This window comes from Bufo bufo, chromosome 2 (assembly GCF_905171765.1).
Source record: "Bufo bufo chromosome 2, aBufBuf1.1, whole genome shotgun sequence".
Taxonomy (NCBI): domain Eukaryota; kingdom Metazoa; phylum Chordata; class Amphibia; order Anura; family Bufonidae; genus Bufo; species Bufo bufo.
In genome coordinates this window covers 254,410,692-254,482,780 of record NC_053390.1, presented here as the reverse complement: position 1 = coordinate 254,482,780, position 72,089 = coordinate 254,410,692, and the positions used below count along the sequence as shown (strand labels likewise).

The window sequence follows — 72,089 nt, the reverse complement described above, 5'->3', positions numbered from 1 at the left end:
CCCACACTGCCCCCATGCAGTAGTTTTCCCCACACTGCCCCCATACAGTAGTTTCCCCCACACTGCCCCCACACAGTAATTTACCCCACACTGCCCCATACAGTAGTTTCCCCCACACTGCCCCCATACAGTAGTTTCCCCCACACTGCCCCCATACAGTAGTTTCCCCCACACTGCCCCCACACAGTAATTTCTTCCACACTGCCCCCATACAGTAGTTTCCTCCACACTGCCCCCATACAGTAATTTCTTCCACACTGCCCCCACATAGTAATTTTCCCCACACTGCCCCCACACAGTAATTTTCCCCACACTACCCCCACACGGTAATTTTCCCTCAAACAGCCCCTATACAGTAGTGTCCCCCACACTGCCCCATACAGTAGTTTCCCCCACACTGCCCCATACAGTAGTTTCCCCCACACTGCTCCATACAGTAATTTCCCCCACACTGCCCCATACAGTAGTTCCCCCCACACTGCCCCATACAGTAGTTTCCCCCACACTGCTCCATACAGTAATTTCCCCCACACTGCCCCCATATAGTAATTTCCCTCACACTGCTCCATACAGTAATTTCCCCCACACTGCCCCCACACAGTAATTTCCCCCACACTGCCCCATACAGTAGTTTCCCCCACACTGCCCCATACAGTAGTTTCCCCCACACTGCCCCCATATAGTAATTTTCCTCACACATCTCCATACAGTAATTTCCCCCACACTACCCCCATATAGTAGTTTCCCCACACTGCCCCCACACAGTAATTTCCCCCACACTGCCCCATACAGTAGTTTCCCCCACACTGCCCCATACAGTAGTTTCCCCCCACACTGCCCCATACAGTAGTTTCCCCCACACTGCCCCCATACAGTAGTTTCCCCCACACTGCCCCATACAGTAGTTTCCCCCCACACTGCCCCATACAGTAGTTTCCCCCACACTGCCCCCATACAGTAATTTCCCCCACACTGCTCCATACAGTAATTTCCCCCACACTGCCCCAATACAGTAGTTTCCCCCACACAGTAATTTCCTCCACATTGTCCCTACACAGTAGTTTCCTCCACACTGCCCCCATACAGTAATTTCCTCCACACTCCCCCACACAGTAATTTTCCCCACACTGCCCCCACACAGTAATTTTCCTCACACTGCCCCCACACGGTAATTTTCCCTCACACAGCCCCTATACAGTAGTGTCCCCCACACTGCCCCCATACAGTATTTTCCCTCACACTGCCCCCATACAGTAGTTTCCCCCACACTGCCCCCATACAGTAATTTCCCCCACACTGCCCCATACAGTAGTTTCCCCCACACTGCCCCATATAGTAATTTCCCCCACACTGCTCCATACAGTAATTTCCCCCACGCTACCCCATACAGTAGTTTCCCCACACTGCCCCCACACAGTAATTTCCCCCACACTGCCCCATACAGTAGTTTCCCCCACACTGCCCCATACAGTAGTTTCCCCCCACACTGCCCCCATACAGTAGTTTCCCCCACACTGCCCCCACACAGTAGTTTCCCCCACACTGCCCCCATATAGTAATTTCCCCCACACTACCCCATACAGTAATTTCCCCCACACTTCCCCCATACAGTAATTTCCCCCACACTGCCCCCATACAGTAGTTTCCCCCACACTGCCCCCACACAGTAATTTCCTCCACACTGTCCCTACACAGTAGTTTCCTCCACACTGCCCCCATACAGTAATTTCCCCCACACTGCCCCCACACAGTAATTTCCCCCACACTGCCCCATACAGTAGTTTCCCCCACACTGCCCCATACAGTAGTTTCCCCCACACTGCCCCATACAGTAGTTTCCCCCACACTGCTCCATACAGTAATTTCCCCCACACTACCCCCATACAGTAGTTTCCCCACACTGCCCCCACACAGTAATTTCCCCCACACTGCCCCATACAGTAGTTTCCCCCACACTGCCCCATACAGTAGTTTCCCCCCACACTGCCCCCATACAGTAGTTTCCCCCACACTGCCCCATACAGTAGTTTCCCCCACACTGCCCCCATATAGTAATTTCCCCCACACTACCCCATACAGTAATTTCCCCCACACAGTAATTTCCCCCACACTTCCCCCATACAGTAATTTCCCCCACACTGCCCCCATACAGTAGTTTCCCCCACACTGCCCCCACACAGTAATTTCCTCCACACTGTCCCTACACAGTAGTTTCCCCACACTGCCCCCACACAGTAATTTCCCCCACACTGCCCCATACAGTAGTTTCCCCCACACTGCCCCATACAGTAGTTTCCCCCCACACTGCCCCCATACAGTAGTTTCCCCCACACTGCCCCATACAGTAGTGTCCCCCACACTGCCCCCATATAGTAATTTCCCCCACACTACCCCATACAGTAATTTCCCCCACACAGTAATTTCCCCCACACTTCCCCCATACAGTAATTTCCCCCACACTGCCCACATACAGTAGTTTCCCCCACACTGCCCCCACACAGTAATTTCCTCCACACTGTCCCTACACAGTAGTTTCCTCCACACTGCCCCCATACAGTAATTTCCTCCACACTACCCCACACAGTAATTTTCCCCACACTGCCCCCACACAGTAATTTTCCTCACACTGTCCCCACACGGTAATTTTCCCTCACACAGCCCCTATACAGTAGTGTCCCCCACACTGCCCCCATACAGTATTTTCCCTCACACTGCCCCCATACAGTAGTTTCCCCGACACTGCCCCCATACAGTAATTTCCCCCACACTGCCCCATACAGTAGTTTCCCCCACACTGCCCTATACAGTAGTTTCCCCCACACTGCCCCATACAGTAGTTTTCCCCACACTGCCCCATACAGTAGTTTCCCCCACACTGCCCCATATAGTAATTTCCCCCACACTGCTCCATACAGTAATTTCCCCCACACTACCCCCATGCAGTAGTTTCCCCACACTGCCCCCACACAGTAATTTCCCTCACACTGCCCCATACAGTAGTTTCCACCACACTGCCCCATACAGTAGTTTCCCCCCACACTGCCCCCATACAGTAGTTTCCCCCACACTGCCCCCATACAGTAGTTTCCCCCACACTGCCCCCATATAGTAATTTCCCCCACACTGCTCCATACAGTAGTTTCCCCCACACTGCCCCATACAGTAGTTTCCCCCCACACTGCCCCCATACAGTAGTTTCCCCCACACTGCCCCCATACAGTAGTTTCCCCCACACTGCCCCCATACAGTAATTTCCCCCACACTGCTCCATACAGTAATTTCCCCCACACTGCCCCCATACAGTAGTTTCCCCCACACTGCCCCATATAGTAATTTCCCCCACACTACCCCATACAGTAATTTCCCCCACACAGTAATTCCCCCCACACTTCCCCCATACAGTAATTTCCCCCACACTGCCCCCATACAGTAGTTTCCCCCACACTGCCCCCACACAGTAATTTCCTCCACACTGCCCCCACACAGTAGTTTCCTCCACACTGCCCCCATACAGTAATTTCCTCCACACTGCCCCCACATAGTAATTTTCCCCACACTGCCCCCACACAGTAATTTTCCCCACACTACCCCCACACGGTAATTTTCCCTCACACAGCCCCTATACAGTAGTGTCCCCCACACTGCCCCATACAGTAGTTTCCCCCACACTGCCCCATACAGTAGTTTCCCCCACACTGCTCCATACAGTAATTTCCCCCACACTGCCCCATACAGTAGTTCCCCCCACACTGCCCCATACAGTAGTTTCCCCCACACTGCTCCATACAGTAATTTCCCCCACACTGCCCCCATATAGTAATTTCCCTCACACTGCTCCATACAGTAATTTCCCCCACACTGCCCCCACACAGTAATTTCCCCCACACTGCCCCATACAGTAGTTTCCCCCACACTGCCCCATACAGTAGTTTCCCCCACACTGCCCCCATATAGTAATTTTCCTCACGCATCTCCATACAGTAATTTCCCCCACACTACCCCCATATAGTAGTTTCCCCACACTGCCCCCACACAGTAATTTCCCCCACACTGCCCCATACAGTAGTTTCCCCCACACTGCCCCATACAGTAGTTTCCCCCCACACTGCCCCATACAGTAGTTTCCCCCACACTGCCCCCATACAGTAGTTTCCCCCACACTGCCCCCATATAGTAATTTCCCCCACACTGCTCCATACAGTAATTTCCCCCACACTGCCCCAATACAGTAGTTTCCCCCACACAGTAATTTCCTCCACATTGTCCCTACACAGTAGTTTCCTCCACACTGCCCCCATACAGTAATTTCCTCCACACTCCCCCACACAGTAATTTTCCCCACACTGCCCCCACACAGTAATTTTCCTCACACTGCCCCCACACGGTAATTTTCCCTCACACAGCCCCTATACAGTAATGTCCCCCACACTGCCCCCATACAGTATTTTCCCTCACACTGCCCCCATACAGTAGTTTCCCCCACACTGCCCCCATACAGTAATTTCCCCCACACTGCCCCATACAGTAGTTTCCCCCACACTGCCCCATACAGTAGTTTCCCCCACACTGCCCCATACAGTAGTTTCCCCCACACTGCCCCATATAGTAATTTCCCCCACACTGCTCCTACAGTAATTTCCCCCACACTACCCCCATACAGTAGTTTTCCCACACTGCCCCCACACAGTAATTTCCCCCACACTGCCCCATACAGTAGTTTCCCCCACACTGCCCCATACAGTAGTTTCCCCCCACACTGCCCCCATACAGTAGTTTCCCCCACACTGCCCCCATACAGTAGTTTCCCCCACACTGCCCCATATAGTAATTTCCCCCACACTACCCCATACAGTAATTTCCCCCACACAGTAATTTCCCCCACACTTCCCCCATACAGTAATTTCCCCCACACTGCCCCCATACAGTAGTTTCCCCCACACTGCCCCCACACAGTAATTTCCTCCACACTGTCCCTACACAGTAGTTTCCTCCACACTGCCCCCATACAGTAATTTCCTCCACACTGCCCCACACAGTAATTTTCCCCACACTGCCCCCACACAGTAATTTTCCTCACACTGCCCCCACACGGTAATTTTCCCTCACATAGCCCCTATACAGTAGTGTCCCCCACACTGCCCCCATACAGTATTTTCCCCCCACACTGCCCCATACAGTAGTTTCCCCCACACTGCCCCATACAGTAGTTTCCCCCACACATGCCCCATATAGTAATTTCCCCCACACTGCTCCATACAGTAATTTCCCCCACACTACCCCCATACAGTAGTTTCCCCACACTGCCCCCACACAGTAATTTCCCCCACACTGCCCCATACAGTAGTTTCCCCCACACTGCCCCATACAGTAGTTTCCCCCCACACTGCCCCCATACAGTAGTTTCCCCAACACTGCCCCCATACAGTAGTTTCCCCCTCACTGCCCCCATATAGTAATTTCCCCCACACTGCTCCATACAGTAATTTCCCCCACACTGCCCCCATGCAGTAGTTTTCCCCACACTGCCCCCATACAGTAGTTTCCCCCACACTGCCCCCATATAGTAATTTCCCCCACACTACCCCATACAGTAATTTCCCCCACACTACCCCATACAGTAATTTCCCCCACACAGTAATTTCCCCCACACTTCCCCATACAGTAATTTCCCCCACACTGCCCCCATACAGTAGTTTCCCCCACACTGCCCCCACACAGTAATTTCCTCCACACTGTCCCCACACAGTAGTTTCCTCCACACTGCCCCACACACTAATTTTCCCCACACTGCCCCCACACAGTAATTTCCCCCACACTGCCCCATACAGTAATTTTCCCCACACTGCCCCCATACAGTATTTTCCCTCACACTGCCCCTATACAGTAGTGTCCCCCACACTGCCCCCATACAGTAGTCTCCCCCACACTGCCCCCACACAGTAATTTCCCCCACACTGCCCCATACAGTAGTTTCCCCCACACTGCCCCATACAGTAGTTTCCCCCACACTGCACAGTAGTTTCCCCCATACTGCCCCATATAGTAATTTCCCCCACACTGCTCCATACAGTAATTTCCCCCACACTACCCCCATACAGTAGTTTCCCCACATTGCCCCCATACAGTAATTTCCCCCACACTGCCCCATACAGTAGTTTCCCCCCACACTGCCCCATACAGTAGTTTCCCCCACACTGCCCCCATACAATAGTTTACCCCACACTGCCCCCACACAGTAGTCTCCCCCACACTGCCCCCATATAGTAATTTCCCCCCACACTGCTCCATACAGTAATTTCCCCCACACTGCTCCATACAGTAATTTCCCCCACACTGCCCCCATACAGTAGTTTTCCCCACACTGCCCCCACACAGTAATTTCCCCCACACTGCCCCATACAGTAGTTTCCCCCACACTGCCCCCATACAGTAATTTACCCCACACTGCCCCCATATAGTATTTTCCCTCACACAGCCCCTATACAGTAGTGTCCCCCCACACTGCCCCCATACAGTAGTCTCCCCCACATTGCCCCCATATAGTATTTTCCCTCACACAGCCCCTATACAGTAGTGTCCCCCCACACTGCCCCCATACAGTAGTCTCCCCCACATTGCCCCCATACAGTATTTTCCCTCACACTGCCCCCATACAGTAGTGTCCCCCACACAGTAGTTTCCCCCACACTGCCCCCCACGCAGTAGTTTCCCCCACATTGCCCATATAGTAATTCCCCCCCCCCACATAGTAATCCCTCCCATGATAATTTGCCCCCACACAGTATCCCACCATATTTCTCCCCCACATGTCCTCCTTTGTGCACCCCCCTCATGTCCCCCAAAGTTGGCACATAAAAAAACAAAAAAATAAAAATAAAAGCTAAATACTTACCTGCGCTTGCTCGCAGAGTCCCGACAATGTGCTGCTGAGTCCCGACACAGGCGCGTGCGATGACGCCTGCGCCGCGATTTCACTACCGCATAGGCCTGAAGCCTATGGCGGTGATCGGCGGCGGGGCAGGGAACTATGCGCTCCACTCCCGTGCCCCGCCGCATTATGTGGGTGCTTCAGCAATGAGCGCTTCCATCTGTATTGATGGAAGCGCTCATTGATTCTGGGCCTGGCAGTGGCACACCAGTGAGAGCCGGCACCCAGGGGGGACCCCCCCGCCGGGCACGCCACTGGTCGGCACCAACAATTACGGCACCAACAATTATTTCACCCCAGGAACGAGCGTTTCGCTTATTCATTGGGTGATCTACACAGAGGCAGACTGGGAACTTAAAGTGGCCCTGAAAAAAATAAAAAAGATGGTGGGGCAACACATCATGTAGGCGTGGTCAGTAATACCGTAGTGTAGTGCAAAATACCCTCCCAGCAGAACTAAATACCACAGTGCAGCACAATATACTGTCCCAAAAGCTGGCCCTCTGCCATCAATATCTGCCATTTTATATCCTCCTCCAGTTGTTTGATTAAAATATGGAGCAGTGAACTAAGGAGGTGAGATGCGGGCCACAGGAGAGAGGAGGACTTGGGCATCGGCCCACCAGGAAATTTCCCTATACACCCTATGGCCAGTCTGCACTTGGATCTGTAATACCTTTAGATGGGCAGATTATAGGAAATGAATATTCCTATGAGTGGCTAATGCTGGATGATAAATCTGCCGGACCAGTCTAGTTTGAGTTTATACTATTAGTAGGTTTAATTTATAACACAATTTTGTGCCAAAATGTTGATGCATTTTTGCTGCACACTGGCACATCTTAAAAGGGTTCTCCGGTTTGCATCACCATTCTTTAAAATAATCATTTATGAAGGTAGCTGTAATCTTGTAATATATTTATTTTACCTTTTATTACTTCTATTTTCTGTTCTGGGCTGTGGTCACATGACCATGTCCATGCAGCTCTTTCTTATTTCATGTGATGTTATGTCCATGGGCGTGTCAAAGATAGAGTGTCAATGTAAGTAGCTGGTGGGAGGAGCTATAAAATAGCTGGGTGTTAGGGGCACTGATAGGGGAGTGTCTATATAACTAGCTGGGTGGGAGGAGCTATAAACTAGCTGGTTGTTAGGGGCAGTGATAGGGGAGTGTCTATATAACTAGCTGGGTGGGAGGAGCTATAAACTAACTAGGTATTAGGGGCAGTGATAGTGGAGTGTCTATGTTACTAGCTGGGTTGGAGGAGCTATAAACTAGCTGGTTGTTAGGGGCAGTGATAGGGGAGTGTCTATATAACTAGCTGGGTGGGAGGAGCTATAAACTAGCTAGATATTAGGGGCAGTGATAGGGGAGTGTCTATATAACTAGCTGGGTGGCAGGAGCTATAAACTAGCTGGTTGTTAGGGGCAGTGATAGGGGAGTGTCTATATAACTAGCTGGGTGGGAGGAGCTATAAACTAGCTAGGTATTAGGGGCAGTGATAGGGGAGTGTCTATGTAACTAGCTGGGTTGGAGGAGCTATAAACTAGCTGGGTGTTAGGGGCAGTGATAGGGGAGTGTCTATATAACTAGCTGGGTAGGAGGAGCTATAAACTAGCTAGATATTAAGGGCAGTGATAGGGGAGTGTCTATATAACTAGCTGGGTGGAAGGAGCTATAAACTAGCTAGATATTAGGGGCAGTGATAGGGGAGTGTCTATATAACTAGCTGGGTGGCAAGAGCTATAAACTAGCTGGTTGTTAGGGGCAGTGATAGGGGAGTGTCTATATAACTAGATGGGTGGGAGGAACTATAAACTAGCTAGGTATTAGGGGCAGTGATAGGGGAGTGTCTATGTAACTAGCTGGGTTGGAGGAGCTATAAACTAGCTGGGTGTTAGGGGCAGTGATAGGGGAGTGTCTATATAACTAGCTGGGTAGGAAGAGCTATAAACTAGCTAGATATTAAGGGCAGTGATAGGGGAGTGTCTATATAACTAGCTGGGTGGGAGGAGCTATAAACTAGCTAGATATTAGGGGCAGTGATAGGGGAGTGTCTATATAACTAGCTGGGTGGGAGGAGCTATAAACTAGCTAGGTATTAGGGGAAATGATAGGGGAGTGTCTATATAACTAGCTGGGTTGGAGGAGCTATAAACTAGCTGGGTGGTGTTAGGGGCAGTGATAGGGGAGTGTCTATATAACTAGCTAGGTGGCAGGAGCTATAAACTAGGTGGTTGTTAGGGGCAGTGATAGGGGAATGTCTATATAACTAGCTGGGTGGGAGGAGCTATAAACTAGCTAGGTATTAGGGGCAGTGATAGGGGAGTGTCTATATAACTAGCTGGGTGGCAGGAGCTATAAACTAGCTGGCTGTTAGGGGCAGTGATAAGGGAGTGTCTATATAACTAGCTGGGTGGGAGGAGCTATAAACTAGGTAGGTATTAGGGGCAGTGATAGGGGAGTGTCTATATAACTAGCTGGGTGGGAGGAGCTATAAACTAGCTAGGTATTAGGGGCAGTGATAGGGGAGTGTCTATATAACTAGCTGGGTTGGAGGATCTATAAACTAGCTGGGTGGTGTTAGGGGCAGTGATAGGGGAGTGTCTATATAACTAGCTGGGTGGGAGGAGCTATAAACTAGCTGGTTGTTAGGGGCAGTGATAGGGGAGTGTCTATATAACTAGCTGGGTGGGAGGAGCTATAAACTAGCTAGGTATTAGGGGCAGTGATAGGGGAGTGTCTATATAACTAGCTGGGTGGGAGGAGCTATAAACTAGCTGTTTGTTAGGGGCAGTGATAGGGGAGTGTCTATATAACTAGCTGGGTGGGAGGAGCTATAAACTAGCTAGGTATTAGGGGCAGTGATAGGAGAGTGTCTATGTAACTAGCTGGGTTGGAGGAGCTATAAACTAGCTAGGTATTAGGGGCAGTGATAGGGGAGTGTCTATATAACTAGCTGGGTTGGAGGAGCTATAAACTAGCTGGGTGGTGTTAAGGGCAGTGATAGGGGAGTGTCTATATAACTAGCTGGGTGGGAGGAGCTATAAACTAGCTAGGTATTAGGGGCAGTGATAGGGGAGTGTCTATATAACTAGCTGGGTTGGAGGAGCTATAAACTAGCTGGGTGGTGTTAGGGGCAGTGATAGGGGAGTGTCTATATAACTAGCTGGGTGGGAGGAGCTATAAACTAGCTGGTTGTTAGGGGCAGTGATAGGGGAGTGTCTATATAACTAGCTGGGTGGGAGGAGCTATAAACTAGCTAGGTATTAGGGGCAGTGATAGGGGAGTGTCTATATAACTAGCTGGGTGGGAGGAGCTATAAACTAGCTAGGTATTAGGGGCAGTGATAGGGGAGTGTCTATATAACTAGCTGGGTTGGAGGAGCTATAAACTAGCTGGGTGGTGTTAGGGGCAGTGATAGGGGAGTGTCTATATAACTAGCTGGGTGGGAGGAGCTATAAACTAGCTGGTTGTTAGGGGCAGTGATAGGGGAGTGTCTATATAACTAGCTGGGTGGGAGGAGCTATAAACTAGCTAGGTATTAGGGGCAGTGATAGGGGAGTGTCTATATAACTAGCTGGGTGGGAGGAGCTATAAACTAGCTGGTTGTTAGGGGCAGTGATAGAGGAGTGTCTATATAAGTTGCTGGGTGGGAGGAGCTATAAACTAGCTAGGTATTAGGGGCAGTGATAGGGGAGTGTCTATATAACTAGCTGGGTGGGAGGAGCTATAAACTAGCTGGTTGTTAGGGGCAGTGATAGGGGAGTGTCTATATAAAACTAGCTGGGTGGGAGGAGCTATAAACTAACTAGGTATTAGGGGCAGTGATAGGGGAGTGTCTATGTTACTAGCTGGGTTGGAGGAGCTATAAACTAGCTGGTTGTTAGGGGCAGTGATAGGGGCGTGTCTATATAACTAGCTGGGTGGGAGGAGCTATAAACTAGCTGGTTGTTAGGGGCAGTGATAGGGGAGTGTCTATATAAAACTAGCTGGGTGGGAGGAGCTATAAACTAACTAGGTATTAGGGGCAGTGATAGGGGAGTGTCTATGTTACTAGCTGGGTTGGAGGAGCTATAAACTAGCTGGTTGTTAGGGGCAGTGATAGGGGAGTGTCTATATAACTAGCTGGGTGGGAGGAGCTCTAAACTAGCTAGATATTAGGGGCAGTGATAGGGGAGTGTCTACATAACTAGCTGGGTGGGAGGAGCTATAAACTAGCTAGATATTAGGGCAGTGATAGGGGAGTGTCTATATAACTAGCTGGGTGGCAGGAGCTATAAACTAGCTAGGTATTGGGGCAGTGATAGGGGAGTGTCTATGTAACTAGCTGGGTTGGAGGAGCTATAAACTAGCTGGGTGTTAGGGGCAGTGATAGGGGAGTGTCTATATAACTAGCTGGGTAGGAGGAGCTATAAACTAGCTAGATATTAAGGGCAGTGATAGGGGAGTGTCTATATAACTAGCTGGGTGGGAGGAGCTATAAACTAGCTAGATATTAGGGGCAGTGATAGGGGAGTGTCTATATAACTAGCTGGGTGGGAGGAGCTATAAACTAGCTAGGTATTAGGGGCAGTGATAGGGGAGTGTCTATATAACTAGCTGGGTGGGAGGAGCTATCAACTAGCTAGGTATTAGGGGAAATGATAGGGGAGTGTCTATATAACTAGCTGGGTTGGAGGAGCTATAAACTAGCTGGGTGGTGTTAGGGGCAGTGATAGGGAAGTGTCTATATAACTAGCTGAGTGGCAGGAGCTATAAACTAGCTGGTTGTTAGGGGCAGTGATAAGGGAATGTCTATATAACTAGCTGGGTGGGAGGAGCTATAAACTAGCTAGGTATTAGGGGCAGTGATAGGGGAGTGTCTATATAACTAGCTGGGTGGGAGGAGCTATAAACTAGCTGGTTGTTAGGGGCAGTGATAGAGGAGTGTCTATATAAGTTGCTGGGTGGGAGGAGCTATAAACTAGCTAGGTATTAGGGGCAGTGATAGGGGAGTGTCTATATAACTAGCTGGGTGGGAGGAGCTATAAACTAGCTGGTTGTTAGGGGCAGTGATAGGGGAGTGTCTATATAACTAGCTGGGTGGGAGGAGCTATAAACTAGCTAGGTATTAGGGGCAGTGATAGGGGAGTGTCTATGTAACTAGCTGGGTTGGAGGAGCTATAAACTAGCTGGTTGTTAGGGGCAGTGATAGGGGAGTGTCTATATAACTAGCTGGGTGGGAGGAGCTATAAACTAGCTGGTTGTTAGGGGCAGTGATAGGGGAGTGTCTATATAACTAGCTGGGTGGGAGGAGCTATAAACTAACTAGGTATTAGGGGCAGTGATAGGGGAGTGTCTATGTTACTAGCTAGGTTGGAGGAGCTATAAACTAGCTGGTTGTTAGGGGCAGTGATAGGGGAGTGTCTATATAACTAGCTGGGTGGGAGGAGCTATAAACTAGCTAGGTATTAGGGGCAGTGATAGGGGAGTGTCTATATAACTAGCTGGGTGGGAGGAGCTATAAACTAGCTAGGTATTAGGGGAAATGATAGGGGAGTGTCTATATAACTAGCTGGGTTGGAGGAGCTATAAACTAGCTGGGTGGTGTTAGGGGCAGTGATAGGGGAGTGTCTATATAACTAGCTGGGTGGCAGGAGCTATAAACTAGCTGGTTGTTAGGGGCAGTCATAGGGGAATGTCTATATAACTAGCTGGGTGGGAGGAGCTATAAACTAGCTAGGTATTAGGGGCAGTGATAGGGGAGTGTTTATATAACTAGCTGGGTGGCAGGAGCTATAAACTAGCTGGTTGTTAGGGGCAATGATAGGGGAGTGTCTATATAACTAGATGGGTGGGAGGAGCTATAAACTAGCTAGGTATTAGGGGCAGTGATAGGGGAGTGTCTATATAACTAGCTGGGTGGGAGGAGCTATAAACTAGCTAGGTATTAGGGGCAGTGATAGGGGAGTGTCTATATAACTAGCTGGGTTGGAGGATCTATAAACTAGCTGGGTGGTGTTAGGGGCAGTGATAGGGGAGTGTCTATATAACTAGCTGGGTGGGAGGAGCTATAAACTAGCTGGTTGTTAGGGGCAGTGATAGGGGAGTGTCTATATAACTAGCTGGGTGGGAGGAGCTATAAACTAGCTAGGTATTAGGGGCAGTGATAGGGGAGTGTCTATATAACTAGCTGGGTGGGAGGAGCTATAAACTAGCTGTTTGTTAGGGGCAGTGATAGGGGAGTGTCTATATAACTAGCTGGGTGGGAGGAGCTATAAACTAGCTAGGTATTAGGGGCAGTGATAGGAGAGTGTCTATGTAACTAGCTGGGTTGGAGGAGCTATAAACTAGCTAGGTATTAGGGGCAGTGATAGGGGAGTGTCTATATAACTAGCTGGGTTGGAGGAGCTATAAACTAGCTGGGTGGTGTTAAGGGCAGTGATAGGGGAGTGTCTATATAACTAGCTGGGTGGGAGGAGCTATAAACTAGCTAGATATTAGGGGCAGTGATAGGGGAGTGTCTATATAACTAGCTGGGTTGGAGGAGCTATAAACTAGCTGGGTGGTGTTAGGGGCAGTGATAGGGGAGTGTCTATATAACTAGCTGGGTGGGAGGAGCTATAAACTAGCTGGTTGTTTGGGGCAGTGATAGGGGAGTGTCTATATAACTAGCTGGGTGGGAGGAGCTATAAACTAGCTAGGTATTAGGGGCAGTGATAGGGGAGTGTCTATATAACTAGCTGGGTGGGAGGAGCTATAAACTAGCTAGGTATTAGGGGCAGTGATAGGGGAGTGTCTATGTAACTAGCTGGGTTGGAGGAGCTATAAACTAGCTGGTTGTTAGGGGCAGTGATAGGGGAGTGTCTATATAACTAGCTGGGTGGGAGGAGCTATAAACTAGCTGGTTGTTAGGGGCAGTGATAGGGGAGTGTCTATATAACTAGCTGGGTGGGAGGAGCTATAAACTAATTAGGTATTAGGGGCAGTGATAGGGGAGTGTCTATGAAACTAACTGGGTATTAGGGGATATGATAGGGGAATGTCTATATAACTAGCTGAGTGGGAGGAGCTATAAACTAGCTAGGTATTAGGGGCAGTGATAGGGGAGTGTCTATATAACTAGCTGGGTGGCAGGAGCTATAAACTAGCTGGTTGTTAGGGGCAGTGATAGGGGAGTGTCTATATAACTAGCTAGGTGGGAGTAGCTATAAACTAGCTAGGTATTAGGGGCAGTGATAGGGGAGTGTCTATATAACTAGCTGGGTGGGAGGAGCTATAAACTAGCTAGGTATTAGGGGCAGTGATAGGGGAGTGTCTATATAACTAGCTGGGTTGGAGGAGCTATAAACTAGCTGGGTGGTGTTAGGGGCAGTGATAGGGGAGTGTCTATATAACTAGCTGGGTGGGAGGAGCTATAAACTAGCTGGTTGTTAGGGGCAGTGATAGGGGAGTGTCTATATAACTAGCTGGGTGGGAGGAGCTATAAACTAGCTAGGTATTAGGGGCAGTGATAGGGGAGTGTCTATATAACTAGCTGGGTGGGAGGAGCTATAAACTAGCTAGGTATTAGGGGCAGTGATAGGGGAGTGTCTATATAACTAGCTGGGTTGGAGGAGCTATAAACTAGCTGGGTGGTGTTAGGGGCAGTGATAGGGGAGTGTCTATATAACTAGCTGGGTGGGAGGAGCTATAAACTAGCTGGTTGTTAGGGGCAGTGATAGGGGAGTGTCTATATAACTAGCTGGGTGGGAGGAGCTATAAACTAGCTAGGTATTAGGGGAAATGATAGGGGAGTGTCTATATAACTAGCTGGGTGGGAGGAGCTATAAACTAGCTGGTTGTTAGGGGCAGTGATAGAGGAGTGTCTATATAAGTTGCTGGGTGGGAGGAGCTCTAAACTAGCTAGGTATTAGGGGCAGTGATAGGGGAGTGTCTATATAACTAGCTGGGTGGGAGGAGCTATAAACTAGCTGGTTGTTAGGGGCAGTGATAGGGGAGTGTCTATATAAAACTAGCTGGGTGGGAGGAGCTATAAACTAACTAGGTATTAGGGGCAGTGATAGGGGAGTGTCTATGTTACTAGCTGGGTTGGAGGAGCTATAAACTAGCTTGTTGTTAGGGGCAGTGATAGGGGCGTGTCTATATAACTAGCTGGGTGGGAGGAGCTATAAACTAGCTGGTTGTTAGGGGCAGTGATAGGGGAGTGTCTATATAAAACTAGCTGGGTGGGAGGAGCTATAAACTAACTAGGTATTAGGGGCAGTGATAGGGGAGTGTCTATGTTACTAGCTGGGTTGGAGGAGCTATAAACTAGCTGGTTGTTAGGGGCAGTGATAGGGGAGTGTCTATATAACTAGCTGGGTGGGAGGAGCTCTAAACTAGCTTGATATTAGGGGCAGTGATAGGGGAGTGTCTACATAACTAGCTGGGTGGGAGGAGCTATAAACTAGCTAGATATTAGGGGCAGTGATAGGGGAGTGTCTATATAACTAGCTGGGTGGCAGGAGCTATAAACTAGCTAGGTATTAGGGGCAGTGATAGGGGAGTGTCTATGTAACTAGCTGGGTTGGAGGAGCTATAAACTAGCTGGGTGTTAGGGGCAGTGATAGGGGAGTGTCTATATAACTAGCTGGGTAGGAGGAGCTATAAACTAGCTAGATATTAAGGGCAGTGATAGGGGAGTGTCTATATAACTAGCTGGGTGGGAGGAGCTAAAAACTAGCTAGATATTAGGGGCAGTGATAGGGGAGTGTCTATATAACTAGCTGGGTGGGAGGAGCTATAAACTAGCTAGGTATTAGGGGCAGTGATAGGGGAGTGTCTATATAACTAGCTGGGTGGGAGGAGCTATCAACTAGCTAGGTATTAGGGGAAATGATAGGGGAGTGTCTATATAACTAGCTGGGTTGGAGGAGCTATAAACTAGCTGGGTGGTGTTAGGGGCAGTGATAGGGGAGTGTCTATATAACTAGCTGAGTGGCAGGAGCTATAAACTAGCTGGTTGTTAGGGGCAGTGATAAGGGAATGTCTATATAACTAGCTGGGTGGGAGGAGCTATAAACTAGCTAGGTATTAGGGGCAGTGATAGGGGAGTGTCTATATAACTAGCTGGGTGGCAGGAGCAATAAACTAGCTGGTTGGTAGGGGCAGTGATAGGGGAGTGTCTATATAACTAGCTGGGTGGGAGGAGCTATAAACTAGCTAGGTATTAGGGGCAGTGATAGGGGAGTGTCTATATAACTAGCTGGGTGGGAGGAGCTATAAACTAGCTGGTTGTTAGGGGCAGTGATAGGGGAGTGTCTATATAACTAGCTGGGTGGGAGGAGCTATAAACTAGCTAGGTATTAGGGGCAGTGATAGGGGAGTGTCTATGTAACTAGCTGGGTTGGAGGAGCTATAAACTAGCTGGTTGTTAGGGGCAGTGATAGGGGAGTGTCTATATAACTAGCTGGGTGGGAGGAGCTATAAACTAGCTGGTTGTTAGGGGCAGTGATAGGGGAGTGTCTATATAACTAGCTGGGTGGGAGGAGCTATAAGCTAACTAGGTATTAGGGGCAGTGATAGGGGAGTGTCTATGTTACTAGCTGGGTTGGAGGAGCTATAAACTAGCTGGTTGTTAGGGGCAGTGATAGGGGAGTGTCTATATAACTAGCTGGGTGGGAGGAGCTATAAACTAGCTAGGTATTAGGGGCAGTGATAGGGGAGTGTCTATATAACTAGCTGGGTGGGAGGAGCTATAAACTAGCTAGGTATTAGGGGAAATGATAGGGGAGTGTCTATATAACTAGCTGGGTTGGAGGAGCTATAAACTAGCTGGGTGGTGTTAAGGGCAGTGATAGGGGAGTGTCTATATAACTAGCTGGGTGGCAGGAGCTATAAACTAGCTGGTTGTTAGGGGCAGTCATAGGGGAATGTCTATATAACTAGCTGGGTGGGAGGAGCTATAAACTAGCTAGGTATTAGGGGCAGTGATAGGGGAGTGTCTATATAACTAGCTGGGTGGCAGGAGCTATAAACTAACTGGTTGTTAGGGGCAATGATAGGGGAGTGTCTATATAACTAGATGGGTGGGAGGAGCTATAAACTAGCTAGGTATTAGGGGCAGTGATAGGGGAGTGTCTATATAACTAGCTGGGTGGGAGGAGCTATAAACTAGCTAGGTATTAGGGGCAGTGATAGGGGAGTGTCTATATAACTAGCTGGGTTGGAGGAGCTATAAACTAGCTGGGTGGTGTTAGGGGCAGTGATAGGGGAGTGTCTATATAACTAGCTGGGTGGGAGGAGCTATAAGCTAGCTGGTTGTTAGGGGCAGTGATAGGGGAGTGTCTATATAACTGGGTGGGAGGAGCTATAAACTAGCTAGGTATTAGGGGCAGTGATAGGGGAGTGTCTATATAACTAGCTGGGTGGGAGGAGCTATAAACTAGCTAGGTATTAGGGGCAGTGATAGGGGAGTGTCTATGTAACTAGCTGGGTTGGAGGAGCTATAAACTAGCTGGTTGTTAGGGGCAGTGATAGGGGAGTGTCTATATAACTAGCTGGTTGGGAGGAGCTATAAACTAGCTGGTTGTTAGGGGCAGTGATAGGGGAGTGTCTATATAACTAGCTGGGTGGGAGGAGCTATAAACTAACTAGGTATTAGGGGCAGTGATAGGGGAGTGTCTATATAACTAGCTGGGTAGGAAGAGCTATAAACTAGCTAGATATTAAGGGCAGTGATAGGGGAGTGTCTATATAACTAGCTGGGTGGGAGGAGCTATAAACTAGCTAGATATTAGGGGCAGTGATAGGGGAGTGTCTATATAACTAGCTGGGTGGGAGGAGCTATAAACTAGCTAGGTATTAGGGGAAATGATAGGGGAGTGTCTATATAACTAGCTGGGTTGGAGGAGCTATAAACTAGCTGGGTGGTGTTAGGGGCAGTGATAGGGGAGTGTCTATGTAACTAGCTGGGTTGGAGGAGCTATAAACTAGCTGGGTGTTAGGGGCAGTGTTAGGGGAGTGTCTATATAACTAGCTGGGTAGGAGGAGCTATAAACTAGCTAGATATTAAGGGCAGTGATAGGGGAGTGTCTATATAACTAGCTGGGTGGGAGGAGCTATAAACTAGCTAGATATTAGGGGCAGTGATAGGGGAGTGTCTATATAACTAGATGGGTGGGAGGAGCTATAAACTAGCTAGGTATTAGGGGCAGTGATAGGGGAGTGTCTATATAACTAGCTGGGTGGGAGGAGCTATAAACTAGCTAGGTATTAGGGGAAATGATAGGGGAGTGTCTATATAACTAGCTGGGTTGGAGGAGCTATAAACTAGCTGGGTGTTAGGGGCAGTGATAGAGGAGTGTATCTAACTAGCTGGTGGGAGGAGCTATAAACTAGCTGGGTGTTAGGGGCAGTGATAGGGGAGTGTCTATATAACTATTGGGTAGGAGGAGCTATAAACTAGCTGGGTGTTAGGAGCAGTGAAAGGAGATAAGCCACCTAGGAAGGAGCAGTAATAGGCTCCGAAACGCGTTTGGACCACCATCGCTGGAATTTATTTCATGTTTCATGCCGCACAACCCGAAACCTAAAACTTATCACAACCACCTCTGGGAGTAACTTTTTGCCCCGCCGTTGTCACGTGGAACGCCACGGCGTACACATGACCGACCACGTGGGGCACTGCGTAGGTCCTTGCAGGGCAAAAGGGATCACGGACGATACAGACGAGCAGAGTGTCACACAGCGGAGTGGTAAAGTACCAAAACCTAATGTTTAAAGATATTTGAAGTGAAACTAATTTTTGTCCATACGATTTCTATACAACGCTCAAAGAATACGTGAATAACACTAACCTGAACTAACTTCATTTATGATATCACTTTACCTTTGGTAATATCCACTTTGGCAACCATTCTGATCACCTAATGAACTAGCATCACCTCTACCATCCAAACAGGCCGAACATTTTTGGGAAACAGTTTATGTGCACCGTTCCCCATCTTTCAAGAAGTCAAAGTCTATAGCACTATCAACTAAGGTTTTAATTTACACCTAGCATTTTTTGTATTCAGCCAAGACCTGGCACTCTATGTATCCAGTATAAGGCCCCTTTCACACGGGCGAGATTTCCTCCACGCGGGTGCAATGCATTAGTGAACGCATTGCACCCGCACTAAATCCGTACCCATTAATTTCTATGGGGCTGTGCAGATGAGCGGTGATTTTCACGCATCACTTGTGCGTTGCGTGAAAATCGCAGCATACTCCTCTTTGTGCGTTTTCCACGCAACACAGGCCCCATAGAAGTGAATGGGGCTGCGTGGAAATCGCAAGCATCTGCAAGCAAGTGCGGATACGGTGCGATTTTCACGCACGGTTGCTAGGAGACGATGGGATAAAGACTGGCCAATCGCAGCGCAGAGCTCACAGCCTGGGAGGTTATTTTCTCCCAGGCTGTGAGCTCTGCAATGCGATTGGCCAGCGCTACAGAAGAACAAGGGCAGACTCCGCCTACCATAACTTAGTGAACGGAGATACCGGAGGGCATAGCAGGAGAACGGAGCGGCGCCCAGGGATAATAGTTAGTGCAGTGAGATCCCCGGGCGCCGCTCTACATGTCTGTATAGTTAGTTCATAGTGTAATAATCGGTGAAAGGTCCTCTTTAACCACTTCAGCCCCCTTAGCTTAAACACCCTTAATGACCAGGCCACTTTTTACACTTCTGCACTACACTACTTTCACCGTTTATTGCTCGGTCATGCAACTTACCACCCAAATGAATTTTACCTCCTTTTCTTCTCACTAATAGAGCTTTCATTTGGTGGTATTTCATTGCTGCTGACATTTTTACTTTTTTTGTTATTAATCGAAATTTAACGATTTTTTTTGCAACAAAATGACATTTTTCACTTTCAGTTGTAAAATTTTGCAAAAAAAACGACATCCATATATAAATTTTTCTCTAAATTTTTGTTCTACATGTCTTTGATAAAAAAAAAATGTTTAAGTAAAAAAAAAAATGGTTTGGGTAAAAGTTATAGCGTTTACAAACTATGGTACAAAAATGTGAATTTCCACTTTTTGAAGCAGCTCTGACTTTCTGAGCACCTGTAGACACCCTAAGGTATTCGCTGATGGGCATAGTGAGTTCATAGAACTTTTGTCACAAGTTAGCGGAAAATGATGATTTTTTTTTTTTTTCTTACAAAGTCTCATATTCCACTAACTTGTGACAAAAAATAAAAACTTCCATGAACTCACTATGCCCATCACGAAATACCTTGGGGTGTCTTCTTTCCAAAATGGGGTCACTTGTGGGATAGTTATACTGCCCTGGCATTTTAGGGGCCCAAATGCGTGCGAAGTAGTTTGAAATCAAAATCTGTAAAAAATGGCCGGTGAAATCCGAAAGGTGCTCTTTGGAATGTGGGCCCCTTTGCCCACCTAGGCTGCAAAAAAGTGTCACACATGTGGTATTGCCGTACTCAGGAGAAGTTGGGCAATGTTTTTTGGGGTGTCATTTTACATATACCCATGATGGGTGAGAGAAATATCTTGGCAAAAGACAACTTTTCCCATTTTTTTATACAAAGTTGTTATTTGACCAAGATATTTAAGTTTGATCTGTCATTGATCACCCCCCTATAAGGCTCCATTCAGATGTCCGTATGTGTTTTGCAGATCCGATCCATGTATACGTGGATCCGTAAAAAACATATGGACGTCTGAATGGAGCCTTACAAGGGGGTGATCAATGACAGGGTGTGATCAATGACAGGGGGGTGATCAGGGAGTCTATATGGGGTGATCAGGGGTTAATAAGTGACAGGGGGGGTGTAGTGTAGTGGTGTTTGGTGCTACTTATTACTGAGCTGCCTGTGTCCTCTGGTGGTCGATCCAAACCAAAGGGACCACCAGAGGACCAGGTAGCAGGTATATTAGACGCTGTTATCAAAACAGCGTCTAATATACCTGTTAGGGGTTAAAAAAATCGCATTTTCAGCCTGCCAGCGAACGATCGTCGCTGGCAGGCTGGAGATCCACTCGCTTACCTTCCGATCCTGTGAACGCGCGCGCCTGTGTGCGGGCGTTCACAGGAAATCTCGCGTCTCGCGAGATGACGCATATGCGTGACTCTGCGCAGGGCTGCCGCCTCCGGAACGCGATCCTGCGTTAGGCGGTCCGGAGGCGGTTAAGAATGCTATTATTTTCCCTTATAACCATGTTATAAGGGAAAATAATACAATCTACACAACACCTAACCCAAACCCGAACTTCTGTGAAGAAGTTCGGGTTTGGGTACCAAACGCGTACAATGTTTTGCACTCGCGCGGAAAAATCGTGAATTTTCCCGCAACGCACCCGCATCTTATCCGGGCCAAAAACATGACGCTTGTGTGAAAGAGGCCTAAATCTATATATCTATGTACTCAGCACGTCTATGTACCCAGCACTATATTGAGCACCTGGCACTTTATGTATTCAGCGTTTATATAACCAACGTATATATATTTGATGTATTCAGCATTGTTGGAAATTATGTATAATCGTACTTAACACATTATGTAACAATTCCACACATCCAACCAAGCCTAGCAGAAAACACGCCATATCCCAGTATACTCAGCTTATACTTAGCCAGCACTAGGCACCTTATGGGAATCAGCAAAGAAATCCTAATGCAGATTTCCAACACTTAAAGAGGACCCCCACCTATATTTGTTTTTATCTCTATTTTTGTTACACTATTGTACATCATAAATTTTTTTCTATTTTTAAAGATATAAAATAAATATACACAATTTTATTATCACTGCTTCCAAATTTATTCCGTGCAGCAACCAGTGAGAGTGTGCCTCTCATACTTACCTATAATTGTATTCCCGTGATAGGGGAGTGTCTATGTATGTAGCTGGTGGGAGGAGCTATAAACTAGCTGGGTGTTAGGGGCAGTGATAGGGGAGTGTCTATGTAACTAGCTGGTGGGAGGAGCTATAAACTAGTTGGGTGTTAGGGGCACTGATAGGGGATTGTCTATATAACTAGTTGGTGGGAGGAGCTATAAACTAGCTGGATGTTAGGGGCAGTGATAGGGGAGTGTCTATATAACTAGCTGGTGGAAGGAGCTATAAACCAGCTGGGTGTTAGGGGCAGTGATAGGGGAGTGTCTATGTAACTAGCTTGGTGGGAGGAGCTATAAACTAGCTGGGTGTTAGGGGCAGTCAGGGGCGGGCTGGGCCGGGGGGGCAGGGAGGCAATTGCCCCCCAGGCCGCCCGAAATAAACGGCCACTGGGCCGACCGTCTTAAAAAAATTTTTTTATTTTTTTTGTTTTTTTTTTATTCTTTAGGGCCGCACCACCGATCATCACCACAGGCGGCGCGGCCCTGGATGTCATTGCGGCCGTGCTGTGGGGCAGGGGAGGGAGAGGCGTGTCCCTCCCCTGTTCTTCTGATAGGCCGCAGGCACTAATGCCTGCAGCCTATCAGAGGCCGGCTCAGGCAGAGCAATGACGTCATTATCATTGCGACGCCTGAGCCAGCACACAGCAGGGACACAGGCCAGAAGAGGCTTGCATCGCTGCTGATGGAGGTAAGTATTAGTGTTGTTTTTGTTTTCTTCTTTGCAGGGGGCTGGCACTATTGGGGGGGATCTGGCACTATAAGGGGGGCTGGCACTATGGGGGGGATCTGGCACTATGGGGGGGGGATCTGGCACTTTGGGGAGCTAGCACTATGGGGGGGCACTATAGGGGGAGCTGGCACTATAGGGGGGGCTGGAACTATGGGGGAGCTGGCACTATGGGGGGGCTGGCACTATGGGGGGCTGGCACTATAGGGGGAGCTGGCACTATGGGGGGCTGACACTATGGGGGGCTGTCACTATAAGGGGGCTGGCACTATGGGGGAGTGGCTGGCACTGTGGGGGGGCTGGCACTATAGGGGGGCTGGCACTATAGGGGGGCTGGCACTATGGGGGGGATCTGGCACTATGGGGGGATTTGGCACTATGGGGGATTTGGCACTATGGGGGGATTTGGCACTATGGGGGGGAATCTGGCACTTTGGGGGAGCTAGCACTATGGGGGGGGGGGCACTATAGGGCTGGAACTATGGGGCAGCTGGCACTATGGGGCGGCTGGCACTATGGGGGGCTGGAACTATAGGGGGAGCTGACACTATGGGGGGGCTGACACTATGGGGGGGCTGACACTATGGGGGACTGGCACTATAAAAGGGTTGGCACTATGGGGGGGCTGGCACTATGGGGGGGCTGGCACTATGGGGTAGGAGCTGGCACTATGGGGGGGCTTGCACTATAGGGGGAGCTGGCACTATGGGGGGGCTGGCACTACGGGGGGGCTGGCACTATGGGGGAGCTGGCACTATAAGGGGGCTGGCACTATGGGTGAAGTGGCACTATGGGGGGGCTGACACTATAAAGGGGCTGGCACTATAAGGGGGCTGGCACTATGGGGGGGGCTGGCACTATGGGGTAGGAGCTATCACTATGGGGGGGCTTGCACTATGGGGGGGCTGGCACTACGGGGGGGGGGCTGGCACTATGGGGGAGCTGGCACTATAAGGGGGCTGGCACTATGGGCGAAGTGGCACTATGGGGGGCTGCCACTATGGGGGGCCTGGCACTATGGGGGGCTTGTACTATGGGGGGGGGAGCTGGCACTATGGGGGCATTTCTTGTTGGCACATTATGGGGGGGCACCATGGGGGAGAGGAGCACTATGGGGGTATCTGGGGGCTCTAAAGGGGCTTTTTTTAAAATTATTGGCACATTCTGGGGGGCACTATAGGGGAGAGCAGCACTATGGGGCATCTGGGGTTTCTATAGGGGCATTATTTGGGGGCACTATGGGGAAGTGGGGGCTCTAAAGGGGCCTTTTGTATTGGAACATTATGGGGGGCACTATGGCATTTGGTAGCACTAAGGGGGCATTTTTTACTGGCACATTATGGCAGGCACTATAGGGGAGAGCGGCACTATGGGGCATTATTTGGGGGCACTATGGGGGAGTGGAGCACTATTGGGGCATATGGTGGCACTAAGAAGGGGAATTTTTTTACTGGCACATTGTGGGGGAGAGGAGCACTATAGGGGCATCTGCTGGGGGTACTAAGGGGCATTTTTTTACTGGCATATTATGGGGGACACTATGGGGAAGGGGGAGAGGAGCAGTATGAGTGCATTTACTGGGGCACTATATAGGGGTATTTTATACTGGCATACATTATGGGGACATTAGCTCAACTGCGGGCACTAAGCGGGGGTATTTCATGTACTGTCATATTATAGGGAAAATTAGTACTACTAGGGGGTATTATGGGGAGCTTTACTACTACTGGGGGGCTATGAGGAACATGATTACTAGGGCACTATAGGGGCATTATTACTACTAAGTGTGCTCTGGCAGAGAATTATTTCTATTGGTGGGATTTTGGGGGGCACTGTTACTTTGGGGGCACCCTAGCACAGTATCAGCTTAGCACAATAATTGTTTAAGGGGGCACTATCTGTGTGGTAGTAGTATTCCCAGGGGTACTGTTTCTGCAGTATAGTATTGGGGGCAGGGCCGCTGATAGAAATCATGGGGCCCCGTACAGCATACATGACGGGGCCCCCTTCAGCTCCACCCCCTGATCCCTCCTTCAGCCACACCCCTGGCCCCGCCCTTGGCCCCTCCCCAGACGCCGCCTTGAAACAACATGCAGATTTGTCTACAAGTGATATTTATGGCGCTGGGGGGTCGTCTGTGAATGGCAGAGTTTTTTCCTGAAGGAGCGGGTATTGACTGGTCTGGTCTGGGGCTGCTGGGCTTAGTTATCACTGACTATGTCACCGCCACCGGCGCTTCCACCAGGCGGGTTAGGGCCCCCGGACCGGACTCACTCACTCAGGGACACTCAGAGTTCACAGACACACACTTTAACTGGTCTGGACCGGACCACCAGGACCCTGGTCCAGTCGGATGGTCCAGCTAGCCACGCTCACCTCAGCACAGCAGACAGTCTGGCAGGCAGCCGCACTCGCAGGCTCAGGATAGGAGGAGCCGAGGAGGGGAGCTCTCAGCCAGGAGAGGAGGCGGAGTCAGTCAGTACCGGCGGCTGCACACAGCTTCCTCTTTCGTCTTCTGACCTCAACTGAAGCCACTCCCCCTCCCTCCTCCTACTTAGCCTGCCCTGCCCTGCACAGTGCGCGTCATGCAGGGCCTCACCTCCACTCCGCCTCCGCCCCATGTGAATCTGATTTCACCAGCTTGGGGCCGCGTTCTCCTGGCTGAGGGGGCCCCGTGGGCCCCCCTGACTTAGGGGCCCGGTCGCAATTGCGACCGCTGCGACCCCTATAGCTACGCCACTGCCGGGCCCCCCTGCCAGCCGGGCCCGGTACAACTGGGCCAGCTGTACTGGCCTATCAGCGGCCCTGATTGGGGGCATAGCGGGCACAGTATTGGGGGCACTATCTGTGTGGTAGTAGTATTCCCAGGGGTACTGTTTCTGCAGTATAGTATTGGGGGTGGCAGGAAACTAATGTCTGTTTCTCAATCTCTGCAGAGACGGGAGATGGCTGAAAAATCATCATGGCGGTCTGGTCTGAATGGAGAAGATGAGGAAAAAGAAGGTCTACAACAAAGGTGACATTGGATGTAAGAGGTATGTGGTGCTATGTAGGAGAGGAGATGCTCCGGCTCCTCCCCCTGCCATTTGCAGAAGGAGGATTCAGAGCTGGGTGAGGATGACGAAAGGGGGCAGCAGGCCACGGGGGGGTGGCAGATGGTGGGGGGGAACCACAAGCCTTAAGCAGGATCTGGGGAGGGAGGAGAGCGGAGGAGCTTCCTGGCTGTAGCTTGTTGTATAAGCAGGCAGTGCAGCCGGGACAGGTCCTCCCCTCTTCGTATGATGTGTAGACAGGCCTCAACTATAGAATGTCAGCTGTACAGTGTGTGTTGGGAGTGGCCTATTAAATGTAGGAGGGGCTTTTAATAATGGGCGGGGCTAAAAATGGGCCACTTGACTGGATTTGCCCACCAGGACTAAGGCTGCCAGCCCTCCCCTGGGGGCAGTGATAGGGGAGTGTCTATGTAACTAGCTGGTGGGTGGAGCTATAAACTAGCTGGGTGTTAGGGGCAGTGATAGGGGTGTGTCTATGTAAATAGCTGGGTGGGAGGAGCTATAAACTAGCTAGGTGTTAGGGGCAGTGTCTATATAACTAGCTGGTGGAAGGAGCTATAAACCAGCTGGGTGTTAGGGGCAGTGATAGGGGACTGTCTATGTAACTAGCTTGGTAGGAGGCGCTATAAACTAGCTGGGTGTTAGGGGCAGTGATAGGGGAGTGTCTATCTAACTAGCTGGTCGGTGGAGCTATAAACTAGCTGGGTGTTAGGGGCAGTGATAGGGGTGTGTCTATGTAAATAGCTGGGTGGGAGGAGCTATAAACTAGCTAGATGTTAGGGGCAGTGTCTATATAACTAGCTGGTGGAAGGAGCTATAAACCAGCTGGGTGTTAGGGGCAGTGATAGGGGACTGTCTATGTAACTAGCTTGGTAGGAGGAGCTATAAACTAGCTGGGTGTTAGGGGCAGTGATAGGGGAGTGTCTATCTAACTAGCTGGTGGGTGGAGCTATAAACTAGCTGGGTGTTAGGGGCAGTGATAGGGGAGTGTCTATGTAACTAGCTGGCGAAGGAGCTATAAACTAACTAGGTGTTAGGGGCAGTGATAGGGGAGTGTCTATGTAAGTAGCTGGTGGGAGGAGCTATAAACTAGCTGGGTGTTAGGGGCAATGATAGGGGAGTGTCTATGTAACTAGCTTGGTAGGAGGAGCTATAAACTAGCTGGATGTTAGGGGCAGTGATAGGGGAGTGTCTATCTAACTAGCTGATGGGTGGAGCTATAAACTAGCTGGGTGTTAGGGGCAGTGATAGGGGAGTGTCTATATAACTAGCTTGGTGGGAGTTGCTATAAACTAGCTGGGTGTTAGGGGCAGTGATAGGGGAGTGTCTATGTAACTAGCTGGTGGGAGGAGCTATAAACTAGCTGGATGTTAGGGGCAGTGATAGGGGAGTTTCTATATAACTAGCTGGGTGAGAGGAGCTATAAACTAGCTGGGTGTTAGGGGCAGTGATAGGGGATTGTCTATCTAACTAGCTGGTGGTTGGAGCTATAAACTAGCTGGGTGTTAGGGGCAGTGATAGGGGAGTGTCTATGTAACTAGCTTGGTGGGAGTTGCTATAAACTAGCTGGGTGTTAGGGGCAGTGATAGGGGAGTGTCTATGTAACTAGCTTGGTGGGAGTTGCTATAAACTAGCTGGGTGTTAGGGGCAGTGATAGGGGAGTGTCTATATAACTAGCTGGTGGGAGGATCTATAAACTAGCTGGATGTTAGGGGCAGTGATAGGGGAGTTTCTATATAAGTAGCTGGTGGGAGGATCTATAAACTAGCTGGATGTTAGGGGCAGTGATAGGGGAGTTTCTATATAAGTAGCTGGTGGGAGGAGCTATAAACTAGGTGGGTGTTGCTAGGGGCAGTGTTTATGTAACTAGCTGGGTGGGAGGAGCTATAAACCAGCTGGGTGTTAGGGGCAATGATAGGGGAGTGTCTAACTAGCTGGTGGGAGGAGCTATAAACCAGCTGGATGTTAGGGGCAGTGATAGGGGAGTGTTTAACTAGCTGGTGGGAGGAGCTATAAACTAGCTGGGTGTGAGGGGCAGTGCTGGAGCTGGGGCAGAGAAAGAAGAAGTGCATCATGGGTTTGGTTAGATACAGCAACGGGAACTGCTACATACAGGATGTAAACCAGAGTGAAAACTGGTCAGGAGAGACCATATTGGAAAAAAAAAGCATGGAGAAGATGTACAAGAGGCAATCAACTACATGAACATTCCTAGACACACCCTTTTTAAGTCATGCCCCTTTCTGAAAGTTAATTCCCTTTCCCACAGATCTTATATCCATAAAATGCTGCCCTCAAACAGGGCAGCCTAGTTTAATGATCTGCTTTAACCCTTTTATGACATGGAGTGTTTTGGGATGTTGTGCAAAATTTCAGCTTTTGAAATGCTGCATTCTAAGTGTACAGCCACTCGCGGCAGAATTTCCGGTGCAGATTTTACAGCATTCACACAAAGGAAATTCTGCTGCAGATTTGCTGCTGATTTCACTCTATTCATTGCTAAGGGAGAAATCTGCACTGGATGTTTGCAAGATAATTTGACAAGCTGTGGAATTAATGAGGGCCTGTTAGCTCCATTCATCTTCCCATCAACTCTGACCAGCTTCCCTGTCCCTGATGAAAAGCATCCCACAACATGATGCTGCCACCACCATGTTTCACGGTGGGGATGGTGTGTTAAGTAAGGATGATGTGCAGTGTTAGTTTTCCACCACACATAGCATTTCATATTTAGGCAAAAAAGTACAACTTTGGTCCCATCTGACCAGAGCACCTTCTTCCACAGGTTTGCTGTGTCTCCTACATGGCTTGTGGCAAACTGCATACGGGACTTCTTATGGCTTGCTTTCAAAAATGCCTTTCTTCTTGCCACACTTCCATAAAGGCCAGATTTGTGGATTACACGACTATTAGTTGTGCTGTGGACAGACTCTCCCACCTAAGCTGTGGATCTCTGCAGCTCCTACAGAGTGACCATGGGCCTCTTGGCTGCTTCTCTAATTAGTGCTGTCCTTGCCTGGGCTGTCAGCAGGGGCAGATCGGGAACTTAAAGTGGCCCCAGAAAAAATCCTAAAAGTGACCCCATGTTGTAGGTGGGTCCTAATTGACAGAAGGCAGGGCCAACACAAGTATGCGGGGCCAGCAATACCATATTGCGGTACAAAATACTGCCCCCATCACAGCCAAATACCTCAGTGCAACACAATAAACTGCCCAAGCAGCATTAAAAACCACAGTGCAGCACGAATTACCTCCTCAGAGGATGCCCCTCTGTGGCGGCCAGCGCCAACTGCCACGTTCTGTCTTACTCCAGTTGCCTTAGGTAATGGTAATACAGCTGAATTCAGGAATCAGGTTGCCAACCAGGTACATAACTACTTGACATCCCCAGCTTTAATTTACTCTGGTAGCGTCAGATCATTACTTACCTGGCTTCGCTGGCAAAGGAGGGCTCAGGCAGCCCCCTGGGTATCGGCCCACCGGGAAATTTCCTTATATGGCCAATCCGCCCCTGGCTGTCAGCCTAAGGTAGGTTTGCAGATGTGCCATACTCCTTCCATTTTTGGATGAAGGATTGAACAATGCTCCATGAGATGTTCTGAGCTTGGGATGTTTTTTTTTAAATAATCTAACCCTGCTTTGCACTTCTCCACAACTTTATCCCTGACCTGTCTGGTGTGTTACTTCGTTTTCATAATGCAGTTTGATCAATGTTCTCTAACAAATCTGAGAGGCCTTCACAGAACAACTATAGTTATACTGAGAATACATTGCACACAGATGGACTCTATTTACTAATTAAGGCATTTGAAGGCAATTAGTCACACTGGATATTATTTAGGGGTATCAGAGGACAGGAGGCTGAATACAAATGGACACCACACTTTTCAGATTTGTATTTATTAAAAACATTCAAAACCATGAATCATTTTCTTTTCACTTCACACATACTTGCTACTTTGTGTTGGTCTTTCACATAATATCCCAATGAAACACATTTAAAGGCTATGTACACCTTTGGAGTCAATTTTTTTAATGATTGCATCTTATTCATTTTTATAATTGGTCTTTATTAAAAACATTAAACCGTTCTCTCACAAAGGGTTAACAGTTTGTCTAGGTGTGTTAATCATACTTTTTACTTTCACTATGTACTGTCATCTAATAACCCATATCTCCAATTTACTAAGAGGTCATAAACACCTATTTAAAGACACATTCTTATCAGTAAGATAAGTACTGAGCTATAATGAGTGTTTATAATGCCAGAGAGCAGAGATAAGGAGCCCTTCAGATTAGCTAGGTGATGGAGCAGAGAGAAAATTCATATTCCTCTATTAGAGCACCTCAGCCCTGTACAGAGAAAAGGGTCCCATATTTGTAATAAAGACTAATTTAAATAATGATTTTAGCTGAAAATGACGGCAATGCAATAATAAAAAAATTGCCCCCAAAGGTGTACATAGCCTTTACGTAGCGGTCATACATAGCGGTCATGTGTTTCGTTACGTGACCGCTCCGTCATATTGACCGCCCCTGATATTTCCTTCGTATGCTGTCGACTGACCATCGGTTTCTGGTGGAGGCGGCGGCCATTATGGGTTTCTGACGCTGCGGTCATGTGCCCTGTCACGATCTGTCCCGCCCTTGTTGCTCTTTTACGGTCTGCGGGAGGCGTGGCCATTTTGGGTCTGTGACGCCGCGGTCATGTGCTCTGCCGCATGACGGCCGTGCCATATTTGCTCCTCCCTCAGCATGTCCTTCTTTGCCTCAGATTGGCTGTTACTTTCTGGTAGGGGTGCGGTTCTGACATGCTTCGTCGCCTGACCGCCGCGTCGGTTTGGCCCCGCCTCCATTACGTCTATGTGATGCTGTTGATTGGCCCACAGTATTTGAAGCTCCATATCCATTGGTGGAGGTGTCATTAGGCTTTTAATTATTTCCTTGCACACCTGTGTGGGCACTATAATAGGGGAAGTTTGGTCTATTGTTCTATATCCCCGGAAGAAGCCAGGCTACTGGCAAAATGGCGTTGGGTCAGGAGGTGGCTGAGAGATCGACACACCATCTAGGGTATGCTTAAAAATATTTTTTTCCAATCACCAAGTCTTTTTATCCTCATATTTGCCTCCATTGCAGTATTGTTTGGGGCTTATTGTCCTGAGGTGCCTTGGTGCCCTTATTCTATATTCTTTTCCCTACCTTTGGTGTGCTGACCTCTCGGCCCCCCCCCCCCCCCCTTGGGTACTGTTCCTCACCTCTGTGTTCCACCTTTGTGCTGCCTTTTATCATCATGTATGTATTTATTATATATTATCAATAAAGTTTTTCGATTTTCATATAGTGAAGATTGTGGTTCCATTTTTTGGCGATATTCTTAATGGAACAAGTTACATTCTCTCTTTCCTACAGTCTCCCCACTATGTTGGCGTTGTGGGAGAAACAGAGGATCGATTTTACATATTTTTTGGGAGTGTCCCGTTCTAGCCAGCTTTTGGCATGAGGTATGGCGCATCGCATCCAAATTCACTCATCATGCTCTCCCCAGGACACCTGCATTCTTCCTACTCCATCATAGCGAGATCCCCATGTCAACATACAGGCGGTCGTGGTACGACATATGGTGAACGGAATACACACCATTATTGACAGCATAGAATCCAGAAGTTTTTTTTTTTTTCCCCATCCCACCCTCCTCTCTTCCCTCACCCTTATCTCCTCTCCTTTTTTAGATTCACACCTATCTCTAAATGTCTTATGCTTCAGTTCACACTCCGAATACCGGATGTTAAGTAAATGTCTATGCTAATCGGTCTTTTTATTTGATTCAGTTGCTTATATATGTGCAAATACACCTAATACAATTGTTGGGCTGCGTCCCTTCACTGATATTTTTGTCTGTTCAAAATACATTTGAAAATTTAAATAAATAATTTACATAAAAATAAAAAATAAGCGTTAAAGAAGCGGTCCACTTCCTTCCTCAGGCGCATTACAAAAGCTGTCCAAGCTTGGACCCAAATGCTGGAAGCACAACATGAAGGCGAAAGAGATACTATAAAGTGAATAAATGTTGAAAACAATAAATTATTAATATAAATAAAGTAGTAAAAATGAAACAAAAACAAAAAAACAAATAAATGAAAGGGCATCTGTCAGCAGATTTACACCCTGTACAGAATTATTAGGCAAATGAGTATTTTGACCACATCATCCTCTTTATGCATGTTGTCTTACTCCAAGCTGTATAGGCTCGAAAGCCTACTACCAATTAAGCATATTAGGTGATGTGCATCTCTGTAATGAGAAGGGGTGTGGTCTAATGACATCAACACCCTATATTAGGTGTGCATAATTATTAGGCAACTTCCTTTCCTTTGGCAAAATGGGTCAAAAGAAGGACTTGACAGGCTCAGAAAAGTCAAAAATAGTGAGATATCTTGCAGAGGGATGCAGCACTCTTAAAATTGCAAAGCTTCTGAAGCGTGATCATCGAACAATCAAGCGTTTCATTCAAAATAGTCAACAGGGTCACAAGAAGCGTGTGGAAAAACCAAGGCGCAAAATAACTGCCCATGAACCGAGAAAAGTCAAGCATGCAGCTGCCAAGATGCCACTTGCCACCAGTTTGGCCATATTTCAGAGCTGCAACATCACTGGAGTGCCCAAAAGCACAAGGTGTGCAATACTCAGAGACATGGCCAAGGTAAGAAAGGCTGAAAGACGACCACCACTGAACAAGACACACAAGCTGAAACGTCAAGACTGGGCCAAGAAATATCTCAAGACTGATTTTTCTAAGGTTTTATGGACTGATGAAATGAGAGTGAGTCTTGATGGGCCAGATGGATGGCTGCATTGGTAAAGGGCAGAGAGCTCCAGTCCGACTCAGACGCCAGCAAGGTGGAGGTGGAGTACTGGTTTGGGCTGGTATCATCAAAGATGAGCTTGTGGGGCCTTTTCGGGTTGAGGATGGAGTCAAGCTCAACTCCCAGTCCTACTGCCAGTTTCTGGAAGACACCTTCTTCAAGCAGTGGTACAGGAAGAAGTCTGCATCCTTCAAGAAAAACATGATTTTCATGCAGGACAATGCTCCATCACACGCGTCCAAGTACTCCACAGCGTGGCTGGCAAGAAAGGGTATAAAAGAAGAAAATCTAATGACATGGCCTCCTTGTTCACCTGATCTGAACCCCATTGAGAACCTGTGGTCCATCATCAAATGTGAGATTTACAAGGAGGGAAAACAGTACACCTCTCTGAACAGTGTCTGGGAGGCTGTAGTTGCTGCTGCACGCAATGTTGATGGTGAACAGATCAAAACACTGACAGACTCCATGGGTGGCAGGCTTTTGAGTGTCCTTGCAAAGAAAGGTGGCTATATTGGTCACTGATTTGTTTTTGTTTTGTTTTTGAATGTCAGAAATGTATATTTGTGAATGTTGAGATGTTATATTGGTTTCACTGGTAAAAATAAATAATTGAAATGGGTATATATTTGTTTTTTGTTAAGTTGCCTAATAATTATGCACAGTAATAGTCACCTGCACACACAGATATCCCCCTGAAATAGCTAAAACTAAAAACAAACTAAAAACTACTTCCAAAAATATTCAGCTTTGATATTAATAAGTTTTTTGGGTTCATTGAGAACATGGTTGTTGTTCAATAATAAAATTAATCCTCAAAAATACAACTTGCCTAATAATTCTGCACTCCCTGTATACCTATGACACTAGCTGACCTGTTACATGTGCGCTTGGCAGCTGAAGACATCTGTGTTGGTTCCATGTTCTCATATGCCTACGTTACTGAGAAAAATGATGTTTTACTGTATGCAACTGAGCCTCTAGGAGCAACGGGGGCGTTGTCCTTACACCTAGAGGCTCTGCTCTCTCTGCAACTGCTGCACCTCTGCACCTCTGCATTGACAGGACCTGACGGACGTGATGATGTTTTCACTGGCCCTGTCAAAGTGCAGAGGGTTCGGCAGTTGCAGAGAGAGCAGAGCCTCTAGGTGTAAGGACAACGCCCCTGTTGCTCCAAGAGGTTCATTTGCATATATTAGAACTTTATCTCAGCAATGCAGCCACATATGCACATGGAACCAACACAGATGTAACAGGTCAGCCAGTTTCATAGGTACAAATCTGATGACAGACTGTTGCCTGTTTTGAAGTCCTCAAATTGTGGATCCGCAAAACAAGGATACCGGTCATGTGTTTTCCATAATATGGACAAGAATAGAACATGTTCTATATTTTTGAGGATGCCAAAGAACGGACATACGGATGCAGAAAGCACAAGGTGTCCGCATATTTTGCGGCCCTATTGAAGTGAATGGGTCCGCATCCGACCTGCAAAAAATGCGGATCGGATGCGTACAAAAAAATATATGTTTGTCCATGAGTCCTTAAAGAGGACCTTTCACCGATTCTTACCCTATGAACTAACTATACAGATATGTGGAGCGGCGCCCGGGGATCTCACTGCACTTACTATTATCCCCGGGCGCCGCTCCGTTCTGCCGCTATGCCCTCCGGTATCTCCGCTCACTAAGTTATAGTAGGCGGAGATACCAGTCCCTAAGTTATGGTAGGCGGAGTGTGCCCTAGCGCTGGCCAATCGCAGCGCAGAGCTCACAGCCTGGGAGGTTATTTTCTCCCAGGCTGTGAGCTATGCAATGCGATTGGCCAGCGCTACAGAAGAACAAGGGCAGACTCCGCCTACCATAACTTAGGGAACGGAGATACCGGAGGGCATAGCGGCAGAACGGAGCGGCGCCCGGGGATAACAGTAAGTGCAGTGAGATCCCCGGGCGCCGCTCTACATGTCTGTATAGTTAGTTCATAGTGTAATAATCGGTGAAAGGTCCTCTTTAATTAGATATTCTGATAAAGGTTGCTGGGAATTCCCCAAAAGGGCGATTGCTTGAGCAAACAAAAAGAAAGTCAGGAACCTTGCAGAGGCATTACTAACCATGTTAAACATAGTAAAAATAAGACGATATAAAAACGCTAAAGAATATCTAAAATATCTAAAAACTGTGCAATAAAATCAGACAAAATAAGCATATTATTACATAATTCTTTGGTTTGCTCGATTATCTCATTTAGGCCTCTTGCACACGCACGTATTTTCATTCCGTTTCCATTCAGTTTTTTTGAGGACCGTATACGGAACCATTCATTTCAATGGGTCCGCAAAAAAACGGAAGGTACTCAGTGTGCATTCCATTTCCGTTCTGCAAAAAAATACATGTCCTATTATTGTCTGCTTTGCGGACAAGGATAGGACTGTTCTATTAGGCCCCTTGCAGACGAGTGTGCCAGATTCAGTCCGGATGCGTTGTGGGTGGGTTCAGGGAAATGCGTGAGTTTGCACGCAATTTGTCTGCGATTGCATTGTTCCGTTTTTTCCGCGCGAGTGCAAAGCGTTTTAATGCGTTTTGCACGCGCGTGATAAAAAACTGAATGTTGGTACCCAGACCCGAACACGGACTTCTTCACTGATGTTCGGGTTTGGGTTCGGTGTTCTGTAGATTTTATTATTTTCCATTATAACATGGTTAATAAGGGAAAATAATAGCGTTCTTTAACTCACCTCATCCACTTTATCGCCCAGCCGTTATCGTCTTCTTCCAGGACCTGCACTGACGTTATCGCGCTCACCACGTCAGCGCAGGTCCTGCTGAATGAAGATAGAAGATCAGCCTTTGCAAGGTCCTTCAAGAAGAACAAAGAAGAGGATCCCGGCTGAGCGATCAAGTGGATGAGGTGAGTTATGTTTTTATTATTTTTTAACCCCTAAAGCCACATTTTACTATGCATTCTGTATTAAAGAATGCTACTATTTTCCCTTCTAACCATGTTATAAGGGAAAATAATCACATCTACAGAACACCTAACCCAAACCCGAACTTCAGTGGAGAAGTCAGTGTTCAGGTCTGGGTACCACATTCAGTTTTTTCTCATGCGCGTGCAAAAAACGGAACGCAATCGCAGTCAAACCTGACTGAAATTGCGTGCCTACTCGCACGATTTTCCCTGAAACGCACCTGCATCGCATCCGGCCCTCACCCGCGACGCCCTTGTGAAGGGGGCCTTTGTCTTTCAGGCACGAGAGTCGGCAACTTATTGGATGTTCAAGCAGTGAACTCTCGTGCCTGAAGGACTAAATGAGATGATCGAGCAAAGAATAATATAATGATATGCTCCTCTGCGTGGAGATGACCCCCTCCAGTAGCTGATCCCCATGACTGCTATGTCTTCTTCTCCAGTATGAGTAAAGGTCATAAAAGCCTAAAATATCAGCCCTGACTCATCCTGGAAATAACCGTCACTGACTGCTCCTGTGGTGAAGATGAAATGACATGGTGCAAATATAGGGGGCAGTAAGTGCTGGCACTGTTTATGGGGGGACTCTAGCTGCCTCTAGTTAACAGGTAGCTTAGGTTGACACTGTTAGGGGGACATTAGCCAGCTTTTTGTGGGGGTGTTAGCCTTTAAGGCTAAATGCACACGATTAGGATTGCGTGCGGATTTTCCGCACAAATTTGCGTGTGGAAAATCCGCGCCGTAGGTCACGTACATTGTACCCTATGAGAATTTGAAATTCTCGTACACACAATGCGGATTTTGACCTACGGTGCAGATTATAAAATCCGCAGCATGTGCATTTATTTTATTTTTTCTGAGCGGATTTTCTCCATTCACTTCAATGGGGAGAGGAAAATCTACATGCAAATCCGCACCAATTGATGCTGATTGGCCCGATTTGGCCGCACGGACTCTCCGCACATAAATCCTGAACGTGTGCATTGACCCCAAGGGTGTGATTTATCCATGAATCAGGCTCTTAAAGGGGTTTTCCAGGTCTTTATGGGTAAGTTCACTGTTTTTTTTAGAGGGGATCTTAATGCAGGTTTTTTCATCCAAACCCAGAAGTGGATCCAGCTCTGAGAAGTATAAATCCACTGAAAACCCTCCTGTGAACCCCATTATTGATGACCCGCACCAATGTAGAATCTCCTTTGTCACACAAGCAGCCGCCCCCCTATAGTTTACAATGTGAGCGCTTCCTCGAATTGTCAGGCACCCTAAATTTAAAGACTGACGTAATCTACTGCTAACGCTGACGTCACAAGCTAAGAACACCCTGCAGGGGACGACAACCAATACAAACCCCGAACATTTAACGTTCGCTGACGTCAAAGCCAAGCGGCTCCTGATTGGCTACTTGATCAGGCAGCTATTTGCACGACCATATGAAAACGCGCGCTCACGTCTACCCACTATGAAGTGACAGCAGCGGCATCCAATGGCGTGAGAGGGGCCGGACGCTGATTGGCTGCCGCTCGGCGATGACGCGTATCCGCTTGGCTGTATGTGAAAGCCTGCAGTCCCTCCGCCATCTTTACTGTCTCCTCAGTAGTCTCGCAGTCCGGAGCAGGGAGGGGACCCGAGGTGGGTTACACACACGCAGACCGCGCGGGCCTGACAGGACCTGCAGCTTCCGCCGTGACCATGAAACCCAGAGCAGCTGAGGGAGCCGCCTGCCAGTAGCCGGTTGCAGCAGCGCCTCACCCCCCCTCCGCTCACGACCGTTATCTCCGATTGTCCGAGGCGATTGAGCCCATCATGTCGTCCGCTCGCTTTGACTCGTCGGATCGTTCGAGCTGGTACTTCGGGCCGGTGTCGCGGCAGGAGGCACAGACGCGACTGCAGGGGCAGCGGCACGGCGTCTTCCTTGTCCGGGACTCGTCCACCTGCCCCGGAGATCACGTGCTGTCCGTCTCGGAGAACTCGCGGGTCTCCCACTACATCATCAATTCTCTGCCCGGACGGCGCTACAAGATCGGGGACCAGGAGTTCGACAACTTACCGGCCCTGCTAGACTTCTACAAGATCCATTACCTGGACACCACCACCCTCATCGAGCCGGCACTGAGGTGAGCCCTGCCTGCTGACTGTCTCCAGGAAGCTCAGTGTGATCTGACAACTGATGCCTGGTGGCGCCCGATGATTGCTCATGGGATGTCAGATCTGACATTGATGGGCGATACCAGGGGACTTGCTTCATGATTTATATCTGTAGGAGCGTGTCAAAGTCCTGTGGGTTTCCCTGTTCTCTGCCAGGGCACCTGGAAACCATAGGCAAGCGCACTCCGGCTCCATGCCTTTATATACGCTGCAAATATTGTCAGTTTTAGGAAAACCTGTCCGCCTTCTGCGAAAAACCGTGCCCCACCTGGCACTGCAGCTCTGTCCCAGTCACTTCGGTGAAGCTGAGCTGCAGTACCAGATGCGACCCTGGGACAAGGGTGGCGCTGTTTTTTGGCAATGAAAACTGGACCGCAAAGACTAAACCCCTGTTCCCTTATGTGGTTATCCGAGCATATTGGGAGTTGTAGTTTCACACCTCCCAATCCCCCCCCCCCCCCCCCCCTTCCGTCTGGTTTCATTGTATAAGTTAAGGTCAGGCGCTTGCTTTGCCTCCAGAATTCCCTTGAAGTAAACAGTTGACTGTGGATGGAGCTTCCTGGCCTCCATTGTGTACACAGGCAGCGGCAGGTTTACAGCTGGCACAGCTCTTTGCCATTCTTGGGCATTCCTGGTTTACCTCTGAGGTAAATAGTAAATGGCCTGTTTTCCACTGCTGGCGTCTGACGCTAAGGCTGGGGTCACGCGGCGACTCATCCAAAGACCGTACGACGCTGCACAATGAACGGGGTCGTGCTGCAGGCTCGTATCTCCTGCCACCGGCCCGGGCCCGTTCAGTGTCACTCAGTCTGCTGCCTGTACCTTGCCAGAAGACGCCACAGTTGTGCACTTCAGATGCCGCCTAGTCTACTTTCACACTTGCGTTTGGTGCGCATCCATCATGGATCTGCACAGACGGATCCGTTCAGATAATACGGCCGTCTGCATCCGTTCAGAACGGATCCGTTTGTATTATCTTTAACATAGCCAAGACGGATCAGTCTTGAACACCATTGAAAGTCAATAGAGGACGGATCCGTTTTCGATTGTGTCAGAGAAAATGGATCCGCCCCCCCATGACTTACATTGTGTGTCAGGACGGATCCGTTTGGCTCAGTTTAATCAGGCGGACACCAAAACGCTGCAAGCAGCGTTTTGGTGTCCGCCTCCAAAGCGGAATGGAGGCAAACTGATCCGTTTTGGACCGCTTGTGAGAGCCCTGAACGCATCTAGCGAGCGGACAGCTGCAGTGTCTGCTGTGTGAACAGGCCCTTATGGTCACTTTCATTGCGATGTACACCACTACATCGATGCTGCAATCTTTGTCGCCGCGCAGCCCCCGGCTTACTGTCTAAACGTAAAACTTAGCAGCCAGTCAGGGCTCCGCTTTCATCTCTCCTGGCGCTTTGGTGAAATGAAAGCTGCACTGTGATTGGTGGTCGTGGGCAGCAGCGTCCATTCTCATAAAGCTGCCTCTAAGTCCCCACTTTGTTTGGTGACACAAAACAAGTTGCTGATGCGGAGTCTGCCGGCACGTCCCTGCCCGGGGCTGACAGTCACACAGATCAATGGCTTCTGCGATATTGGATGTTAGGTCAGCGGCTGGTGTGGGCAGACATGCCTCGGGTAAATGAATGTATTGGTGTCAGCGCTTCCTATAGACCTCCAGTCATGGACTGCAGTGGACTCTGCTCTCTCTGACCACTGCATTGCATCACTCTTGGCAGCCGGGCAAGTTGTCAAGGTTTCGGGGGCTTGTGGCAGCACATGGAGCCCTGCGAGCAGCTGGCATGATCTGTGGCTGATGCCTTTAGCTTTTCCTAATCTGATAATCTAATTAGTCGGGTCTTAGAACCATTGTATTTATTTGCTAAACTCATTTGCGGAATGCGATTACTTGGGTTTTGGATCCTTATTCTGGGAGCTTTAGGTCTTTCTTGACACGCAAGTCATTGAACCGTTCTCCCGCATTAGGCTACTTTCACACTAGCATTTTTTGCGGATCTGTCATGGATATGTAAAAACGGATCCGTTACAATAATACAACCGCATGCATCCGTCATGAACAGATCCGGTTGTATTGTGTCTTCTATAGCCATGACAGATCCGTCATGAACACCGTTGAAAGTCAATGGGGGACGGAGCAGTTTTCTATTTTGTCAAGAGAAAATGAGTCCGCATCCCAGGACGCACAGAAAAACGCAGCATGCAGCGTTATGGTGTCCGCCTCCAGAGCGTAATCGAGACGGAACGGAGGCAAACTGATGCATTCTGAACGGATCCTTTTTCTATTCAGAATGCATTGGGGCTGAACTGATCCGTTTTGGACCGCTTGTGTGATCCCTGAACGGATCTTACAAACGGAAAGCCAAAACGCCAGTGTGAAGCAAGATAGCCTAAGTCTTCTGTAGCGCAGCAGCCATACAACTGTCCACACAATGTAGACTTGGCTGCCGTGGTAAATTAACGTTTTGTTTTTCTGACAGATATCCGAGCCCGCCTGTGGGGACAGGTTCTGCCTCTACTGTCCATGCGTCGGAGGAAAACTTGGAGTGTGTACGGACTCTTTATGACTTCCCTGGCAATGACGCCGAGGACCTTCCTTTTAAAAAAGGTGAAATCTTGATCATTGTAGAAAAGCCTGAGGAACAATGGTGGAGTGCCCGGAACAAGGACGGTCGCGTTGGTATGATCCCTGTGCCCTATGTGGAGAAGCTACCCCGTGTGTTTCTTCAAGGAGTGATGGGGAACAGGAATTCCAATAGCTATGGCATCCCCGAGCCTGCACATGCCTATGCTCAGCCTCAGACTCCCAGCCCTCTGCCCGCCTCTTCTACCCCTCCTGGCGCAGTTATCACCCCATTACCATCCACGCAGAATGGACCTGTCTATGCTAAAGCCATTCAGAAACGAGTGCCCTGCGCTTACGATAAGACGGCCCTTGCGCTGGAGGTAAGTCATGGGGATTTAGATGGCGGCGCTGTCACTTCCTTACAGATTTTCTTTAGTTTCATTGCAAAAAGTTAATGACTTATTGATTCCCAGGTCATTGTGTCAGTGGAGGAACATTCCCTTAGCTGACGAGAACACGGCCACGCTCGTACCTCAGCACTTGGGTTATTGAAGAATAAATGAGTTGTCCTGGCGCCCCCTTCCACTCGTTCAGATACCGCTTGCAATGAGGAGCTGCTGTATGCCAGGCAGGGCAGTGCGGCTGACAGCAAGTACTGGGCATGGGTCCCATTCATTCGATTAGGACCTGTGCATGATATCTGCTGGTTGCCTCAGTATCTCCCTGTGCTTGATGTGAGAGAGGGGTTCTGCACCTCCTTTTTAAAGGGGTTGTCTCACTTCAGTAAGTGGCATTTATCATGTAGAGAAAGTTACTAAAAGGCACTTAATAATGTATTGTGATTGTCCATATTGTGTCCTTTGCTGGCCTGATTCATTCTTCCATTATATACTGCTTGTTTCCAAGGTTACGACCACCCTGCAATCCATCAGTGGTGGTCGTGCTTGCACACTATAGGAGAAAGCGTCAGCCTCTTTGGTGGCCGGGACCATGGGAGTGCGCATAGGCTGGTAGTTTTTATTATATTACCCAAGCACGACCACTGCTGCTGGATTGCAGGGTGGTCGTAACCATGGAAACGAGCAGTGTATAATGTGATGGAAAAATGAATCCAGCCAGCAAAGGAGGCAATATGCACAATAATATATTAATAAGTGCCTTATATTAACCTTGTCTACATGAAAAATGGCAATTGCTGAAGTGACACACACTCCAGACACTGGCCTGTACTTGGCAGAAGTGTAATTACTGCGAAGGTGTTTCCTGCTTAATACCGGTTAAGAGGTAGCGAACAATGAGAACTAGCTTTTATCTAAGGGGGTACTCCAGCCATAGGTGTTTAGTCTCACCACCGGCAGCTGCAGATCTGGTTTCTCCTACTTGTGGCTGCTGCTCACCTTCTTCTGGTTTTGTACAAGGGAACGGTGCCCATGTATGACTCCTGGGGCCCTCACCAGTCAGACCTTTAATGAGCCTCTTTCAGCATGATCACCGCTATTAAAGCAGGCAGCATCTGATCTGCTGCGCAGGCGCTGAGTCACTGGGCAGACTCTGCGCTGGCAAGAGAGCCCTGCCCATCAAATGGGGAGAGTAAACAGAGCACAGGGGCATAGCGCATGTGGAGCTCAAAGCGCTACAGCCAGCCCCTTGGTGCTTAAAATAGGGCATTAGCATAGATACAAGAAGTTATATTTCTCAGCGATCACTAACCCTAGAGACACAAGAAACACATCACCTGATCACACCTGGCAGGCAGTATGCTTGGTTTAATATGGTCGATCATGCTGCCGGTCTCTGTAGGGGTCTCCCTACCTTCTTAATTGATGCTTGTGAGTCTCCATGATTGTATGTGATGTTCCCATACAGTTATATTGGCACGTCTGTCTACATGAGGCGACATGCTACTGACAGCCGATGATCTTACGGCTGGACAGTGACTGGTCGCGGCCAGTATTCCCATAGAAATGAATGGGGTTGCAGCTCATTGGAGTTGGATTTTTTTTGAGATTCATGGGTTGTAGTCGCAGCGCACGTGTGACTCTCTGTGGCCCCCTTCATTTCGGTGGGATACTGCTACACTGCGAAGCCCCTGCGACTCGTCAGAGATGAGATCAATTTTATTGGCAGTAGGCTGATCCACACACGTCACTCGGCAGTAGTCTGGAACGAGCATTTGTTCACTCAGTTATCGCTCCATGTAAAAGATCCTTAATAAGGTTGTGGCCTTTGGAGCGGTCAGTCGAGCATGCCCCCTGCTGTGCCATTCATTCTCTGTACGACTGCAGGGTACTCTCGGGCACCCCTTTACAGAATGAATGGATTGGCAGGGCACATGCCCATCCATCCACTCCGTTCAGAAAGGGTTGGATGCCCACTGATCAGGTAGTTATCCCATCATGCAGATGGGAGAGAACTTTTAGGCCCCTTTCACACGGGCGAGTATTCCGCGCGGATTGAACGCATTGCACCCGCACTGAATCCGTACCCATTCATTTCTATGGGGCTGTTCACATGAGCGGTGATTTTCACGCATCACTTGTGCATTGCGTGAAAATCGCAGCATGCTCTATTTTGTGCGTTTTTCACGTAACGCAGGCCCAATAGAAATGAATGGGGTTGCGTGAAAATCGCAAGCAAGTGCGGATGCGGTGCGATTTTTCACGCACGGTTGCTAGAAGACGATCGGGATGGGGACCCGATCATTATTCTTTTCCCTTATAACATGGTTATAAGGGAAAATAATAGCATTCTGAATACAGAATGCATAGTACAATAGCGCTGGAGGGGTTAAAAAAATAAATAAAATAATTTAACTCGCCTTAATCCACTTGATCGCGCAGCCCGGCTTCTCTTCTGTCTTCTTTGCTGTGTGCAGGAAAAGGACCTGTGGTGACGTCACTCCGGTCATCACATGATCATCACATGATCATCACATGATCTTTTACCATGGTGATGGATCATGTGATGACCCGAGTGATATCACCACAGGTCCTGTTCCTGCACACAGCAAAGAAAGAAGACAGAAGAGATGCCGGCTGCACGATCAAGTGGATTAAGGCGAGTTAAAAAATAAAATAAATAATTTTTTTTTTTTTTTTTTTTTTTTTTTTTTTTTTTACCCCTCCAGCCCTATTTTACTATGCATTCTGTATTCCGAATGCTATTATTTTCCCTTATAACCATGTTATAAGGGAAAATAATACAATCTGCAGAACACCGTTCCCAAGCCCGAACTTCTGTAAAGAAGTTCGCGTTTGGGTACCAAACATGCACGATTTTTCTCACGCGAGTGCAAAATGCATTACAATGTTTTGCACTCGCATGTACCCGCACCTTTTCCCGCAACGCCCGTCTGAAAGAGGCCTTATAGTTCACACAGCTTTAAGAGTAAGTACTTTCAGTCCATCTAGTTCTGTGATGGCTAACCTCCGGCACTCCAGCTGTGGTAAAACTACAACTCCCAAGATGTACACTTGTTTGGCTGTTCTCAGAACTCCACAGAAATGAATAGCGCATGCTGGGAGTCGTAGTTTCACCACAGCTGGGGTGCCGGGGGTTAGCATCACTGATCTAGTTGCATAAAGATTTGATACACCTCCTTCTAAGTAGGTCTGTGCCATCTTATTATATCAAGTGTGTCAATTAGTAATATAATCACACAAGTCTCTGGGGGTCCCATTCTAATTAGGTTGGTAACTGGGAGAAACAAAGCACTTTGGAAGGTTAACAAGTAGGTCGGTGACCTCCCACTGAGCAGCCTGACAGTGCGCGATATATACGCTTTTTACATGTGAGTTACATTTTTGGGGGAAGGGCCCTATCATATTGATAATATATTGGGGGGAGTTATCTGTGCCATCAGGCAGCACTGTATGTCAGCCTCTTGTATTTTCTCCTGTAACGGTAAGGACTTTTCCTCATTAGCACTGAATCTCTGTAAGATTGTACATTTTGGGGCTGCATTTTACGGAATAGAAAATATGCACATTATACGGAATATACTCATCATAAGGCCTCATGCACATGACCGTTGCGGCTCTGATGCAGACCCATTCACTTCAATGGGGCCGCAAAAGATGCGGACAGCACTCCGTTATTTTTATTGAGTACGTATCCGCATTATAGATCATCAATAACAGATTGGCAGGGGTCCGACACCCACCGTCCTCACCAGTGCCGGTTAAGCCTTCTCTTCATTGTTTATTTGCTCACCATTGCGGCAGGTGTAGCTACAAGAAGCCATCCCATTCACTTCTATATGGCAGCTCCTTCCTATTCAAGTGTATACTATAGAGCTGTCCCATTGAGGTAAATGGGACGACTTGGGTGTAATTACACTGCTCACCGCTGCAGTTGAGGGCGAGCCAGTAAACAGTGGAGAACGCTGCGCTGGCATGGCGCACACCTTCTTGTCAAACAGCTGATCGGCGGGGGTGATGAGTGTCGGACCCCTGCCACTCTGATATTGATGACCTATCCTGGGAATAACATACTGCGATTGGCCAGGAAAATGCGGTCCATGTGAAGGCTGCCTCTCCTGGACTGACAGTGGCACCTCAGAACCCCAGAACTGACTCTTTGCTAGTAATTTATGATAGTCTCTATCTGATGGTGGGGCTATTGCAGTGTACCCACATCATATCACTACGCTGCCATAGCCCCGCCATCAGTTAGAGACTAAATTACTAGGGTACAGTCAGGGGAGCCGCGATCGGTCCAGGAGAGGCAGCCGACACACGGACCATGTTTCCTAGGCCAGTCGCGGTCGTGTGCATGAGCCCTAAGGGTCCATTCACACGTCCGTCGTGTGTTGCGCATCCGCAAGACACCCGGCCGGCACCCCCTATAGAAATGCCTATTCTTGTCTGCAGCTGCGGACAAGAATAGGACATGTTCTATCTTTTGCGGAGCTGTGGACCAGAAGATCGGGGCCGCGCTCCGCGGATGCGGACAGCACACTGTGTGCTGTCCGCATCCATTCCGTCCCCATAGAGAATGAATAGGTCTGCACCCTCTCCACAAAATTGAAGAATGGCTGCGCACCCATTTGCGGACGTGTGAATGGAGCCTAAGTTAAATGTGGCTTCCCCACCCAGTGATGTAGGTGGTCTTTCAGGAGGTAGGAGTCCGGGGTTGTCAGGAGGAAGTGACACATGGCAGCGCAGTGCCTGGTTGACTCACACGAGTAGTATGTGCACGCGCTCAGGTGGGACACGGAGGATTGTGTGGAATTTTCTGAGTCACTGGATTCCTGTAATATCCAATGGGCAGCAGATCATAGCACAGCTACCTGCAGGCGTCTGAGGGCCAGGCTTTCTAGTAAAGAAGGGACACGAGTCAGTACTTGTAGCGCTTTTCCATTTTCCAAAAAACGCCTATATAATCCAGATAGGATTTATTTTGCCAGCTGTAACAAATGATTACTAGAAAGCGTATTGTAGGAAAGGGTTCTGGCTGACAGTGGGGTGCTTCCTGCCCATTACTTGGTGAGCAGTGTTTGGGATTCTCCTTCATCGGTTATCGGTCGGTGGGGGTCCGACACTTGGGTCCCGGCGCTCGCAGCTTTTCCTAGCCCAATGCTCAGACCCGTTGAAGCGAATGAGGCTGAGCTGCAATGACAGCGCAGCCACGATACAATGGATGGCACTGTGCCTGCTGAGCTGAGAAAAGGCCATGGCACTAAATCCATATTGATCAGCGTATGATTTGTGTCTACAGAGGCTTAGAAACAGAATTTCAGGAGTTTAGTTGTTCTTGATCCGGACTGTGATCATTCACTGTACTGCTGATTTTCTGTGGCTTTTTAGGGTATTGCTCCACATGTATCGGAAACGCGACATGTTCTGTGTGGGTTTATGCATTTAAAGGGAACCTGTCCCTGGGATTTTGGGTATAGAGCTGAGGACATGGGTTGCTAGATGGCCGCTAGCACATCCGCAATACCCAGTCCCCATAGCTCTGTGTGCTTTTATTGTGGAAAAAAACTGATTAGATACATATGTAAATTAACCTGAGATGAGTCCAGCATGAAGGAGCCCAGCACCGCCCTGCATACTCCGAATCTCCTCCTTGCTCCCCGACGTCCGAAAGCTAGAGCGCCGTAATCTTGCGATGCACGAGCTAGCGCATGCGCAGTGTCGTCATAATGTTCCTTCCCTGTGCTGGGATCAGCCTCAGGGAACGAACTGCGCATGTGCTAGCTCGCGCATCGCGAGATTACGGCGCTCTGGCTTTCTGACATCGCGGAGCAAGGAGGAGATTCGGAGGATGCAGGGCGGTGCTGGGCTCCTTCACGCTGGACTCATCTCAGGTTAATTTGCACATGTATCAAATCGTTTTTTTTACACAATAAAAGCACACAGAGCTATGGGGACTGGGTATTGCGGATGTGATAGCGGCCATCTAGCAGCCCATGTCCTCAGCTCTATACATCAAAATCCCGGTGACAGGTTCCCTTTAAAATCCACAGAGGATTTTAGTCCGTCATCTGCACCAGGTTTCATCTGATACATTTGGTGCAGAAATTGAGTTTGAGCGCTAACTAGTTTCAGGTATTCTTCCATTGAGTTCAGTGAGGAAATCAAAATCTGTAATAGAACCAAATTTTTGGAGATTTATTCTGTATTATTGCTCAGCTCAAAGGCATTGATTTATTTTTATTTTAAATGTTATGTATAATCCACCGGTTAACACTTCTCTTCTGGATTTAATCTTATTGTAGCAGTATGTGATAGCTGTGTGAGCGATGTGTCTTTTAAGGGGTTGTCCACTTTATTTATATTGAAGACCTATGATCAGGATAGGTCATTAATATCAGATCAGCAGGAGTCCGGCCCCCCTGCCAGGCCGCGCTTCATACGTACGCTGCCTTCCCTTCATTGTTAAACGGTGAAGAGAAGCCAGCAGTTGTACGGAGCGTGGCCTTCTCTTCAAACACCTGGCCGGTGGGGGTCCCGGGAGTCGGACCCACAGCGATCTGATATTGATGAGGATCCGCTCATCATTATAAATAAAGTTACTCTTTCAAACTTGTTTTGGAACTTTACTATGGAAGGTTAAACCACTGAACCCAAGTTATGGCGTTCCGGCTCTGTGACCTGTGCAGAGGTCATTGTACAAGGAAAGAATAGATGAGCTGTGCTATCGCCTATTGTGAATGGTGGACTCCCTTTTTTTATGTATGTAATATTTTTCATAGTAATCCTGCCTGTAATAATAATGAGATGACTACTGAAAAGTGATCTGTTCCGAACAGGACGTCTTCACATTTTTCGAGCCCGTTCAAAAGGTGGAATTTTGGTGCAGGTACTGTTAGAATTCCGGTGGTGGCCGCATGTCCGCCTCCCATTGTTTTCAATGGGAGACAGTGCTGCTGTTTGCAGGCTAGTGGTTTAAGGGAGCATTCACACGACCGTATAAATGGATCCGCATTTGCGGAACGGGTGTGGACTCCTTCATTTCAATGGGGCCGCAAATGATGCGGACAGCACACTGTGTGCTGTCCACATCCGTTGTTCCGTTCAGTGGCCCCACAAAAAAGAGAGCATGTCCTATTCTTGTTGCGGACAAGAATAGGCCTTCTCTATATAGTGCAGTCCGCAAAATGCGGAACGGACACCGCCGGTTTCTGTGTTTTGCAGATCTGCAATTTGCGGACCGCAATACACTTAGTCGTGTGAATGCTCCCTAAAGCTGTGAACACGCTAAGAAGTGTCCCTTCTTGGCATGGTGTGGCGTTTGAAGCCGCAGCATGTTCATTCAGTGGAGCTCAGCCTTAACCCATTCACGACTGCCCACTGTGTATATACATCCTATCTGCACATGCCCCGTGCAGCTAGCACGTATATACATGTGCAGGCAGCGCTTTAATGAAAGCTCCTGCAGTCGAGCAGGTCGCTTCTGCTTTCTCCTGTGTCGGCAGGAGAGCGCTGAACGAGCACATGGTGGAGGGAGCAGGAAACGGCAGATCCGCTTCCTCTGTTAGTCCTGGTGGTCACGTGACAGCTGGGGGTTGTCTGGAGCAGAGCTGCAGGGTCTAAGGAGACCCTGATCAGCTCTGCCTGTGTCATGCCCCCTCAGGAGGCTGTTTTCCCCTGTAACTGGGGTTCCTGTGGATGCAGATTTTATTTTTATTTTTTTAATACAGGATCTGTTTCTATATTTTATTTTTCTGTTCGTCTGACAGATCAGAAGAACGGAAAAATAACAATGATGTGAACTCTCCCATAGTAAGTAATCTAAATCCCTGCTCTTTCTATGCTTGGCCTTGACCATATGTATTTTGTGGTCTGCAAAAAATACGTATGATGTCTGCGTTGCGTCCAGCCTTTTCTTGTCTGCAAAACGGACAAGAATTGAACATGTTCTATCTTTTTTGCGGGACTGGAGAATGGCAATATAGGGACGCGGACATTGAAATGAATGGGTCTGCATCCAATCTGGAAAAAATGAGAATCGGATGCTGACCAAAAATAGGTTTGTGTGAATGGAGCCTAATGTGAGTGGTCCCATCCTGCTTGGTGATTCCTTATGTAAGTGTGCACTCGCTGATTACATCCGTCAGCATGACTGCTGTGCCCAACCTAAGCAGAGGTCGAGATGAATAAGTTACTAAATCTAGTAAAACTTTACAGTATATCTGTCAGCTCATCCTGCTCCATCAGTTCCCCCCATTGTTATATATAGTGACACGTTCTAAGAAACGGCTGCTGTTTTTATTTCAGTCTGTCTTTGCCCAGGTAAATGACACATCTTCTGCCCTCACAATAATTCTGTTTTTTTTTCTTCTATTTTTAGGTGGGTGACCTTGTGAAAGTGACTCGCATGAATATTAACGGCCAATGGGAAGGGGAGGTGAATGGCCGAAAAGGGCTTTTTCCCTTCACACATGTGAAAATAATTGACCCTCAGAATCCGGATGACAATGAGTGACTGGCGTGATCTCCTCACTTCTCCTCCTCCAGGTCCTCTGAAGCTCCCCTGGCCTCCTCCTCTTTCAGCTGCCTGGTCATTTGACACGCGCTCCAGAGTTCACCTACTGACGCATGTAACATAGCTGTGTTTGTCCATGATGCGAGCTGCTGCTTCCCACGTTTTCAAGGGTCTGCCGTGCTGCCAGCCGCTAATCCTGTTGCTGTGGAGAACCATACCTGGTGGCTTTCTGAAGCGTTGTTGTTTTTTTTTTTTTTTTGTTTGTTTTTTTCTCCCCCTTTTCCTCTTAAAGAATTTGTGTTTTATGGACTCACACAGCGCCACAAAATAGTGATTTCTAGAAATGACCCCTGCTTCCGTCATTTCGGAGAACGAAGAGATTGTGACCGATCCGTTGGGATCCCTACAATCCCTCTTGCTGGTGGGGAGATCCAAGTGTATGATGGTTAAACTGAGGCCTTTATTTATACTGCGAACCATGGCAATTGTTGTTCTGCGCAGGAATTTGACTACTTCCCCTTTCAAATGCAGAGTTCTGTCGCTGCAGCAGAGGACGCCGCCTGCCAGTCCTTCCAGCGGAAATTCCAGTTTTCTCTTGTGCTCTGATGCAGTGTGATTCTTCTCGGTGCCATTATCCGTTTGTACTGTGAGGTGTCTAGCGGGTAGATCTTAGGAATGTGATTTTTATTTTTATTTTTTTTCCTGGACTTTTTTGGTTTCCGTCATGAGAATGAACACCCCCTTTCATTGCAGAATGTTCCGTATTGCCTAAGAAGCCACGTATTGAGTTTCCGCATGTATTCCGATTGCTTGGAATATCCTAGATCCATTCATTTAAACTCCTTTGTTGGCCTTTTTTTATGCGGTGGGCGCTGGTGCTCTGCTGCCACGTAATAGCACAAAAGGAGGAAACACACAATGAGCCAGCTCCTTAAGTCTTGTCTGAATCTTGTTTTGCCCACTTTATCTGGAACGCTGCAAAAAAAAAGACTATGCAAGGGAAAATTTGCCTTGACTCCAGAGTTAGGTGTCTTAAATCTAATTTCCAGGCTTCTCGGGCAGCAAGAGTTGGTTTCCTGTACACTTCCATTTGGAGGAATAAGAAGCCTCGTCTGTTCAGCGGCACGGCTGTAATATTCTGCCCCCCAGATCGGGTTGTGATGGGAGCGTTGCCTCTTCGCTGCCCGATGATGGCTTGTGTTGGATCTGGGACACTTCCAGCTCCGAGCCAGCGAGTCGCTGCTTTGGCCATGCTCTGCATTTTGAGTTTCCTAAATCTTCTGCCTGTTTACGAATCCAACAAATGTCGAAAGGGAATCTGTCACTTGGGACAGTTTGCTCATGGAGGGCAACGTCTCATTTTATTTTTGTAAAGGGAGGTTAAACTCTGTCTGTGCCATTTGTTTTGCTTGTAAATTGTAATTTTATATTGTATTGACCTTTTACAGGAGGGATTTCAGTTTCAGTGTAATTAACATTTTTAACTGTTTTCAAGCCATTGGCATCAAGTTTGTGAGCAGCAGGTTTTCTTCCTGCGTGGATGTTTTCTCTGTAACTGTTCCGAGGGGCGACCTGCGAGGGTCTAGAGTCTCAGTAGGTTACATAGAACGCACATTATTGTAGATGTACGCTTTTTAACTTGATTTTTTTTTTTTTTTGAAGGGGGAAGAAATCATAGCTTTTGAGTTTTATTTTTTTGTGCTGTAAAATTAACAGTATTAAATGACTTATATTCTTAGAATACACAGTGTCTTCATTCCGTGTGTGTTCATCTAAAAATCGTTCCGAATGAATGGGTGTATCCGTTAAGTAGGTAGTTTTCTGGTCTGGTGGTTAAGTGGGGCTTGTTTGAGTGGAAATCAGCCCAATATTTGTCCTTTTTTTTTTTTTTTTTTTGTGTTCTTAAGGGCTCATGCACATGACTGCCCTCCGAGACATACGGTCCGTGAGCGGGCCATATGTCCCGGAGCGGCATACATTGAGCGCCCAGCATCATAGGTTACTATGATGCTGTGCGCATTGGGCTGCCCGCGGGACTATTGTACCGTACTCGTATGATATTATGAGTGCGGGACAATAGTTCCGCGTCGGCCAGATGTGCACAGCATCATAGTAACCTATAATGCTGTGCGGTCCCATGCGCACGATGTATGCCACTCCGGGACATATGGCCCGCTCACGGACCGTATGTCTCAGAGGGCATGAGCCCTAAAGGGAATCTTTCACCAGGTCTAAAGGCTGGCCATACACATGTAATAGCTGCCAGCTGAACAGCTCTCTCCTGACTCCCCCATACACATGTTCGACTGAGCATGTATGTGTATTCAATGAGGGGTAGAGGAGGAAGCTGCTGACAGACACCACTGGCGGGGGATTATCTCCCTGGAGAACAAAAGGATCAGGTGAAAACATTCACTTCGCCTGCAGGAGAGTTGGGAGCTCCCCATACCAATCAGAGGTGGAGATGAATGCCTTACCTCATCTCGTCAACAAGAGTTCTTCACCTGCGAGGGGCTGTCCTGGCTCAAACGTGTATGTTAACATTAGGTGTAAGCGGCTGAAAAGTCACCCCATAACCTCCTATGATGTCAAGAGACAGAAAACTGCATAGAAAATCTGTGATTTTGATATACAATGTACGGTGCTGTGCTTGGTAAGCACGGAGACGGCTGCTGCTCTCACAGGAGCGCCGCTGACTTCTCAAACCAAATCTCGGAAAACCACTTTAAACTATTGGCCAAGATTTGACATTTGGCCACTGTTTTATTATTCTTTTTACTCCTAAAAAAATGTTAAATGCTGTGTGTAACCAGCCTTAGGGGCTGTTCACGTGCTGTACATCAGGTGGATACATTTATCATACTGTCAAAAAATTATACAAACATATGCAATTTTTTTTAAATATATTTTTTAACATATACATTTGACGGATGTGCACACGTTTTACTATGCTTGTGTCCATTTTAACAAAAAGGAGCTGTCCAAAAATGAAAGGTGGAATCTGGTTGCTATGGGCAACTAAGCCAGTTCTACTTTACACCAGTTTGATAAGTGATCCCCATTGTCTTGTGTTTCCATCAGTCTCCCATTCGCTATTATAGGATTCTGATATGCCAAACAAGGGGTGCACAACCATTTCTGATTGGGGGCCACATTGTCAGCCTGAACCAATTCCAAGGCCGAAAATAAAACTTAAAGGGATATTACCAACTGGAATACTATATTTATGGCATATTGAACCTACTGTGTATATCAGAAATGTCTAGTTACACTTCTAGTACTCCCATCTAAGATGCATGTGAGCAGCCACAAGACATAGACATACATGTCTGTCACCAGATGGTTGGGGGCCGCACAGGATGGTATAGAGGGCACCCCTGCGTCAAGCCATACGTTTTTCTATTTACAAACGTATCTGCTTGACATACAGCAAAAACGAGATGTGAACAGCCGCTCTACTAGTCTGCTCAGTGACGGGGACACACTGTGCAGTCCTATGTATTGATATGAGCACCAGGTCTCCCGGTCACCCCGCTTCCCGGTCCTTCTGTATTCATTAGTATTTGCCTTTGCCCCATAAGATGCATTTTGAAGGGAAAAGGTGGGGAGTGCGTCTTTTAGGGCGAAAAATACGGTAGTTTTCTAGCCATGCTCTGTGACCTGTGCAGAGGTCAGGAGGGAGTAGAGAAGACGAAATCCAGTATTCACAACTTATCTATGTAGAGGTGTTACCTGTCATTGTAATTTTGCCTGTGGTAATAATGATCATGGCTGCTGAATAGTTACCTGCATCGAACAGGCAATCCTGACCTAGTGGTCAGTGTGAAAATGCAGGATTCTATACATTTAAAAAGTGAAAAATAAAAGAATGCAATTTAATCTATAGATCATTTTCTGATGACACATTCCCTTTAATGTTCTATTTGCCTCCATATTCATATTTTAGAAGATATCTGGCAGCCAGTTACATGTGGGAAACGAGTCTGAAAAGATAAAATCGGACATGTCTGGTCCACACCTTCTCCAACAGAAGACTGAGGAGAGCTATTAGATTGCTTGCAGATTTCACAGCTGGAGTACACGGTCATGGTTCGGTGTTAATGACCTTTTTTTAGCACAGACAGCTCCATTTATTTAACTTTTTTTTACACTTTGATCTACTATCTGTTGTCAGAAATGTCATCAGAACTCAGATTTTTCAAAATCCTGACAAATCTCATTCCACTGTACATGGGGGGGATTATGGTAAGGTCCACATTGGAGGAAATGGTAGTTATGGAGCGATCACTCCCTCTCCCCAATTTCTTTGGCTATGCTTACTGCTTGACCTCAAATGTTTGAAGTAACCATGCTAACATGGTGGCATGAGGCATGACATGGTTAATAGCGTAGTGCACCGGAGTTCAATAGCAAGAGCTAAGGCTTCACAACCACAGGCTCCCTAACCGACCCTCTCAGAATTAATCTTTAGCATGTCTGATTTAAGAAAAGATCAGTGATCAGTGGTAGGATGCAATCTGCCATTCATTAAAAGTAGAAACCATGGCACTCGGTGTAGATTTTCAAAGCGGTTAATCTTTTGGGCCTTGGAAAGTAGCATCTGTAGTGGGCCGAGTGCCCCCGAAGCACTGATCAAGGTCCAGGTGTGCAAAACCAATTATGTAATGCAGGAAGGACCACGACCACCTCCTTGACTTCAAAGTTAAGAAAAAACAGGAATTTAGATGAATGAAATATGAGTTAGGCCTCATGCACACGCCCGTGGCCGTATTGTGGCATGCAATATGCGGGCACCGGTCGTGTGCTCCCCACATCATGGATGCGGACCCATTTACTTGAATGGGTCAGCGGTGCGGAACGGAGGCACTGAAGCACTACGGAGTTTCTGTCCGTGCCTCCGCACCGCAAAAAAAAAATAGAACATGTTTTTTTTTTTAGCAGTGCGGATGGGTCACGGACCCATTCAAGTTGAATGGGTCTCGATCCGTCCTGGTCGCCGCACAGACGTTGCCCGTGCATTGGGGACAGCAAATTCCGGTCCCTAATGCTTGGAGCGGCCGTATGCATGAGGCCTTATACTGAATTTTTTCCTGCAAAATAATATCAATCTGCTCAGCTCCTCCTGCTCTATAACATGCATTGAAATATATATATATTTTTTTTTAATAAAGGGAACCTGTCACGGGGATTTTGTGTATAGAGCTGAGGACATGGGTTGCTAGATGGCCACTAGCACATCCACAATACCCAGTCCCCATAGCTCTATGTTTTTTTTGGTGTAAAAAAAAAACCTGAGGTTAATTTGCATATGTATCAAAGATGAGTCCTGTCCCTGACTCATCTCACGTACAGGACTCATCTCAGGGTAATTTGCATATGTATCAAATCGTTTTTTTTTACACAATAAAAGCACACAGAGCTATGGGGACTGGGTATTGCGGATGTGCCAGCGGCCATCTAGCAACCCATGTCCTCAGCTCTATACAGAAAATCCCGGTGACAGGTTCCCTTTGAATCTGATATCTTTTTGAGTTTTTTACTATTCAACAGGAGCACAATATATCAGCTATAAATTGTCTAAAACAATCCAATCCTATAGATAGAGAATAATAGCATGACAATCGGAGACCAATACATTTTCTTAATCTCCAACTCCCCCACCCACTTCCCCTCCAACAGTGTTCCTTATGCAGAAGGTGTGGGCAAAGGCTAAAGCACTATTGGGCACTTCAGGCCGTGGGAGCAGAAGGGAATTTGGAATTATGACCAGCTCAGGGTGCCCTCATACTGTTTCAACAATTACAAAATTAATTTGCTTTTACCTTCTAGCCATTTTAATAAATGCCTGCAATTAAGTCATTAATTGGATGCCCAATCCAAGGTACTGGAATTAAGTGGTTTTACAGTGAATTCTGATATCTGGGACTTTGATAAGGCTTAGGGGTGTAAAAAGTTTACTAAACTATAAAGATATGTGTAATAAAAATATATATAATCTGATACAGAATAAAGTAACGGTCACCTAGGCCCGGGAACAAATGAGCGAGCTCCCCATTGACCAGTTCTCGACATGCCATCTGGCTGATGCCCATGTGATACAAAGAGAGGTGGTAGTCGCAAGACATTTTACCTGATGATGTCCTCATTGGCGCTGAGAGCTTTGTTACATGCATAAATCTTTTCTAGCCTTGTGGCTTCAGTGTGCAACGCGTATGTACATTTACATCAACCATTAAGCATGCGGCCTGGTACCACAGGGGCCTGTATAGGTTTACTACTAACTACGTTACAAGGAATATTACTACATTTAAAGGGAAAGAACCAGAAAAGATAAACCCTGTGACACCAGTGGCATGGTAGCATCAATGTCAAAGGCAGTGGTCTCCAAATTTTGGCTCTCCAGTTGTTTCTGACTTTCTAGAAAAAGAAGGGAGAGGGGTCTTCACTGCACCAAAATTGTACCATAATTTTTGTGTAAAATTCTGTCTCCAAATACGCCAACCAGTAGTTGGTATAGAGTCAGAGAAAAGTGTCTATAGACAACCTGTGTAGGTTTTTAGGATTTATCATTTATAGAATAATTAAATCAATCAGGGCCAATGTTTGCAAAAAACATGCGGTTATTCTGGCATGTTTAAAAAAAACAAAAAAAAAAACAGCAGTGCAAATTTGTGTGTAGAAGGACCCTAAGGGTCCTTTTACATGTATAGATGATCTGGCAGATTATCGGCAGTGACGTAGACCCCCCCCCCCCCAATATCTATTAGATCAGTCATTTACTTGGGGATGAATACAGGGATCGCTTGTCCCCATAGAGAATCATTATTCATGTGCAGCAGATCATTGTTTAGACAGAACGATCTGCTGCACAGGAACGACATGATCGCCAGATGAACAAGCGTCTACTCGTTCCCGATAATCTGCCTGTGTGAATAAGGCGCGTTTGCAATGGGTCTGTGTACATGAGTGTTATTTTATTTATTTTTTTCATGCACCAGTTCTGCGTTGCGTGAAAATCGCAGCGTGTTCTATATTCTGCGTTTTTCACGCAGCCCTGGCCCCATAGAAGTGAATGGGGCTTCAGTGAGAAACACATTACATCCGGAAGCAAGTGCGAATGCGATGCGTTTTTCACTGATGGTTGCTAAGAGAAGTTTGTAAACCTTCAGTTTTTTTTATCGCACACGTGAAAAACGCATTGCACCCGCATGGAAAAAAACTGAACGCAATCGCAGACAAAACTGAAAGAACTTGCTTGCAAAATGGTACGAGTTTCACTGAACGCATCCGGAGCCAATCCGCCACGCTCGTGTGAAAGAGGCCTAGGTGTTTCATCTCCGAGGATTTGCCTGATAATCCGTCTGCGTAAAAGCACCTTTAGAGATGATCTTTTCTGTGAGAGAATATTTCATCAGAAGGTGGTGAATGTGCTGCGCAGCAGATGTACGACGCGTGCATACAGGTAGAAGTGTGAGAGGCTGGTCGAGACTTAGTTTCCATGACAACCGCAGTGTGTTGTCCTTTAAATGCTCTGCATGAAGGGGAAAACTGCCGCATGAAGCTGGGTGAAAGCAAATTTTTTTTTTTTTTTTTTTTTTTTTTTTTTTGGTTGATCTATAGTTTTTGATACCATTTTTAGTGTGGACTTTTTGATCACTTTATATTCAAATTTTTTTTCGGAGGTGAAGCAACAAAAAAACAGCAAATTAGCCATTTTGTTTTTTGCTACGGCATTTACCTTTTTATAGGATAAATGTTAAAATTTTAATAGTTTGGTAATTTTGAAATGCAGCAGATCTTTTTTTATTATTATTGGCAAAGGAGACAATTAGAATTTTTATAATTTTTTTTTTGTTTGTTATATTTTTAGAAACTTTAAAAAAAACCTGAACATGCAATCAGTTTTTTTTTTTTCCCCACCCACTAATGTGACATTAGTGTATGGGGAATTCAGTTTATTCCAATGCAGTACTGCCACCTGATGGCCAACATTGGAATTTACCTTTTGATATGCCTGGTAGCCCGAAGCCTGTACCGAGGCTATCACCAGCAACGAACAGCTTCCCCGATCTCAGTGCAGGTAAACCGTTCAGGCCTCGGATGCGCAGCCTCCCAGGGAAAGATACCTGAGATGTCGTGGTGACGTATATGAAACAGCAGGCACCTGACAGCTATGCAGAAACCCTAAATGGTCAATTTTCACACCAAGAAAAAAAAAAAATTTGTGTAATCTCATACACTTTGCTGGTTTTTCCGCACACGTTAACACCACTTTTCGCAAATTATCAAGCATTTCATTTGCAGCATGCTTTGTTTTTTTTGCTTATGCCTCTTTTGTAAAGTGTTGGGGCTTAGGCATCTTTCACACAAGCGAGTTTCCATCCGAATGCGATGCGTGTAGTAAACACATAGCATCCGCACTGAATCCTGACCCATTTATTTCTATGGATCTGTGTTTTTCACTCATCTCTGCATTTAGGACAAATCTCAGCTTGTTCTATATTGTGCATTTTTTACTCAGCTCTGGCTCCATAGAAGGGAATGGGACTTGTGTGAAAAACTGATAGCATCCAGATGCAATGTGGTTTTCACTGATGGTGGCCAGGAGATGTAGATCGTTAGTCTTCAGTTTTTCTTCACATGCATGAAAAACGCATCAGAACTGATTGCACCCGTGTGGAAAAACAAACAAACCGTGAACGCAATCGCAGACAAAACTACCTGAACTTGCGTGCAAATTGGTATAGTTTTGTGAAAGAGGCCTTATTCGTGAGTTTTTCCTTCACGAGCATTAAAAATGCATGCGATCTAGATACAATCCAGATGGAAAAAACCTACACACTGAACGCAGTTGGAGAAAAAACTTGTGTGTGGGGCAGAGCCTGCCGGATTTCGGGCTCATGCACACGAATGTGGCCTGTTTTGTGGTCTGCAAATTTCGGATCTGCAAAACACTAACACCGGCCTGTGCATTTTGTGGAACGGAAAGTCCTATCCTTGTCTGTAATGCGGACAAGAATAGGAGATATTCTATATTTTTGTGGATGCCGCGGAACGGATATCTTTTGTGGCCCCCGTTGAAGTGAATGGGTCTGCATCCAACCCACAAAAAATGCGGATTAGATGCGCACAAAAAAAAAAATCGGCGTATGAGCCCTGACTGTAATTTATGCCAGAAACTGACTGAATTCTAGGCCGGCTCCTAACTGGCATAGATTTCATTGTCTGGCACCACAGAGGGCCAGAGATGTGCCTAATTTATTAAGAGGTATCTGCCTCTTTACAAATTAGGCAAATCTCACTTCAACACACTAAATTTAGGAAAACTGGTGTAAAGGAAAACTGGCTTAGTTGCCCATAGCAACCAATCAGATTCCACCTTTCATTTTCCAAAGAGTTCTGAAAAGTGGAATCTGGATGCGATGGGCAATTAAACCAGTTTTCCTTTACACCAGTTTTGATAAATCTTCCCCATAGTATCAAACCACACGGTCGTTTCTCACTGGGTATTTTTCTCGCAGGTAAATCCACACCACATTTTGCATTGAATTCCGCCTGTGTCACATGTGGATTGAGCCGTGGATTCCACTCATTGCAGTGAATGAACATATCCATCGTGGAACTATACAGCTTCCTGTAACAGGCAGGGCATGCTGCAGAGTTGAATATCCACATCATGCCTTCAATCAGCCGCAAAGGTTTTCCACACTGGCATATCCATTTTACAATGTATGAATCCATACACATCGACATTGTCTGCTAAGCCATGTTGCCTATGTCCACATGTATGTTCGGCTTGGCATCTTCTGACCAAGCGTCTGAGCACACCACTTTGATACATTCAACGTGTTCTCGGGTATTTGCACATAAAGGGCCTGATACCTGCTGGGATCTTTCCTGGGGCGGGCTGACTACAGTACACAGAAAAGCCCAAATATTAAGTGAAAGGACATGGCACAATCACCTCCTCATGCATTTGAAGAAGTTGGTGTACAGTTTGTTTTTTCCAGTGCCATGACCTGTGAAAAATTCCAAAAAGTAGCAAGTTTTTGTGCAAAATGCCACGTACAAAAACAAATTGATGCATAGACTTAATAAATTCCCCCCATTCTGTATATTTGAAATACTCACACAGGAATTTGTATTTCTGCCATAAATAATAGCGGTAACATTTTTTTAAATGCCCCGTGGACAACATTAACAAAAATGTGAAAATCTACTAGTTTTTTTTTCTCCCCCCTCATCCCTCTCCTCAAATAAAAATAACAAATGCTATTAATAAGTCCCAAAATGTTACCAGGGAAAACTACATCTCATCCCGCAAAAAATAATCCACATACGACAACAGCAAAAAAATGAATAGGATATGGCTTTTGAATTTTTTTTTTTGTATTATTGGGAACAACATTACTTCGGGACCACCAAACAGTGGATAGACCTTTCTGCTTCCGACTCCGTCCACTGTTATGTTTCAGGTGATTAGTGTTGAGCGAACTTGTGTTTTAAGTTCGGCGTCTAAGGTTCGGGTTATCTAAGAATCTCGTTACCACCACCATCATGACGGCATGGACCACGAAAGCCTATAAGAGGAATTCTGTATTGCATGCCGTCATAATAGATATCTATGCTGGCCATACACTTCCGTGGTCCATGCCGTCATAGAATTCCATTATGGTCCGTGGTAGCGGAATCCATAACGGGATTCTCCGATAACCCGAACCTTGGAATCCGAACTTAAAACACAAGTTCGCTCAACACTACTGGTGACCTATCCGAAGGACAGGACATCAATATCTAAAAGGTGCTTTTCCAGGGGTATAATGATGACCTATCCTCGGGATTGGCAAGCCCCCTCCTAGGCAGACCTGCAAAGGGAAGCATAGTTAGCTGCTCCCCACTGCTGGATGTCAATATCAGTTGGTCACAAGATGGAAGGGGGGCAGGTCACTGCTTCAACTAGTGATTGGCTGCAGCTGTGTCAAAGCAGATGTTTACAGCAGAGGACCCGAGTAAGACAGCCAAGGCAATTGAGCGAAGAAGCTGGGACCCAGCGGCAGGGAGCAGGTAAGTATGCTTCCATTTGCAGGTCGAGGGGGGGGGGGGGGGGGGGGGTTGCCAAAACTCCCACAAAAGGTAGCCAACCCCTTTAAGCCCTACTCACAGACGAAGCCAGTGATTGGCTGCAGCGGTCACGTATGTCTATTACAGCACTGCAGTGACAGGGGATTTGACAAATAAGTAATAGTTCTTTTATTGTTTTATGCAACCCCTTGAACAGAGAAAGGAATGAAGGGAAGAAGTCAGACTTCACATTGCTGTTGGAGACTCAGTTTGGAGTCTACATTTTACAGGTAGAAGAACACTATATGCATGCAGCACTACTCTTTTTGTCAAATCTACAAGCACCGCAGCTGCATCCCATGGACCCCACTGTAAGGACTGCACATGGTCCGCAAATCACTGATCTGTGTTGCGTCCACATTTTGTGTCCGACAATAGGAAATATTCTATCTTTTGCAGAACGAACAAACGGATGCAGATTTCTTCTGGGGCCTATAATGAGGTCTGATCAGTTTCTGTTCGGGACGCTACTCTTTTCAAAATGGAGCCTTTGTCGCAGATGTGAACAAACCCTCAATATCGAGACACGTTTAGAAAAATGACCACAGTATATTTGAGAGCAGATTCACAAGAGATGGCACCCTCACTGACTAATTTATATAGCCTCTGGGCAATGTCTGCATTTTCTCCTCATGGCTGTTTTAATATGGAGGTGTCTTTTAAAGGGGTTGTCCCATCTGGGACATTTATGATATCATAGGATACGCCATAAATGTCTGACAGGTGTGGGACCCACCTCAAGAAAAGAGCCCTACCATGAATGGAGATCACATTGCACATGCATGGCATCCTCTCCATTCACTGCTTTGGGACTTAGACTTGGGAATAGAGAGCATGCTTGCTCGGTTTTCAGAAGTCCCATAGCAGTGAATGGAGAGCAAGCTGGACATGTGGGGCTACCCCTCCATTCATTACTATAGGATAAAAATCAAGTCAGCTCTAAGGTATTTTTGGAGGTCCTACAGTGGTGAATGCAGGGTGGCAGCACGTGTGTGGCTTGTTCTCACTTGGGGCCCGTTCTTACCCGCATATTTCAGACACTTATGGTATATCCTGTCAATATGAAATAAATGTCCTAGATGGAATACCCCTTTAATTTGTCACAGAGTTAGGGATAGATGACTGCATCCATTTTGCGGTCTGCAAAACACGGATCTCGGCTCTGTGTATGCAGCCATTTTTTATTTCACTTCCATAGAAATGTCCCATACTTGTCTTGAAAAACAGACAAGAATAGGACATGTTCTATCTTTTTTGTGGGGCTGCAGAACGGACGTGCAGATGCGGACAGCACGCGGTGAAACAAATGGGTCTGTGTCCGATCCACAACAAAATGCGGATCAGATTTGAAACAAACATACGGTCGTGAGCATGAGCCCCAATTCAGGCCTCATGCACACTTCAGTTGCCGGCCGTGGCCTGTATTGCCGCCAGCAAACTTGAATGGGTCCGTAATCTGGAGCTGTATTGCGGAACGGAAGCACTACGGCGTGCGTCCGCACCACAAAAAAAAATAGAACTTGTTCTATTTTTTTAACAGTGCGAACGGATCACGGACCCATTCAAGTTTTATGGGTCTGGATCCGTTGCAGCTGCCACACAGATGGGCAGTCCCCAATGCACAGAACGGCCGTGTGAATGAAGCCCTTGTGATTCCAAATACAGTGTGGAGGCCATTTTTTTCCCCAGAGGGTGAACTGATGCTGCTGTGACAATTCATTTATGTCTCTTCAGTTGAACTCACATACTGTACAGTCCATGCACCTTTTTGTCTTTTTTTTTATGGTGATATTTTTGCTGACTGAAACGTATTGGCAAAATTACATTGAATGACCCCTCTTATCTTTTTGTACAATAGTTGTCTATATAATCGCCAAAACTGGAAAGAAAATTATAATAAATGTGAAGAAATGATTTTTTTCTGAGTCCTCAGCGCGGTCCAGCCTCACAGATTTGTGTATCACACCTTCATGTCGCCAAAGAATAGAGAATATGGAGGGGAAACGAAGTGAAAAGCAGTGGGGAAGAGAAGCCAGACATGGAGGAAAGACAGGAGACACGGCGACAAAAGGACGTTTACACATCAAAGTGAAAGTGGCTGCGAATTCACATCCAGCCACAGTCAGGGGCGGGCGGCCGGGAGGCAGCTGTTCTCAGATCACCTCACAGCCGGCACACGGCCATTATTACTTTATGGACGTCATGTGCGTGTTTCCCGCCCACGTTATGTCGGCTGCTCACCTCCGATAAAGCCATTCAGAGCAATTACCTTTTAATAAACCTGCAACTTATTGTTCTGAAAAAGCTATTCACACATGAAATAGCTGGAGAAAAACGAGTCATTTCTGGTAACTTTTGGCGTCTTGCACTGTGGTGCCATGTAGGCTTGTGGGAACTTTGGGGAAGAAATGTAACCCTATAATATGTTAACATGGTGACTTTTGCGGTGTCAGAATTTCAGAATTTTCCATGGAAACCATCCGGTTTCTACCACATTTTTAAAAACTGAATGCGGCGAAAGCGCCCAAAGTTGTAGCCCCATTCAACAAAACTAATCCGCAAGCAGAATCCACAGTCCGCATGGAAACCGCACCAGCAATGGACAGGTCCTCTGCGGTATCTGCCGTAGGTTTTCACTTTGAATGTTGCTGACCCTCTCGCGGTTTAGCCCCATTGAATGGAGCCACTGTGGCTTCCAGCAGCATCTGTCCGGACACCGCGCTGAGCAGGGACGAGTAGCTTTAAACTACCACTGCGGCTTCCCTTTGAAAACAATGACTTTTACAGCAAAATCTTACGCTATGTATTCATACCCTTAGGTAAACCACAAGTACAAATAAAAAAAATAATACCACTTAAAGGGGGTTTCCAAGAAGCCGATATTGATTACCTATTCTCAGATCGCCAGTGGTCTGACACACAGGACCCCGCCCAATTAGCTGTTTGAGGAGGGCATAGCACCCCATTAAGTGCTAGGTCTCCTAACAGCTCACCAAGCACAGTGCTAGCAGTCCACTTGAATGGGACTTAGCCACGCCTAGGCCACGTGACAGATAAACATGGCGTCACTAGCCTAGAAAGAGGTTGCAGCGCTCACCAGAAGGCCACAGCCACTTCAAACAGCTGATCAGTGGGGATCCCGATTTGATATTGATGATCCATCCTGAGGATAGGTCAATATCAGAATAAAAAAAAAAAAAGTTAAACAGCTGTAAGACAAAGGCCTCATGCACACGGCTGTGCCGTTTTTTGCGGCTTGCAAACCGTGGATCCTCAAAAAAACGGAAGCCGCCTGTGTTGCCTTCCGCAATTTACGAAACAGGCGTTGGCAATATAAATGCCTATTCTTGTCCGCAAAGCAAGACAAGAATAGGACATGTTATATTTTTTTTTAACGGAGCCACGGATGCGGACAGCACAAGGAGTGCTGTCCGCATCTTTTGCTGCCCCATTGAAGTGAATGGGTCCGCATCCGGGCCGCCAAAACGGTGGCTCGGATGCGGACCCAAACAACGGTTGTATGCATGAGGCCAAATGGTTAGCGCCCATGGAAACCTATAGTCCTGCTCTCCAGGATTCTCAGGCTTAGGCCTCCTGCACACGACCATAGGTGTCCCGTTGCTGTATTGCAGACCGCATTTGTGGATCTGCACACGACTGCACATGGACGTTGCACAGTTCTCTTCTGTACAGGCCTCAGCATGGGTCAAGAAGAAGATTGCACAGGACATGGTTCTGAGATCAGGCTTCAGAAATGTGAAGTGCAATGGCGTTTGCCTATGTAAGGGTACCAGGTAAATGAAACGCTGGGGTAGACATCTCTACTCCAAGCAAACACTTTGTTTTCAGCCCTTTCCCGCATGATCACTAATAGTATTGATATTTCTACGTTTGATATATAAAATGAAATGTAAAACACTTTGCTCCATATTCTAGATTAACCAGTATCTGCGAATGGAAACAATCAGTAAATACAGATAGGCATGTGATGTTAGTTCCTGGTCACTTCCTACTTACAGGGACAGGTTTACCGAACATATATGATAGGTATTCATCTCTACAACTGAATAAAAGTATATTTAAAGGGGTTGTCTGAAAAGCTCCCCAGTGCTCCTAAATGTGATAAAAGAACAGATGTTAACTTAGTCCACCAGCTTTTGCAGCATCGAGCCTCCGGTCTATGTTCACAGTCTGCAGTGGTGACATCTCGGTATACGGCACATGACCACTGCAGCCAATCACAGGCCTGAATGTAATACAGCACGAGACCCCTGAGGTCAGTAATTGGCAGTAGCAGTCTAGTGCCATATGTCACCACTGCAGCCTGTAAGCAGAAGCCAAAGGTGACGGACTAAGTAGATGTTCTGTTATGGTAAGGCCTCATGGTCAGATTTCCTGATGCAGTTTTGGAAGCCAAAACCAGGAGCGGATAAAAAAAAAAAAAAAAAGAGAAGTCGTATCTGTCCTTTATACTTTCCCGATTTTGACTTCCAAAACCGCATCAGGAAACCCGACTGTGTGGCCGTACTCTTATCATTTTCACACATTTTGGGGCACTGGGGAGATGTTCATATAATTTGGACAGCCCCTTTTAATCGTGTGTGTATACACAGTATAACAATTGAATATACACATATGGCCAAGAACTTAGCAGGAATGAAATGTATAAAGATAAGCCTAACTGTGGGATGCTAATCCATTTTACTCTGTTAACCAGACTTCCTGACTGTGACCAACTTGACAGTCGTGACTCTTCAAACATTACTTTAGAGTGGAGTTTTTCAACCCTACAAGAAGATGGTCCTCAGCTTCTCAATATAGTCTTTTATTCATTATATCAGGGCCCAGGAGCAGCACATCTTCAGCCTCCACTGTTTTATTCTGCCCTTGCCCAGTTGGTACAATTTAGGCCAGCAGTGGACAGCACATGGCAATGCCAACAGTGATCTGTGGAGTGGTGGACACCTTAAAAAATGTCCTGTCATCTGTTTGGGCGCTATTTGCTTTCCCCATGTAATAACAGTTCTGGAACTATTCTCATCTTGCATCCGTCCTTTATTATTCCTGCTAGAAGTTATTAGTGATTTACTAGCAGTTTGCAATTAAAGGGGTTGTGCAGTGCAAAGTTATTAACCTAGCCTCAGGATAGGTCATCAATATGGTGGGGGTCCAACTCCCAGCACCCCTGCCGATCAGCTGCGGTGCTATGGGATGAGCACTTGTAATTACACTGCGCTGCCTCTACAAGCGAGACAACACGCAGGTAATTGTGGGGTGTTTTTTTTCACGTAGAATTTTGGAGCAGATACCTGCACTGAAATCCACCGGCATCCACATTGTTTGTGCCTCGCATTTTGTTAAATGGGTTTTTCAGTTTTTTGTTTCAGCAGTGTTTCCGGTTCCGTTTTTCTGTATGGCATATACAGTGTACAGTAATTACATAGAAAACATTGGGCTGGGAATAAAATTTTCAATAGATGGTTCTGCAAAAACGGAACGGATACGGAAGACAAACTGAATACTTTGCATATGTGTTCCATTTTTTTGCGGACCCATTGACTTAAATGGAGCCACGGAACGTAATTTGAAGGCAATAATAGGACAGGTTCTATCTTTGAAATGAACGAAAATAAAGAAACTGAATGTATACGGAGTACATTCCGTTTTTTTTTGCAGAACCATTGAAATGAATGGTTCCGTATACGGAACTCAAAAAACGGCCCATATACGGAACGCAAAAAACATTTGTGTGAACGAGCCCTTTAGACCATATTTTTAATGGGAACTAGTAGGAAATGCTAATAGTTTTGGTACAAATGATGCCCACTCAGCCAGCTGACATATAAATGTCCTTCGGCTACTTTCACATATGCATTTTGGCATTCCTGTTTTGAGATCCAGCAGAGGATCTCAAAACCTGGCCAAAACGGTTCCGTTTTGTCCTCATGCATTCTGAATGGAAAGAGATCCGTTGACTGGACACAAAACCGCTGCAAAGTCCGGTTTTGTGTCCAGTCATCGAAAAGGAACAAACCAGTCGCTAAAAACAATGTAAGTCAATAGTGGCGGACCCTAAAAAAATTTAGGGTCACACAACCGCAGCCTAACGGAACGGATGCATACTAATGTGTAATAAAAACTGAACCGTTTTGGTCATGTTTTCAGATCCTCTGCCGGATCTCAAAACCTGAAACCAAAAACGCATGTGAAGGTAGCCTTACTGTAAGACGAATTTATTAAAAGGCGTGCACCTTTTGATATATTTGGCCGACATCTCTTCTCTCCCCCCTGCACTGGCTTAAACGGGTTGTCCCAAAATTTTAACTTCTCTCCTGATTGGTGGGGGTCCAACCACTAGAATGGGGGTCCTGTCTCTCCCTATATGATTAGTAAGGCAGTTGCATATGCCGGACAAAACTCATTGAAAAAAGGTACACCTCTGTGGGAAAACACGCAGTAGTTCGTTACCAGTCTCAAAGGGGCATAACCGCATCATAACCGATGCCTCTGGACATAAGACTTTGTGCTGTCCAAGCTTTCAGATTTATCCTACTGCAAAGTAGATTACTGTAAAGTACGGTGGTACATAAAATACCCATCTATGCAACAGGGATAGTATTTTTCAGATCAACTATATCCAGTACGTCATAAGATACAGAATTAGTGCTATGCGGTTTCATGTAAAAACATTGGGGGAGATTTAGCAAAACTGGTGCAAAGGAAAACTGGCATAGTTGCCCATAGCAACCAATCAGATTAATCCTTTCATTTTCCAAAGGGGCTTTGAAAAATTAATTGTGGAATTTGATTGGATGCTATGGGAAACTAAACCAGGTTTGGTAAATCTCTCCCATTATGTATTATATCCAGTATAACAAATGAATGGACCCACAGAAACGTCTACGTTGCGGACATTTATTGAAGGTGCAATATGACACTGACCCACAATTGTACATCTCAACATTTTCACTTTCCAGTTAGATTCATTAAATTAAAATTACATAAATCAGCCTTCACTAGAAGGCCATGCTCCCATGAGAGAAAATTCCCATTTTCTTTAAATAAAATTTATTTACAGATATTAAGGTTTATACATAGGACACTATTCTATATCTGACAACCAGCGGCTCAAATAGGACGAGTCAGGCTGCATTCACACAGTCCGTGTTTGATCAGCGATTGAGGTGCGGGTCAAAGACACACAATCTTTCCATTATACCTCATCTGTGGAGGCTCATAATGACTGACGGAAATCACTGACCAAACCCTGATGTGTGAAAGCGGCCTTAGGCTACATATAGCACTGGTGAGTCAAGACAAAACCACACTGCAGCCTGTAAGACAATACACCAATCTTCCAAAGTGTACATTATATGAGAAAAATCCTCTAATCCACACATTCGTTAAAGCCCGAATTTCAAAGAAACTCCTAAAAAACAAAAAGTTGCATGCTTTGTATAAGCAAACCTGAGTGACACATGCAGCAAATTTAAAATCCATGTGCATTACTTGTATATAGAAATCGTGTCCCCCATAATGTGCTCATCACATCCAAGACGGAAAGTGTGCAAACAGCAAAAAGCAAATGTTACAGCTTAAACATAATATTCATACCACAGAAAAACAGACACCACCACGGTGCAAAGCAATGCTAAAGGAGAGCCTTCTTCTAGCAGGCGGAGAACTAGAGGGCAGAGGGGTAAACGTCTTCAGGCTGTTACTAAGGAGGTATTGTACAGCAGAAGGTGATCTGACTCTATATAGTCCAGGCTTTGTGCCATCCAGTCAGTCTAAGAGCATCTTACATTTGTATTCAGTCCATCAACTGGAAAGTAAAATGTCGCCACCATTAGCAGCGGTGGGCTTGTGGATTTACCCCAACAACAGTCCTTTATACTCTAATTATTTTACAGAAATTCTGTTAGCGAAGAATAGAATACATACAAATGGGGGAAAAAAAGATCTTTTAGGGAACTGGAAACAATACCCCTCTTTTTTAAGCCAGACTTAAAAATTAAGTCTGAGGTTTTCCCAATTTTAAAAATTGATAAGCTGTGTCATGGAATACTTTTGTGCAGTCCATAGTCTGTATTTCTTCCAATTTACCAGCAAGTATATGGGAACAGAGAATACTGGCTCCAGTCTGACATGCCATTGTGTGGGTGGCCAACTGCCCCCTGTGTGCTGAATTCTGTTGGATAGGAGTAGCTCATGGGGCGATATTGTCCTTGTGTGGGAACCATCCACTGTTCTGTTCCATATGGGCTATACATAGGTCCTCGCAGACTCTGTCTTGTTGGTGCATCAATGGGGATATTCATGACACTTGAGCGATCCTGTGCAGGGCGCAGTGAAGGCAATGAGGGCACCTGAAACGCATCGGGATCCGGCACTGTTGCTACATCTGGCGTAAGACGCCTGCCTTGCGCTTCACACAAATCCAAAGAGCCTGAAAGTGGCTGAAGATATCTTCTGCTTGGACTTCTGTGAAACAAAATGAATACCAATCTTTATATGAGCTATATATGGATACAACTGTATAAGATGAGCAGCTTGCCAAGAGTACTGACCTGTATAAAAATCTGGAGGAGGATGAAGGAACCTGCTGTTCTTGGCTTGGAGATCCTGTCAAATCTGGGGAGTTGGGGGCCAGGTTCTGGCTTCCTTCATGATCTGGAACCCATTGCGAGTATACTCCTGGAGGAACATCAGCAGGCTCTTCCTTCACACATGCAACTTTACAGTGATCTGAGAAATGGCACAATAATATAATTTAAAAAATGAATGGAGATTTGTCAAAGTACCTCCAGAAGAGGACATTCATTCTCTCAGATGACCCATACAATAAGGAATAAACAATACCTTCATCTTCTGCTTCAGGACTGTTCTCCCACTTCTTTCTTTTTTGACGTTTGCTTGGACTCTGTGGCACATTTTTCAAAAGGTCATCCCTTAATAAAAGGGACACAAAAAGTGTTATTACATAAAACTGCATCTCCGTACATAAAAGACCTAACTATGTAGGCATGAAGACACCAGCCAAGGTCTCGCTCAATTATATCAGCCACTGTACCACGATTCCTACTCTTTACAAAGCAGTAGTAAGTAGTGGACAGTTCTACTCGCCCCGTAATTATTGTCAAGTAGAAATCAGAGTTAGTTTACGCTATGTAGAAGGATGTTCTTACCTTTTGTGGCTTCTCTCCTGTTCCCGGAATCCTTTGGCAAATGGGTTGTGGTCAATTTTTAATTTTGTGATCTGAGGGAAAAAATAAATTATTAACCTCAAAAAATTCTGTGTCTTTTCATGTTTTATTTCAGCGAGTATATTCTCCTCTTTACCTTCTCATTCTGGTAGGCTGTGACTGCAGTAAACTCTGTCTCTGGGAAGCTGAAAACCTGCAGTAACCCCCAGCGGCTGTTGTACACATCATCAGACTGGATGACATGGAACCTGGGCTTGTATCTGTGCATGGAGTGCAAAATGATCTAAAAGAATAGAGAAAAGAACAGCTTGAGACAAAATATTCTGCAAATGATGGAGGCGACGCATGGCCAAGATAAAGACACATTTCATGGCATATGCTTCCTCTCACGTACATGTCCATGTTGGTCCAGTGTGTTATTGGTGAGCTTTAGTTTCTGGAAGCAGATGACGTCCTTCATCCAGTGGGTGCCAGGAGCTGGGGAGTCCGGGTGAATATAGGTCCTGCATGGAGGGTGTGGTTCTGCTTTTCCTGCCGACTCCCACTGATTCTTGTTCCACTATAGGGAAAAAAAACATCTGTAACTGAACATAAAAGGCGCTCTACCCGGACCACATAAAAGGACAAGCAATGGGCTACGTATAGGGAAAGCCGGTGCTTATTTCTGGTTAAAAAAAAATGACATGATCAAATTTACATTGTGAGCAAGCGTTGTCTACATAATAAAGTGCCAACAATACTTCCACTTTCTATTCATCACCATCTTTGAAGGCATTATCCAAGCACCAAGTACATGCCTGACATTTCTATTTACCTTGTATCTGCAGTTGTCCAGGGGCACAAAGTCTACCAAGACCACATATTTAGTGTAAGGATGCAGCCCAAATAGCCTAATCTTGCACTGTGGGAACATCCGCCTGCGGAGAGTGAGAAGACATTTCAGAATAAAGGCAAACAGATAAGACATACAGATTAGGCTACTTTCACACTAGCGTTCGGAGCGGATCCGTCTGATGTTTCATCAGACGGATCCGCTCCGATAATGCAGACGTTCGCATCCGTTCAGAACGGATGCGTCTGCATTAAAACTTAGAAAATTTTCTAAGTGTGAAAGTTGTCTGAGCGGATCCGTTCAGACTTAACATTGAAAGTCAATGGGGAACGGATCCGCTTGAAGATTGAGCCATATAGTGTCATCTTCAAGCGGATCCGTCCCCATTGACTTGTATGTATACAGTGGTTACAGGTCATCTGTCCTACAACCAGGAACCTTTTGCTACTAATAAGCATAATTCATATTACTAAACATTGCCTGGTGCCAGGAATGGGGGGGGGGGGGGGGGGGGGGTCAAATTCTATTTTATCTGTAATTCACATATATTTATATATTGTAGTTTATTCCGTTTTGTGTGTCTGTCTTATCTACCCATCTCATATCTTTCTATGTATGTATTTATCTGTGTATCAATGTGTGTATTTATCTATCTATCTATATATATATATATATATATATATATATATGTATCAATCTATATATGTATATATGCATCTCATATCTATCCATCTTATATCAATGTATCTATGTATCCATCTATCATCCATGTATTAAACTATGCATCTTAACTATATCAATGTATCTTTGTATAGGTCTGTCTATCCATCCATCCATGAATGTATCAAACTGTCAAACTATGTATCCATCTAATCAATGTATCTATCCATCTAATCCATCTCATAGTCTTATCTGGTTGTCACTGCAGTTACTTGGCCCGATGATATAAAGCTAGTCTATACAAGTCTAGAACAGTCAGCAGGTAAGAAAATCCACTCACCGTCCAGATTTGGTGATGATCATCTCGGTCCCTTCCTGGTGGAACTGGCTCCATAGGTCCACGTCCTCCAGGGAGGCACTGACAGAGCTGGGAAGGTACAGGGAGTCTTGATTGGTGACACAGTCCATGTCTGTCGCCGGTTTCACATCTAAGAAGAGAGACAAGACATGAAACCTTCTACCATGTATCCAAAATCCTGCAAGGTCTCTCTTGCCCCGAAGTTCTACTGCTGCCCTATTATTCTGTACCAAGCCTAAAGGTAACTCCATCACTTACAAATGCCCAGATGATTGTAAACGGGCACATGACCCACCGCAGATGGGGCTTCCCAGAGATAGACAGCCATGTCCCCTACTTACCAGGCACAGAGAGCATGATCCTTCGATAGCTCCACTCACACCTCAGTCTACACGGTGCCCCTGACCGGCCAACATTTAAAGGTAAGGGGAGGAGCCAAGACACCTTCCTCCTCCCCAACCTGATCTCTCATGCTAGGCCTTTGATGTCTGGGGACACAAAGAGAGGAAGGATCCTGTTTAATGACAGGGGCAGGAGCAGGCTGACCAGTGATTAGCATGAGCCCGATACACAGGAAACCCTGCAGGGGAAATGCAACTTCATTTGGTGCTAACTCACTGCAAAACAAACAGAAGATGGAAGCATCAGCCCAGGAGATGGAGCTTCAGGTGCCTGGCACTGGCATCCCCCATCTGACAGTACCAGCTGGGGTGAACATGCTGTATATTCTCTAATGTCTGATATTAAACTTACTGATCGATCATAAGAGGAAAAGGGTAAAGGTGTCTGTATTTTACTTGATATGGTAATGAAATGAAAGCAGACTAACATAAATTGCCACCCAGC

The 72,089-nt window shown here is 46.8% G+C and overlaps 2 protein-coding genes across 2 annotated transcripts; one reads left to right on the top strand and one right to left on the bottom strand.

Annotated features, from left to right (window-relative positions):
- The first annotated feature begins 36,947 nt into the window (after positions 1 to 36,947).
- On the top strand, positions 36,948 to 50,088 carry CRKL (CRK like proto-oncogene, adaptor protein). The gene is made up of 3 exons (XM_040416399.1): positions 36,948 to 37,532; positions 40,050 to 40,515; positions 48,932 to 50,088. The coding sequence occupies exons 1-3, from the start codon at positions 37,222 to 37,224 to the stop codon at positions 49,064 to 49,066; spliced, it is 912 nt and encodes a 303-aa protein (XP_040272333.1). The 5' UTR covers positions 36,948 to 37,221; the 3' UTR covers positions 49,067 to 50,088.
- Positions 50,089 to 67,198: 17,110 nt separating this feature from the next.
- On the bottom strand, positions 67,199 to 71,600 carry LOC120991428 (T-box protein VegT-like). The gene is made up of 9 exons (XM_040420245.1): positions 71,585 to 71,600; positions 71,226 to 71,373; positions 70,208 to 70,310; positions 69,788 to 69,952; positions 69,530 to 69,676; positions 69,376 to 69,446; positions 69,050 to 69,138; positions 68,758 to 68,935; positions 67,199 to 68,671 (listed from the first exon to the last, which is right to left on the bottom strand). The coding sequence occupies exons 1-9, from the start codon at positions 71,598 to 71,600 to the stop codon at positions 68,290 to 68,292; spliced, it is 1,299 nt and encodes a 432-aa protein (XP_040276179.1). The 3' UTR covers positions 67,199 to 68,289.
- Positions 71,601 to 72,089: the final 489 nt, after the last annotated feature.

Coding starts and splice junctions, on each gene's coding strand:
- LOC120991428 (XM_040420245.1), bottom strand. Junction 70,311..71,225: donor ATCATCACCAAATCTGGACG/GTGAGTGGATTT, acceptor CACTCTCCGCAG/GCGGATGTTCCCACAGTGCA. Junction 68,672..68,757: donor TCCTCCAGATTTTTATACAG/GTCAGTACTCTT, acceptor TTTGTTTCACAG/AAGTCCAAGCAGAAGATATC.
- CRKL (XM_040416399.1), top strand. CDS start 37,222: ATGTCGTCCGCTCGCTTTGACTCGTCGGATCGTTCGAGCTGGTACTTC. Junction 37,533..40,049: donor CTCATCGAGCCGGCACTGAG/GTGAGCCCTGCC, acceptor TTTTTCTGACAG/ATATCCGAGCCCGCCTGTGG. Junction 40,516..48,931: donor AGACGGCCCTTGCGCTGGAG/GTAAGTCATGGG, acceptor TTCTATTTTTAG/GTGGGTGACCTTGTGAAAGT.